This window comes from Cricetulus griseus, chromosome 2, assembly GCF_003668045.3.
Source record: "Cricetulus griseus strain 17A/GY chromosome 2, alternate assembly CriGri-PICRH-1.0, whole genome shotgun sequence".
In the NCBI taxonomy this organism is placed as follows: domain Eukaryota; kingdom Metazoa; phylum Chordata; class Mammalia; order Rodentia; family Cricetidae; genus Cricetulus; species Cricetulus griseus.
Genome location: NC_048595.1, coordinates 264,823,165 through 264,894,632, shown reverse-complemented (window position 1 = coordinate 264,894,632; position 71,468 = coordinate 264,823,165). Strand labels below are relative to the sequence as shown.

Genomic DNA, 71,468 nt, shown 5'->3' with positions numbered 1-71,468 from the left:
GATGGGAAGCCTGGGCAAGAGGGTCCACCACCGCTTCCCACAAGGGCTTCTTTGGCATCACCATCAGTGCTACCGGGAAGAGGAGGGCAGCTGGGGCGACCTTGCTACTGAATCCTTAATATGGGTCCCAGGCGACCAGAGCGCCCGGGGCCCAGAACGGTTGAGATCCTCGTTTGCTGTTTCCAGAGTGAGAGCGAGTGCTGTGCGGCAGAACTCGTGACCGAGGTTCAGGCGCGACTGCCAGTTGTTTGGGGAGTAGTGACAGGCCCCAGGGGGTGAGGACAAGACCTACACTTGGTTCTCTCCAACCCCTCCCTCCCCCAACAATCTCCGCTCTTGCCCTGCGGGAGAGGGAGCGCCGAAGCGGTGGCCGCAACGCCGAATGCCTCCCCCGCCAGCCTTTGTCGCCGTCCGAATTCCCATGCTACTCTTTTTGACGGGTCACTGGTGGCTCTATAGGCAGGTGCTGCGGCGGGGTTGTAATTACCCCGGCTGAGCCGGGTCCTCACCGACCTCCCCCTGCCGGGTCCCCCGCACTCCCCCCCTCCACCTGAGGCTGAGGCCAGGGCCCCGCGTGCAAGCCCGCCCAGGCGCCTCGGGATCCCGGAGTAAGTTCCTACCCTCCGTCGCCTCCCAGCCTCTGCAGACAGCCCTCACCTCCCCAGCGCTGCTGGCCCAGTGCTTCCCACTGCCGCCTCTCCGGCCCCCAATCTGGGTGCTCCTAGAGCGGCTCTCGGGTTCCCTCGAGGCCGGAAACCGCCTGGGCCCGGACTGGAATGCCTTGGACCCGTAGCTATGGGAAAGAAAATCAGGTGGTGTTAATTGTTATTAACTGTTTTTAAAATGATGTTAACACTTTTTACAAATATTCCCTTTGTTTTCGGAAGAATTTCTACGTCAGTAAATTGCTTCAGGCACTTGTTGGACTAGAACCTGAGAGAAAACACCCCCACACACCCCTTCCTATTTTCCTCTACCTAACGCCCCTCCCGGGCCGAGGCCTCACCAGACTTGGAGAATTCAAGCATAGTTCTCCTGTGTGGGATAGCAATTCCAGAAAAAAATTGGAGCCATTCAAAAAAAAAAAAAAAAACCCAAACAACCCCCCCTTCCTCCAGCAGCAGAAAAATGCAGAGAAAGACGCACCCAGAACAAGGCGGTGAGGGGAGAAGACATCAGCGTTTAGGGGAAAAGGACTTGGGAGAGAGGAGACATAGGTGACTGGCCCCTGCTACACCCCATCTCCGAGCCACAAATTGGTTAGCTCTTCCTCCTAGACCCTTGACTACTTCCCTCCCCCTCAACTTTCTCCTAAAAGAAATAATTTCTCTAAAGTAAAGTACTAAGCATTTTTCATAGGTAAAGAGAAAGTTGGGCAATTACCACTACCCTTATTATCATTAATAATCTGAGGATTAGCATCACAATAATAATCCTAATAATAACAACCGCCGGGCTCAGCTCAGAGAAAACGCGATTGCCTTCCAGCTGCCATCCCCAGCTCCAGCCGTGTTTGTTTTTCTTCTTTTTTTCCTTTTACATTTCAAGTTTGTCTCCTTGCGCGCTTGCTAACAACTTTTTTTCCCCCTCTCTGTTAAATGCAAGAGCGGAGGAGGGAGGCGGCCAAACTTTCAGCAGAGCAGAAAGGCAGCGGCGGGCCGAGCTGCTGCCCGGGCCTGCTGTAATCTTTTATTCCAAAATGGGTCTCGGCGATTAGAGGAGACCCAAATACATGTAGCGGTGCATGAATAACGCTCATTGTAGGAAGCTGACACTTGCTCAAGGAAAAAAAAGTTTGGCTATAAAATCTCTTCATTATTTGCTTTTACCGCAGCTCCGATGCTAATCCCCTCAGAGGTCAGATTGCTTAGCATCTCTCTCCCCCTCTCCCCTTTCCTCCCTCTCCTCCCCGCGCTCCCTCAGGCCGCATTTTAGATATCCCCTGCAAAGTGTGTGGTGACCGCAGCTCCGGGAAGCACTACGGGGTCTACGCCTGCGATGGCTGCTCTGGGTTCTTCAAGAGGAGCATCCGAAGGAATAGGACCTATGTCTGCAAGTCTGGAAACCAGGTACTCCCCAGGGTTGAGCTGCCCGGCTCCCCTCGGTGCCCCACCCCACCCCATTTCTGCCTTGGCTTCCTCCGAATTTTCTGGCTTGGGCCCTTTTCCCTTCTCCCTGCCTCAACTTTGAGTGACCCTTTGGCCCTGGAAATGCCACATAAGGTTAAGGAAGGCAGATGAGTTTACGGGAGAGTCAGAAAGACCACACTTTCCTACACTTTTTTTTTTTTTTAAATTCCTTGGTCATATTTTGACAGTGAGTAAGGCCCTCAAGGAACTTTAGAATCTAACGCAAGCAGAAGAAAGTGCCTCATTGGGCGGCCCACCCTCCACCGTCCCGTTCTTAGCAGCAGTCAAGCTCAGTCTACAACCATGGATGGTGCCTCTGAGCCAGGGCCACCACCACCTTTAGCTGCCAAGACTCCAAAGTAAGCTGGCTACTTCATGCTTGCCCGAGGCTGTGTCCTTTCGGCTCTGCAGATGGGGGCGGCTCTGGAAGTAGGCGGGTGTGAGGACACAGCACTGTGTGACTCAGAAAAGTGCAGGGTTAGCAAGGAGAGGAGGCTCGGAAGTTAGGGCCCCATCAAGTTCTCGCTACTCTTCCCTTTTCTGCTCACAAGATGAGCGTGGGGAGTTGTGGTTCAGTCTGCCATAGACTGAACTATCTCTCAGAGAAAGGGCAGTTAGGGAGTGAGCCGAGCTCAGCTATAGCTTCCCACAGAGCTAACAGGAACCACCAGTGACTCCTCCATTCCTAGCTCAGCGGCTTAACATCTGCTCATAGAGTTTATGTTAGGTTTTGATTGGCAGCACACACAAGAAGCCATACTCATTTAGATAAGTTATTTTGACCTCTGCAACACTCTTACTTGCTTTCTTGGGTTCACAGTGTCTAGCTCATCTATAACACATTATATACACACATGGGACTGTATCCCAGAAACTCCATAGGTTTGAGGTTCAGTAGAACAACAGATTGGAACAGGCATCTACTTAGATTGCTGTTGTTTGAGGAGGGCCTTCATCTGTAGCCTAGGCTGGCTTGAAACTTTTCATCTTCTTGCCTCAACCTCAGCTATGGTTTACCAACTAGTCCATATTATCTTATACTTGTATGCAACAGACAGAATTGAGGAATCTGAGATGTTACACTTTTTGAAGAACTGGCTATCAATTCAGAGTCAAATTTTATCAGTCCAAAGTGTTTGTAAAGGGGTAAAAACAAATCCATCAGGCCGGCATTGGTGGCACATGCCTTTAATCCCAGCACTCAGGAGGAGAGACAGGTGGATCTCTGTGAGTTCGAGGCCAGCCTGGTTTATGGCTCGAGTTCCAGGACAACCTCCAAAGCAATACAGAGAAACCCTGTCTCCAAAAACAAAAACAAAAACAAACAAACAAAAGCCCAAATCCATCAGGCCCATGTCCCTTTGCTGACAAAGAGAATAAAGAAGTGAAATCTGAGGCTCTCCCTCTGTCTCACCAGCTCCAGATACTTACATACATTTGATATGATTTGAAAACCCACTTGAGACACTTTGTTTTTACGTGTTTATCAAAATACTAAAGAAGATAATATCCCAATTGGGCATTCAACTACATCTAATAATAAATAATTTGAAACTCTCAACAGTGAACTATTTTGCTGATGGCCAAATAGAATCTTTCTTCCAGGAACTAAAAATTCTTTTGTTCTAAGACTAAGTAAAGACCATTCACTTTCTTATTAATGGCAATGCTGACATTTTGAAGTCATTATGAACATCCATCTACCTTTACTTTAAACAAATGAGCAGATCTTGCTTTGGTTTGGTTGGGTGTGGATCCATGCTGGGTATGTGCTGTGAATTACATCCCCAGCCCAAGTCAACCTGTTTTTAATTAGTGAAGAAGACTGTGTGTTCTTGTGTGTCATTTTCCTGAGGAATATTTCAGTGAGGAAATTCCTCATTCCCACTTCAGTGGCTATGAATATTTAAAAATGTGAAGCAAAATAAAAATCTTTTTCTGTGTATAAGGTTAGGAGTGTCACATAAGTGGAAGGATGCTTAACCAGCCCTGGTTCCATCCTCAGTGCTCCAAAACAAAAACTTACACATAATTATGTATCTGTATCCATGCTCCCCCAGTGAAGGTACCAACACAAACAAACCCTGAAAGAAACATTATCTGAACTGGCTGTGGTAGCAGGGCCAAAGGGTCACACATTTAAAACCAGCCTAGGCTACACAGTAAATTCCAGGTCACCCTTTCTGTAGAACATGAAGACTCTGTCTCCAAAGCCCACTGTCTGGGGTGCAGCACAAGGCTGCTTCCAACAGGGTCTCACTATATAGTCATGGCTGACCTGGAACTCACCAACTCTATCTGTCTCCTGAGTGCTTCCATTAAAGGTGTGCACCACCACACCCAGCCAAACACTTTTCTTTTCCAGACAGGGTTTCTCTGTGAAACAGTTCTGGCTGGCTGTCCTGCCCAAGTCCTGGGATTAAAGGCATGCACCACCACTGCCCAGTGCCAAATATTTTTATTCACCCCCTTTCCCCACAGAAAATCACATTAGACCTTTGATTACTTATCCCTATCAGATAAATATTTGTAAAGCAGCAAATATCTTTTTTTTACCCATTATCTTGCTAGTTACTATATATAAACCTCCTGTTAAGCAGTGTCTCCTGTGCCTTCCTGGGTTTTCCTCAGTCCTTCAGCTCTGCCCCAACACTCTCTCTGCAGGCCTTGCCCTTCTAAAACTCCTGGCTGCTGGCTCATATTCCAGGGCTGACTGCTCCCATAGACCTAGGCTGAGGCTAGACCTCAGGGCCTGAGTTGTCAAAAGCTTTGGGTTATGTAAGGATGGTTTAACTACGAAAAAGCAAAGGAAAGGGCAAAGGGCAGTGAAGCCTAAGTGGTCAGGGTTTATCTGTCAGAGCAATGGGTTTGCTCAAAAGATGGCAGCAAGCAATAGACTCAAGGCCAGTAAGGCAAAGGATAGCAAAGGTGGCCACAGGCCAGCTTCTTGCAGAGCTCAGGGCCAGGTTGCTGTCTTCGGTCCTGAAAAGTGTCGTCTGTGCAACTCAGGGCTGCGACTATTTCCCTCTTTAGCTTCTCTTAGCTCCAGAAGATCTTGAAAATCAGGAAGGACCATTTCTTTGGTCAACTCCCTGAGGTCAAGGACTGGTCTTCTTGTCTCAACCCTGGGAATCCCAGCCCCTTACTTACCTGGCTGTGCCAGTGCCCAAGGTTCTCCCATTTCACTAGATCTGGACCTCTGCCCTGGGTCGGTGGCTGGCTAAAGTTCCTACGCTGGGCCTCCCACCCCAGGACCGGGTGCCCACCTAAGGGCACTGGGGCCTCTGACTGCCTGCAATCTGTTCCAGGGAGGATGCCCGGTAGACAAGACGCACAGAAACCAGTGCAGGGCGTGTCGACTGAAGAAGTGTTTGGAAGTCAACATGAACAAAGATGGTAATCAGTACATGCCTTTATTCTTCTAATGTTGATTGAGCAGTAACTAAATTATATGTACAGAAAATAGATGGCACTCCTATGCATGTAAATCATTCTCCAACAGAACCCTTCTCTCCAGATGCTGGGAATTGGCCTCAGGCTGTCAGTTGTAGTCTCTCTGAGATGGCAGCAGTCCCCAGCTGACCTAACTGTGTTCCCAGAACAAGTCCCATGCCCACACGGGAAGCCCCAAACCACACTCACTAAGGCAGTGTGTGAGGGCAGGAATCCAGTGCTCAGGTGCAGATTTCCTACTTAGGGTCCTAACCTCATTTCACACCTCTCCTTGCAGTCTTTAGTAACCTCCCTAAGATCTCACAATCTCTTAAGCCTTTCTGGAACTTTCCAAGCACAGAGACAAGATTTCAAGTCCTCATTGGCAAAATCAATATGGCCTTTGAGTTGGCCCTAAGCTTTTCAAGAACCTTCTCTTGGTGGATGGAAGAGAGATAAAAGGGGATAGAGAGACAGGATGACACACTCTTTAAGGGCACTGCCAACACCCTACTCCCCTGAAGCCCAAATCTGAGCCAGACCTGGGTCTTCCAGAAGTTCCAGGACCTAGAAAGTGGTCCAAGCTACGCTTCCCACTCCTCCCTGGGTCAGGACTTGGCAAGGGCATCGGCTTAGGCAAAGATGGAGGAGAGAGAGCCTGAGGTGCAGAGTGAGCCTTGTAGTAGGGGTCCCTCTGAGGCAGGGAGCCTGCCTGGAGAACCCCCTCCCACCGCTCTGGAAGCAGGAGGGAGAGTCCAACCTGTTGAACTTGTGTGTTGACAAGTTGTCATGCTCTGCAGAGGAAGATTGCCCTGAATTAATTTGTTTGTTTAAACTGTTGGTGGTAATTGTCACATCTCCCTTGCCTTCCTCCGGCACACTCACTACACACTCGGAGATGGCTTTCCCTTGTCCCATCCGCCAGGGTTCCAGGGCTGGGGTCTTTTTCTCCTGGGGCCCTGGAGGCCAAAGCCATTTGTGGGGGAGACTTAGAGGTGGAGGGAGTCGATCACTGCGGACCCGGTTGTGTGTGATGTTCCCTTTTGTGGTGGTGGGAGCGAGGGCAGTTTGTTCTTTCAGAGGTCCACAGGACCTCCTGTTTCCCCGGGATCCCTGGGTGGGGAGGACCGCTGAGCACTTTCCTGACTCTTGTCCATGTCAGATCCCTGCTTCCCACCTGTACCGGGAAAATGTGCCTAAGCACTCTTCCTGGGTGACCTTGTGGGCCCAGACCTGACGGAGCAGCAGCAGCAGTCGGGCAGCATCCAAGTGTCACTGAGCCTATGATCCCAAGTCTGTGTCCATCTGTTTGTGTGTGTAGCCGTGCAGCATGAGCGGGGTCCTCGGACATCCACCATCCGCAAACAGGTGGCCCTCTACTTTCGTGGGCACAAGGAAGACAATGGGGCCGCTGCACACTTCCCCTCGGCAGCGCTGCCAGCTCCTGCTTTCTTCACTGCCGTCACGCAGCTGGAGCCGCACGGTCTGGAGTTGGCCGCTGTATCTGCCACCCCTGAACGGCAGACCCTTGTGAGCCTGGCTCAACCCACGCCCAAGGTTAGTGGCTTTGCTGGGTCCAAAGAAACTGTTCTTTGAGCAAAGCGGGGGCGGGGGAAGGGGGTGTGAGAGAGTAGAGCTGAGGCAAGGTCAGGGAACTGTGGAGGCATTCCCAGGTGCCCCAAGTCTCCCGCTCCTTGTTGCGCCAAAGATACTGATGTTTAATGCAGACTAGACCACACTCTAAGCGGCTACAAACGCACACTCCCGAGTGGAGGCCAGAAGCCTGTAACATTAGGAAACGCTAAATCGCTCATGGTTGGTGTCTAATCACAGAGTGCACCCTTAGACGCTCCCCGAGGCCAGAACTGACCGGAAGAGTAATTGATTCCACCTGGGGGAAGGGGCCTCCCGAGGTGCCCGGATCTATAATCTTGGATGATTTCAGTGAGAGAAAAAATTGTTAGAAATCACTATTAGGAGGGCTCCCCTCCTCATCCTGTGCTGCCTACCCACTTTCAAACCACTCCCAGAATTGGCCCTACCAGCAGGGGCACAGCCTGAAGTATCTGGGAAGGTTGCCACCTAGGGACTGCACTCCAGGTCCTGGAGTTGATTCCTCCCAAGGCCCCCACTGAAGGAAAACCTGGGATTTCCCCCCAGAGGAGACCAGCTGCAGCCTCAAACTGCAGGGAAGCCAAACACCTGGGCACATACACACGCACAATATTTAATATTGCTTTCTTACCCTTGATGTGTATAATAAGCTCTGGAAAGTAGTGTTATGAATATGTTGTCAGTTATGAATGGGAAAGCTCTGTGAATGATTAAGATGTCTAATTGAAATATTTCCATAATATACTAATCCTTTCTAAAAATACTCATATGCATATTTGTGTTTGGGATGCCTATTAATTTATACTTTTTTCACTTCTATTTTTATTTACACAAATGCAAGCAGTTCTTGTCTAAATTGGGAGCCAGGCCTGGGACTTGGTTCAGCCCAAAGAAAATTTACTGCAGGGGACAGAATAGCCAGAAGTCCCCAAAGAACGGAAACATGCCTCCCCCAATAAACATCGATCCCTAGATTCTGTAGAGAGAGATATCTGGAGGCAAATGAAAACCTAAGCAGAGCACGGATTCCCTTCAGCCCCACCCTCTCTTTAACCAGGGCTTTGAAATGTCAGCTGTTTTGGCAAAGCTATGGTTCCCTCACTTACAGGCATTTCTCTTTCTCCTTCCTCCCAGTATCCCCACGAAGTGAACGGGACCCCAATGTATCTCTATGAAGTGGCCACAGAGTCAGTGTGTGAATCGGCTGCCAGGCTTCTCTTTATGAGCATCAAATGGGCAAAGAGTGTGCCAGCCTTTTCCACATTGTCTTTGCAAGACCAGGTATGACCAACAGCGCACAGAGGGGTTGGAAAGGAAGCAAATCTTCAGCCTCTTCAGCCTTATAGGTTGGATGTCACCCGCACATATGGGCAATGCAGGAGTACATTCTGAACCTGGGGAAACCATTTATCTTTGCCAACATCATTCTAGAGGTTCAAAATATCTACCAATGAATCATTTATTAGAAATGTAACCATGTTATTTCAGGGTAGCTGGATATGCTGTATGTAAAACATAGACAGTAGGACATTATCTTTTTTTTTTTTAGAATTTAAGTATCAAACTTCAAAAGTCTTACTGTTCTTTGACACTGGAGATAAGCCAGGCATGGGGAAGGATGCACAGCTGCAATCCTATTATTTAGGAGGCTGAGGCAGGAGACCCGGGAGTTTGAAGTCAGCCTGGGCTACAAGGAAAACTATTGATAAAATGATGTTTTCTTATGCTATGCAAGCTGGGAAGGTGGTGTGAGTATCCACTTGTGGGATTTTATATCTTCAGCTTTATATTCTCCACTGTGATGTATACAGCCTGGGCTGGTGGCTAATCACCATGGAGAAACAAGAGGCAGATGACTTGTTGGCTAGTATCTTGTTGTTCTGCTTGGGGGCATTACTGGCGAATCAGATCCAGGGCCTCACATGTAAGGAGAGTATGCTGTTGCCATATGACACCCCTCCATTCTTTCCTCTTTTAGAACTTTTGGAAACAACAACAACAGAAAGTAATTTTATACAATTCTTTGGTTATAAATGATGTTCAGAGGTAGGAAAATTCTGTGCATCTAAAAACCTGCATTTAGCAAATCTCATAAAATTTCTTGCTAGGAATATTAAAAGTTGTCCTTGACAATATTTTTAATCATAAGAAGAAGAAAGAAACAGAAGCCATGACTACTGGCTGCTAAGGGCACTCACAGAAATTAATGGCTTTTTTCAAAAGGCTAATAAGCAATTTTTTGCTTCTTTTCCTTTTTTGGATAGTAGGGTCATATGCTCAGTGAGGACTCAGCCATCGCATCCCACACACAGTTCTAAAAGCAGAGGGTTTAATTCTTTTCATTCCTAGCTAATCGTAAGAGCATCCTTCCAGATGCACCCTTCAGGGAAACAAACAATGTGCCAAACATACGTTGATATCCTAGCGTGAAATATGGTCACAATTTGTTTACCTCTAATTTTAAAATTATTTTTTGTATTCAATGCAAATAAAAAAATGAAACACTTAAAAAATTAAACATTTTGGTCTAATTGTGGATTTAGTTGCAAACCCTCATGATTCTTAGCTTTCCAAAGTAAAATCTTTCATATAAGCCAGTCAGCATTGTCCGGTTTTGAAAAAAATTGAAGCATAGAGAACTGTTTTCAAGGATATAGGTAAAGTCTTTGACCAGGGTTATTGGGTTGCCCTTTAATCTTTTGCATTCTCTCTCTCTCTCTCTCTCTCTCTCTCTCTCTCTCTCTCTGTGTGTGTGTGTGTGTGTGCGCGCACGAGTGCATGCACACACACGCCGTACACTCATTTGCTCTCTCTCACACATGCATGTATATGTATAAATTGGCTATTTTTTTTCTGAAAACAAGAATTTGTAGACTCTAATTCAAATAAAATTCACTTCCTGTCTGCCACTTAGCCTTTTGCTGGAAACCCTTCAACAATAAGCAAACTACAGTGAAGTGGAATCCAGTATATTAATTTGGAAAAAGGAGCCAGATTTTCATTTTAAATATTCAATAGCACATTTTATTAGAATGAAAATGACAAGCACCTTGATGCTGTCCACTTATGAGTCGCAGAAAAATCAGGCTGGGAGATGAGGTAAACTCAGCAAAACCCGATTAACATAATTACACCCTGATTTTTCCTCATGCCTCTTGGGAATTAGTGATCTCTCCCTCCCCCCTGTCTCCCAGCCCCCTCAACTCTCCAGGAAGATGGGGACCCTGAGCTACAAGCTTAGTCAGAGTCTTCAGTGCTTTACACTAGAGCCAACCACCTGCTCAGCTGCTGGTGGCATTTTATGGGTTGTAGATTCCTAGAGAAGTGTCTAGGTGGCCAGGCATGGGTGTGGCAAGGACTGGAGAGGTAAACCTTTTCCTGAGGGAAGGGCGATTTGAGGAAGTGGAATGACTGACTCTGAAATGCATGAGTCTATAGGCACAGCTTCAAAAAGAGAAAATGTGGGAAATAAGGGGAAAATAGATTATTTGGATTTTTTTTTACTAAGACAGGCATTTAAAACACTTTAAAGGAAATTTACATATGGAAATTGTTTATAAATTTATAAATTACACACTATATTATATTATACATCTATTGTATGACAGCTGATGCTTTTGGAAGATGCTTGGAGAGAACTGTTTGTTCTAGGAATAGCACAATGGGCCATTCCGGTTGATGCTAACACTCTACTGGCTGTATCTGGTAAGAATTGCACAATTTAATGACTTTGTTGTAGAAATTACCATAAAAATACATTACTGAAAAAAGAACAACATGTAAAGAATAACAAATTCCTACTGAACAATAGAGTATACCTGTCATTTATAAATCTATATTTAAATGCAAATAATGTTGTTTTGTTGTATTCATGACTGCTTGCATTGTTATTTAAATGCAAATTACTGTGTTTGTTATCATCCAAGAGAAGATTTTATATTAACTTTCATACAATATAGCCAGTTTACATGGAATCAGATATCTCAGAGTGACAATTGAATAGATATTGATATGCAGAATTTTGTCAAAAATCAATATTAAAACATGAAAATGCCTTCATATTAGAGTATTTATCCCATATTTCAATTCTAGGCATGAATAGTGACAACACAGACTCCCAGAAGCTGAACAAGATCATATCTGAAATACAGGCTTTGCAGGAGGTGGTGGCTCGGTTCAGACAGCTCCGATTAGATGCCACTGAATTTGCCTGTCTAAAATGCATTGTCACTTTCAAAGCTGGTAAGCAGACACAGACAGGCTCCTATCACTCCCTCTTCTCCTTTTGCTACCCCATTAGTTCAGCTACTTCAAAGTCTAGCTCTCGAGTGACCTGTGGGGGGCTGTGAGGGGCAGTGGTGTTTTCATGGGGCTGATACTCTGAGCTTGGTCTGGTCTTCCATAGCTGTGGAGGCTTGCATAGTTTCCAGGTCGTCATCCACTTCCGGTACCCCATGAGCCCCCAGTCCTCCCTATTCCGCCTCTCACAGTTTCTCGGTCTTCATTTCTAGTTCCCACACACAGCGGTTCTGAACTGAGAAGTTTCCGGAATGCTGCCGCCATTGCAGCGCTTCAAGATGAAGCCCAGCTAACTCTCAACAGCTACATTCATACCAGGTGACCGCTATTTGCTGTGAACATGTACTTAAGAAAATTGCCTCCATTGTGAATGTTCTGGCAGGCAGTGAGGAGCGGGTTCAAACGTCGTGGCTAATTATCCTGTTGCCAGCCAGTTAATTTAGTTAGAATCCATGTCCTCACCTGTCTCTGGGGGGGAGGTTGAGAAGGGCATATTGAATTAGGTGCTGAGAGTGAACAAGCTGACCAAGCTGCTCCCATTTGTGAGTCTGGCGTGGACAGGCTACCAAGTCTGAAACAGTAGATGGCTCTGTCAGAAAGTGGTCAGATCACCCCTGGACAGGTGCCCTTCTTCAGAGGCCAACCACAAGTTCAAGGAGCACAGGATTTCACAAAGGCCATCTTTACTCTGGCCAACACTGCTGCTTGGGTTTGGTGACTGGCGATCTGGGGTCCCAGCACCCACCCTGTTACTTCTGTCTAGGCAGGACCCTCTGACTGACATTGGATATTGGTAGAAACTCCAAGTCAGGAGCTCAGTAAAGGTTCCCTGGTGCAACACCAGTGTGGACTTCATGATCTATTTTTGAGAGAGGTTTTAAAAAGAGTAATGAAACCTCTTTAGCTTCTGTGGTAGATCTGAGGTTGGGATACAATCAATAGGGACCCACAGAACCCTGTCTCTATCACCTCAACGTTAGCCATAGACACCATGGTGGAGCTAACTATATGGGCAGAGGCCATTAATGCCTCCCTCACCTGAGGGGTTAGAGAAATCCCAAGCCAGCAGTACCCGTGGGGGCTAGGAGCTTCTTATTTCTGTCATAAATCAGTCTTTGAATGCTGAATGAATAAAACTGTTCTGTGTTTATAAAAGAACCATTGAAATGGCATTGCTTGGTATCTCGTGTAAGTATGCTTTCCCAAAGTAAAGTGCAATGGCGGGGAAATTTAAAACCCACATTAAACTGTAGAATATAAATTGTAGGCACTTAGTTTTGTAATTCAAAGTTACAGAATGGAACCATGTATACTCTGGGCATGTTTGCCCCACTAAAGCTGACTGTGTGCCACAGCTAACCTTTGGCACTCAGAGCCAGGAGAATATTCAGAACACTAAACAGAGAACATGGAATTCAGTTATTGATTCAGTCAGGCCTTCGCTGGGTGGTCAGCATGCCCAGGTGGGTGAGGCAAATTATCAGAAAGAACAAGGGACTGTACTTTCCTTTGTGTCACTTCGCAGGGTTGGGGGGTGAAGAGTGAGAGAAAGAGCGAGGAAGATCCAGGAAGGTTGATGAATGAAAGGGATGACATGAGAGGGGTCTTGCATGGAGTGATGGAGGGATTTCAGTAGGGAAGGGAGGGTGCAGCTCCTGGGCATGGGGGCTGCCTGCGGTGTTGTGTGAAGTTCTGCAGAGATGAGCAGGGGGACTCTAAGACAGTCTGGTACTCAGGAGCTGCAGACAGAGTGGTCTGGGAGAATCCCACCACATATGATCACAGCCTATTTTGGAGACATGGTGAGGACACTGCATCTCTTCCTACTCTTTAGTCTCTGGAAATGGCTGGAAGATGTCTGCTTTGTCATGGAGCTCCTAGCTCATGATATCAGCTGGAATTATTGCTTAAAGTCTAGAGTCAGATATGTGACAAAAATAAATGTTCCTTTTTGTCTTAGCTCTTTCAAATCAGTGAGCACTCTAAGTATGTCCTGGTCTGGAAAAACAAAATCTGAAATTGAACTGAAAAAACTAACATGCAAACTTACGCATCTTTTAGTGTCCTGTAATTGACTTTTCTAGTTATCTAGGATATATGGAGCTGGCTAGGAACTGGCATGTCACAGTGCCATGTTAGAACTGAAGCTCGTGAATCTGTGATAGGCACAAAACATTTAGAATTGAAAAAGAAACTTCTAATTATTTATGCTAATAGATGAAGTCAGGGATACATGTTCTACAAAATAATTAAAATGTATCTTTATTCTTTATAAATTTCATTCCCATCCCCACCCACATCTCCCTTCCAACTTCATGTATCCTTTAAAAAGAAGCCCATGCCATTGAGTCCAGTGGGTGCTGCCTGCATGTGCTAAGGCCATCCACTAGAGCATAGACAACCTACCTGGGCCTGCATGCCTGCAGGAAACTGATGCTCTGTCTTCCAGCAGCCATCAACCGCCAAAACCTCCTCATCTAGGGGTGAGACTTTATGAGCCTCTCCTCATTCATGCTGGAATTTCAGCTGATTTGATATTATGCAGGTCTTGTGCATGTAGCCACAACCACTGTGTGTTCATGTGTTCAACAGGCCTGGGTATCTAGAAAACGTTGTTTCAGAGCAGTCTCCTGCAACCTCCGCTCTTCCTATCACTCCACCCCACTTCTAAACTGAGCTCTGGTGTGTGTGTGTGCGTGTGCGCGTGCGCGTGTGCGTGTGCGTGTGCGTGTGTGTGTGTGTGTGTGTGTGTGTGTGTGTGTGTGTGTGTGTGTGCGTGTGGTGCAGCTGTCCTATTGGTGTCCTGAGTGCCCCACAGTCTCTGATTCGATACAGTTTGATCAGTTGTGTGGGTCTCTGCATTAAGTAAGCATCATATACTGGAAAAAGCAGCTCCCCTGAGGAGGGGTAAGAGCTGCACTTATCTATGGCTATACAGATAAGCATTTAGAGAGCCATTTGATACTGTACCCATTCACAACTAGTAGGTGCTCCCCTAAAGCCTCTGGCCTACTCAGTCACAGGTTCTTAGCCCAGTTAACAGCACCAGGCATGAGTTCATCTTGTGAAGTGGTCCTTAAATCCACTACAAAATAATCTTGAGCAGTCAGACACACTGACACACACATTGTTCTTGTTTCTAGGTGGCTCACTACTCCACGTATAATAAGTCATTCTTGTTGACTGAGTGACCAGTTCTTTCCCAACTAGAGAATAAAAGAGGTGGGAGAGATGAGTGGATAATCCACTTGCAGACAATCAGGAGTTAACTCTTGGGCTTGGTTGCAGCTTAGTGGTGGAGCACTTGATTGCCTCTCCTGCACAAGGCCCTGGGTTCATCCCAGCACCCACGAAAGGCAGTTTCATTGTCTGGTTTCTGGACTCTCCCAAATCTAACCTTTCCAGCACATGTTATTTCCTGCAACAATTTCTCATCATGGGAAAGGTTTAGCGTGCTGGGTGGATGCAACAGGCATAGTAGAGACTGTCTAGGCTACCTCATCTCTACAGAGCTCTCTTTGTCCAATCCTGGGAAGGGAAACAGCCACTGAAGACAGAAGTGACCAAAGCTAGAGGAAGTCTGGCATATCACTCAGCACAGAGAAAAAGAGGTGACATTTAGGTGTTAATGTGATTGGCTGGTGCTTCTGGTTGAGCTTCTTTTGTTTGTTATTGCTGTTTGTTTGAGAGAGTCTCATTCTGTAAGCCAAGCTGGCCTGGATTCACTATCTCTATGTAGCACAAGCTAATTCTGAACCCATGGCAACCCTCCTGTCTCAGCTTTCTGAGTCCTGGGATTATAGGTACAAATCACCACATCCAACATTTTCTTTAAAAAAAAGATTTATTTATTTATTATGTATATAGTATTCTGCCTGCATGTATGCCTGCAAGCCAGAAGAGAAACCAGATCTCATTATGGATGGTTGTGAGCCACCATGTGGTTGTCAGGAATTGAATTCAGGACCTCTGGAAGAACAACCACTGCTCTTAACCACTGAGCCATCTCTCCAGCCCACAAACATTTTCTTATTTTTACTGTAGATAAGCATCATCATTTCCACCCCACCTTATTAAGTGTCATCTGGTATCCTATCCAAGAGTTCCTATGAAATTTGATTATATGAGAGTCAAACAGGGTAGCTCTTCTTCGTCCAAAGCTAAGAGACAAGTGTGGAAGTTGTTTTCCGAGGCTCTCTCTGTAGAGTGGAGCTATCAGGCAGTTAAACACAGTTAAGTTCCTGCAGAGGAATTTGATATCTCTCTGTTTCTGGCACCCATGGCCTAGGTAGAACAATGTGTAGTCACACAGGTGTCCCTGAAGCTGTTTTATGTGGCTTTTTCTCAGTGGAGGGATGCTTTCCTGCAGAGGGTATTGATGCCCAACTCTAAGCCATTGGCTGAAGCAGTCTCGGGGCATGAGAGGTGGAGTACAGCATCCAAAGACAGAGGGGACCGAACACGTACATCTGAGTACAAATGTGTGTTGGGCATCAAGTAAGGAAATTGTTAAGCAATTTCTCCCATCTTTAATTATGTGCCAATTTCATTGACATGAAAGCTGGGTGGCACTGCCGCCCAACAGGACTTAGTCTTAATTTGCAGTGTAATAAGGGCGGAATTATTCCTGAGAGTGACAAAGTATAATGCCTGAATAATAATTGGGAGAATTGCTTAGAAAAAGAAGCCATTTTATTTGAGAGGAATGGTCTGTTCAAGAGTGTTGAGAATTTAAAACTATGAATTCCAGTGCCAGCTTCATAATCAATCCTATGGTCACTCCCTACAGTGATAATGTTACATTTGTTCTTTGGTTTAACATTAGCATCAGGTGTCTTAAAGCTGATTTATCTAGAAATAAAAATGTACTCCCCTTGCTGATATTGAGAGAGAAAGAGAGTTGAGCACGTGTGTGATTTGGACAGTGCCATTCCTGTTTTCAGGGATTCCAGTAGTCTACCTGTGAAGCAGGGATGGAGGCACCTGTCCTGGAGGCTGCTGCAGCACGCTACTGCAGCAGTCTACAGCACGTAACTGCAGAGGTCCAGGTCAGGAAGATGCCTTGGGGCTGATGTGGGTTCAAGTGTCAAACGTGAGTCCCTGCTTGTGTGGGGCTCTGACATTGCTTTCATGGCTTCTCCTATTGCAGATACCCCACTCAACCCTGCCGCTTTGGGAAACTCCTGTTGCTTTTACCAGCTTTACGTTCAATTAGCCCATCCACCATAGAAGAAGTGTTTTTCAAAAAAACCATCGGCAACGTGCCAATTACAAGACTGCTTTCAGATATGTACAAATCCAGTGACATCTAAGATCTCCAGTACTCACTTTCCAAAATGGGGCAGTAGCAGACGGACTTCTACCACGCCCGACAAAGCCTCAACTAACAGACCCTCCTGGAAGGAGAAACCTGGAAATGAGTTGCCTTCAGGAAAAAATGCCAGTGGACATAAAACAATAACTGTGACCCACTGCTCCACAGAAGCAGGACATCTGGTAAAGCAGGTGGTATAGCGGTCACTGTTGCCATGCCCTGGAATGGGTGACCTGGGGCCACCATAGGCCAAGCCAGCCGTTCTGCCTCTACCCGGAAGATCCAGCTGAACTATTCAAAGTTGAAAGACAAGTCCCACTTTCTGTTCCTTTTTAGCACATCACGTCAGTTGATCAACAATAGCTTTGTGTATCATCATACTGCGGCCTTCGGAACTCGGTCGGGTTGGAGCATTTACTTTAAAAATAATGCTTAGGTTTTAAATCAAAAGTATTATCAAAAGTTTCCCTTCTATCATAATACTTCATTAAGTGGCCTTCAGAACCAAGTGAGTAAGTGAAATGTAGCTTATGCTGTGTAATTCCCCCCCCCCTTTCTGTTCTTTCTTCTTTTCTTAGTAACACAGGCCAGGCAGCCTCGTCAAAGGAACTGATGACAAAAAGGAATTTCTCGCCAAGACTTCAGGTTGGATAGCATCTCAAACTACAAGAGCTCTCTAGTGAAAGAACCTCGGTTCAGGGAAGATGAATCCAAACAGCAAAACCAAATAAAGTGGGGCCAGGTGACTGGGCGAAGCTGATCGCTGTCCCATCATCACAGTGCTGAAGCCAAAGGCCGCAGGGTCAGCGAGTCACACCAGATGGTACACGGACATGCAAGCCAGAAGGAACTTCAAGGAGATGCATCTAACTAGGTCCCTGATCATTCCATTGCTAACAGCCTGGGGCTCTTGAATGCCTTTCAGAGAACTCTGGTCTCTAATAAAGCCTCGAATGCACACACACACACACACCATCCTACACTCTAAGCTGCTCCTTGGGTAAGAGTCTATACTTATGGAAATGTAGAAACAAACATTTTTAAATAGCTGCTGTACTTTTCACGTTTTGATTTATTAGGTACTAGCACCAAGGGGGACAGAATTCAGCACTTGGACTAGCATAGGATGAGTCAAACTTCTCTTGTACAAAGTGAATTAACTGATTTGTGAAGTTAAAAGGTTGTACTCATTGTATTTACAAAGAATAAAAATATATTGAATTTAAGTAAATTCTGCCTGGTTTCCTTCCCGTCTCCCTGGCTTGTTCCTCCCTGTCAGCAACAAGGTGGCGGCGGCCCCAGCTGGTGTAAAAACCAAAGCTCGGAGCCCTCCGGCATGGAGCAGAAAGAACCAAGCTACAAAGGCAATTTCCTTTTTACAGTGAAGCCCATTTGTAAAATGATGAATAAAGAAATAAAACATAAGATCTCATTCTCTACGACACTCAGATGTAATTGCATCTGTTAGGAAAATTGCTGTGTGAGGAAGAACAGGCCGATGAACGGTCTTCATTCCCTACTCAGTTTCCAGCTCTCACCAATCCTGACCAAGAGCTGCCATCTCTGTACTGGTGAGCAAAGGGGGGAGGGAGCAATAGGAAGGCCACGCACAAGTCCCCGGAGAGCTGAGGGAAATAGCCCCTGTGCTGGAGACCCAGGGTGAGCAGCATGGACTTGTGGGTGGCAGGCCAAGCAAGAGTTGGCATGCCTCTGTTCATGGCTGGTGCGACCTTGTGGATAGAATGCATGAAGTTCAACCATCCATGCCTTGTCTTCTGATTCTTCAGAGACTGGGAAGTCTGTCTTGCGGGGGTAGCACCGTGGCAGAAGACTTGCTGTTGTGCACACAGCTCTGGGTTCTAGACTCGGGACCATACAAGAACAAAAGGTCCTCAAATAAGCATTTAAGAACATTCCTTCAACTCTCTTTATATTTCACAACTCAAGTGTCCATCAACAGAGAATAGACACGCTGTGGCAGAGAGGAAATGACTAGGACCCATGTTTCATTATCTGAATTATGGAGGAGAAAGAAATGAATTACATGGGACACGTTGTGACTTGGAGTTTATATAACTTTGCAACCTTTAGACTGGATATCTTTGTAATGGTTTAAATGTTAGAGTAAACATTTAATGCAAGCATGGGCAGATTAAATACTAATTGTAGACAGAGGTCAGATTTGGGAAGTGATAAGATCGGTAAGGGGTAACAAGAGGACTTTCAAACATCTGTGTAATGGCTCAATTATTAAGAAATAAAATCAGGGGCTGGAGAGATGGCTCAGTGGTTAAGAACACTGACTGCTCTTCTAGAGGACTCGGGTTCAATTCCCAGAATCCACATGGCAGCTCACAACTGTCTGAAACTCCCGTCCAGGAGATTGGACACCCTCACATAGACATATATGCAGGGAAAACACCAATGCACATAAAATAAACAAAACTTTAAAAAAGAAGTTAAGTACAATATTAAAAAAAAACAAAAACAGAAACACCTGTGAGATCAAAGACAAGACCTGACAACACTGGCTGATGGGACTGGGTTGTGCATCTGTGTATTGGTCAGGGTTTTGCTTCAATGCTGCTAGGTGACAATTCCCAAAGCACAAATGGATCGAAGGCCCAATCCCTGCCATCAAATGGAAGTAACAGGTCTGAAAGCAAAAGTAACCATCCCAGATTTTATAAAAACTGTCTGTCAGAGGACTGCAGCTTTGCTGATTTGACTTGAGCTGGGTTTTTGTTGTTATTGTATTTGTTTGAGGCAAGGTCTTGCTGTGTAGCCCTGGCTAGCCTCAAACTCACAATCCTCCTGCCTCAGCCTCCCCAGGACTGTGCTTTCAGGCACGTGCCACCAGGCACTGAGCAGAGAGGGTTGGGTCTGGATCTCAGTTTATAGAGTTGTTTGCCTAGCGTGTATGGATTCCTGGGTTTGGTCCCCCACACTGCATAAGGCAGAAGTGTTCCAGCACATGAAAAATCCAGCCCTGGGGAGGTGGGGGTGGAGGCAGAGGAAAAGACAGTCATTCTCCACTACATAGCAGGTTGGAGGCCATTCTGGGCTCTGTGAAAAACCTGTTTCGGGGCGGGAGGAGAATGTAAAGAAGCCAGTCTTCCCATCTTGAGGCTGTCCCTGCAGATATTCCAAAGCAAAAAAAGAGATGCTGCTCTCTGTACTGATGTTTTAGCTCAGGACTTTTGCAGAAGTTGAGAGCCTAATTTGATTCTCATTTGTAATAGCATAGATAACCAAAACAAAGACATTCCAGTGAGAACCAGTGTTCTGTGGCTTGTCACACAAATTTTGTTCCTTTTTAAAAAATACTATTTCTCAGGGCTGGAGAGATGGCTCAGGGGTTAAGAGCACTGACTGCTCTTGCAGATGTTCTGAGTTCAATTCCCAGCAACCACATGGAGGCTCACAACCATCCCTAATAGGATCTGATGCCCTCTTCTGGCCTGCAGGCATATGTGCACACAGAACACTGTATACAAAATAAGTAAAGAAATCTTTAAAAAAATTATTAAAAAAATGCTGTTCCTCTTCAATGTTACCGAGACTACTTGGGTAGATTAAAATAGATTATGATTGTACTAGGTATTATTACTGTTCAGTTCGTCACCTCCCACCCACCTAGGAGGAAGCTCATTCTCCCCTGAGCTTAGATTTGATCATAGGTCTAGCTTTGGCTAGTGGAAAGCAAACTGGCTATATATTCTCAAATTATTTCATTGATAGCTCAAAGTTTTAAATCTAATTTAATAAACCATGAATGGAACCCACTGGCCATTGTTGTCTCCTTGAGTTCCTTTTCTTTGTTTTCTTTGTTTCCTATGTAGCCCAGGCTGGCCTCAAACTTCCTATGTAGCCCAGGCTGGCCCCAAAGTTCTGATCCTCCTTTCTCACCTTGAATACTGGGATTACAGGCCTGTCCTGTCCTGCCTGGCCTGTCATAATCTTTATTGAAAAGAAACTTTACTTTTCTCATGTGTCTAGCTGTCCCCTGGCTGCCCCCTGACTATCCACCTAGTTGGAGCTCATTCAATGCAGCTGCTTTGGTATCTTGGATTTCTATGGCTGTGATAAAAACACCATCACCAAAAGCAACCTGGGGAGGAAAGGGCTTATTTCATTTTATGACTCTCAGGTTACATTCCATCACTGAAGGAAGGCAGAGCAGGAACTCAAGGCAGGAACTGAACCAGACACCATGAAGGAACCAGGCTTGCTGGCACCCAGGGGCAGCACCACCCACAGTGAGCTGGGCCCTTCAAAGTCAATCACCAATCAAGAAAATGTCCCACAGGCCATCTGGTGGGGGCATTTTCTCAAATGAGGTTCCCTCTTCCCAAATGACTGTAGCATGTGTCAAGTTGACCTAAAATAGCAAGCACACTGGGTATTCCATATCATAGTTGGTTCTCCGACTACCTCTTTGTTGATTGACCTGGTTTGTTTGCAGATTTTTCACTACACCAAAGTAAACTGCAAAGAACAACATTTCTGTGTATACTCTTTGTGGCCTTGCATGGTATTTCTGCAGGATAAAGTCTCTGAGTGGTGTTTCTGGGTCAAAGATTATATGCATTTTTAATTTTGATGGATCCAGCCAAATGGCTCTCCAAAGGGTTGTATCAATTTGCACTCCTGCCAAGAGGGTCTGAGAGGGCCCATTTCTCTGCTCAGAATTTAAAAGTGCTTAATCAGACAAAGGCTTGATGAACACTTCAGAAGCTGTTAGAAAAATACAGAAAATGCATATGTTCCATCATGAATATGCCTCTGATATGAAGCTGCTTCTCTGGGGAAGTGGGTACTGCCGGGCCCCCATGGTCAGAGCTGCAACGCTAGGCCGCTTTCCATGTCACAATAAAGGTCGGGAGAGAGTGGGTGAGTGAAGATGAAGAAGCAGTTTAGCTCAGGGCTTCTACTGCTGAGGTCTTGCTACACAATCCAAGCTGCTTGGGCTGGAATGTCACTTAGTGGTAAGATACACTCCTTCTGTGTGAAAGGCCCTGGGTTCAATCCTCAGCATTGCAACAAACAACCCCTCAGAGAACACCAAAAGAACAGATTCTCATTTAAAAAGAACATTTAAGGGGCTGGAGAGATGTCTCAGTGGTTAAGAGCACCGGTTGCTCTTGCAGATACTGAGTTCAATTCCCAGTACCCAGATGGCAGCTCACAGTCTGATGCCCTCTTCTGGTCTGCAAGCATACATGCAGACAAAGTACCTGTATGCACAAAAATAAGTCTTAAAACAAATGAAAAAAAGAACATTTAAAAATAATCACTTTTGAAATACTCTTGCTGTGCGTGCATGTGTGCGTGCGTGCATGCGTGCGTGCGTGCGTGCGTGTGTGTGTGCGTGCGTGCATGCGTGCGTGCGTGTGTGTGTGTGCACGTGTGTGTGTGTGTGTGTGTGTGTGTGTGTGTGTGTGTGTGTGTGTGTTTGTGTGTAGCAGGGGAGAGGGACTGTAGAGAGAGGGAGGGGAATGGAATTATTGAGTAGATTGCCACGACAACAGACTGGGCAGTAACTCTCCTTAAACTGAGTTAACTCCAGTACCCTTATCACAAATGACAAATGGCTTATTTCCCACGTGGTCTGCATTTTTAGTAGTGCTAGTAGGTTTCTGGAACATGTGCTGGCTCTTTTTCTCCAAATACTGCTAACCTCCACAGGGCCTGCTGGGGAAGGCTCTCGGTACCCAGCTGCACACAGCCAGCTGGCCCATCAGAAGTGTGGCATCAGGCACACTCTCAGACAAGACACCAGAGTGCTGCCACATGTCCTGGCATCTCTGTGTCATGCTGGAGTGCTACAATGCTCTAATTGGAAACTGCCTGTGGAGTCAATGTCATGAGGACACAAAGTCCTCGCTTTGCTCTTTAGACCAGCAAGGTGGCCTTTTTGTGTCCACGGTACTGCTGTCACTAATATCTTGATTTCTGTGTCCCAGCACACTGAAACAGGGTGAGGAAGATTCAGATCCCTTCTTCAAGAAGGCTGGAAGACAGTCACAGTCCTTGTCCCCACTAATAGCCAGTCTAGATGTCTCCTCAGCCATGAGCCTGGGGAAGGAGCATGGGCCAAGGTCAAGAGGCTGGGCTTCTAGTTATGGCCATGTGATGCTGGGCACATCAATTGCCTTCTCCGACCTCTGGGTTCCATCTGTGAAGGAGTATTTAGCTGAGCGAGGCCTAACTGCCCTCTTTCCACTCTGATATTTATGGTCACTATCTTCAAGTGGCCAAAAAGGCCACCAGGAGAAGTTTTCCTTGGTGGCCCATTTCCAAATGTGCTTAACCTTGGCTACTGGCCTCCCAAATCCTTCCATTTAGACAAGTCGGTCTCTATCTTACCTGCTCATGGGAGTACCTAGGAGCTTTGAAAATCTCAGTACTCTGGCTGCAGCCCAGGCCAAGTGTGTGGTTTGTGGTATGTGTAGTGTGTGTGTGTGTGTGTATGTGTGTGTGTGGTTTGTGTTGTGTAGTGTGTGTGTTCTGTGTGTGTACAGTGTGTGTTGTGCATGGTGTGTGTGTATACAGTGTGTGTGTGTAGTGTGGGGGGTTGTATATGCTGTGTGTGTGATACGTGTGTGTGTGTGTGTGTGTGTGTGTGTGTGTGTGGCGTATACGTGTATGGTGTGTATGGTGTGTGTGTGTGTGTGGTGTTGAACCCAGGGCTTTATGGCAGGTACCTAGCCATTGAACTAGACCCCAGCGTGATACAAGTGTCAAACTACCAAGTGACTCCGCAGAAGCTAAGGCTAGATGCCCCAGCATGGGGAAGGGTGTATCTTCCCTCCAGGATTGTGGTGAGCCTCATCCCTCATGCCTGGTTGCTCTCCCCCATTCTCTGGTGACCTTTTAAAAAGTTAATTCTCCCCGTCTTCTCCTGCTCTGGCCTGTCACTGAGCTCACCCAGCTGATTGCTGAGCTTGTGATTGAGGACCTCTTCTGACCGATTCCCTTTCCCCCAAAATTAACGTGATCATTAAGGCTTATAATTTCACTCACCAGTGCTATCAATCAAGGGGCTGCGGAACGGAGTTAAGAGTCCTTTTGTAATTGGCAGCAGCCTGGGATCCTGAGCAGAGCATTCATGGTCTGTGGGGAGGCTGGAGGAAGGGGGAGCTGGTATGCAGAATAGAGCTGCACCCCTGAACTGACTCCCAAAGCTTGCTTCCCCCCGGGAGCTTGTGAGCTGCAGTCTCTGTCCTCTGTGGGTGCTGAAATGAAGAAACCAGATCTTCCCATCCCCGACATCTCTCTGAAGTGTAGCTGGTCTCTAGCACCCTGAAATAAGGAAGATGAATACATTCTTCATACAAAATGGAGAACTCCAGCCTGGCTTGGGAGGAGCAGAGCGTCCTGATTATTCACAGTTCAAAGTGGGGTTGAGGCTATCAGATCCAAAAGGCTGGTGCATTCTTGCCCCTGCTACCTCAGGACCCCAGACACTACAGCAGAGCCCAAAGCAATGGCAACGTGTGTTGGGCCTCTTCTTCCCTTTGACCCAGGTAACTCCAGCTGCCTCTGCTTGTAGGAAACTGTGGATCAGACCAGCTCCAGGACTAGAGCTGAGTTCTTCCTGGGAGGGCTTGGGTGTCTGGTTCCAATTCTAACCTATGCAATGTCTTGTGGAACACTTGATGCATACATGGTAGGTGTCATGTAGGCCAGAGGTGAGAGGACAGCTATTTCAAATACATTATGCTCTAATAGGGAAGTATTGGCAAGATCAAGAGTTCAAGGCCATCCTCAGCTACACAACAAGTTCAAGGCCAACCTGGGCTACAGAGGACCCTGTCTCAAAAAAAAAATGACAGCAATCAGAAATCAAATAAAATACCATAAGAATGTGAAACATCTTTTTCCTTCTTTTTTAAAGACAACACCATAGGGATCTGGAGGGGCAGGGATCACTTCTAATGCATCTTCTTTAGGCAGGCATTTCCGTGGCTGCTTGATTTCCTAGTTGCTGCACACACACCTACATATGTTACCATAACTGCAATCAGTGAACACACTTTGCATTCTGATGCCCTCACTATCCTAGCACTTACATTTTCCGCTTGCAGTTTACAGACTTTCAGAACTCCTTCTGCTGTTCGCATAATAAGTCTGTTACTTGGTGTGTGCCAGGATGCACTTGCCATTGCTGTTTGGGATAATTAGGCTAAACAAAAATGCTTAATAAAATAAATGCAGAGCATTTGAAATAGCATGCACAAAGCCTACCCCGGATGGTGTGTAAATCGTGGACTCAGGACAGGACAAAGAGATGGCTCAGAGGTTAAGAGCATTGGCTGCTCCTCCAGAGGACTTGGGTTCAATTTTCAGTACCCACCTGGTAGATCACAACTAGTTGTGACTCCAGCTCCAGGGAGGCACCAGGTATACAAGTGGCACATGCACACACATGCAGGCAAAGCACCTATACTCATAAAATAAAAATAAAAATAAAAAAGTAAAAATAAAAATAAAAATAAAAATTTGGGCTGAGGGAGAGATGGCTCAGTGGTTAAGAGCACTGACTCTCTTCCAGAGGACCCAGGTTCGATTCCCAGGGCCACATGGCAGCTCACAACTGTCTGTAACTCCAGTTCCAGTGGACCCATCACCCATGAAAAACACCAATGCACATAAAACATATTAATAAAATCTTAAACAAAACAAAACTGTGGTGTCCTGGTTCCTCCTCCCTGAGATAAGGACTCCAGTGGAAAGCGGGCCCTGGGGATGTGCATTTAACACATCCCATGCTTCCCAGAAACACTGCTTGGTGCTTCATCTGAGTTTCTTACGGGGCCACAAGCAACAAGAGACATTTCTTTCATTTTTGAGCTCTTCCCATTGGTGCCAAGATCAGACAGAGAACAGCTCTTTTCTCAGTTGGGGGCCATGGCTGGTGAGATACTCAGAGGGGAAAGATGCTTGGCCTGAAGCCTGAAGTGTGACCATCTGAGTGTGACCCCAGGAACCTACTCCAAAAGTTGTCTTCTAACCTCACACATTCGATGTAGCACATGTCCACCCATACATCCATACCTCCATGGAAAAGAATACGAACCAAGGTAGGTTCGGGTATGTAGACTGGAATCCCACCACTTGGGAAATGGAAATGAGAGGATAAGGAATTGAAGACCAACCTTGGCTGCATACCTAGTTGGAGGCTAGTCAGGGCTACATGAGACCCTGCCTCAAAAGAACAAGAAGCAAAACAAAGTGTGGGCCATGTTGGAACTTCCCCCAAGACTGGCTGTTTGTAAGTGTCTGTTGTATATTTGTTCTTCTGGGAGGTAATGTCACCTGAGATTGTGTTGACAGTGATTGGGTCTAGAACTTTGGGCCTTTAGTTTGGAAATAAAGTGGGACATTGTGGGCCTGCAAGATGGCTCAGTGGGGGAAAGTGCCTGCTGACTAGAGTTCAATTCCTGGGACTCCACCTGGTAGGAGGGAACCTTCCTCTGTGGATTTTCTCCTCCCTTTGCAAGTGCATCACGGCATGTGCACCCCACCAACAAATAAATCATGTAAAACACAATTATCCCGAACATGGTCACCTTTCTGAGATGCTTTGCTAGTTCATGGGTGCTGGGGGGGGTGCAGAAGAAAAGAGAAAACATCATGACAGACCCCGAGGTTTTGGGTGTAGAGCTGGTCCTTTATGGGCACTTCCTTTCTCAGGAGAAGGCAGACCCCAACACTTGGGAGGCAGAGGCAGACAGATCTTTGTGACCAGCCTGGTCTACATAGTGAGTTCAAGCTAGTCAGAGCTACAGAGTAAGACCCTCTCTCAAAAACAAAAACAAAAACAAAACAGACCCTCCCCCAAACCAAAACAGATATTGCCAAATAAAAATGTATAGGAAAAAATTGGTGGGATCCTGGGTAGGTTATTTTTTGTCTGTTTTTCAAACCATCTACCACGTGGAGGGAGCAGAAGAAGCCATGAGTGAGTGAAGTCCTTAGTGGATGCCGATTGCTGACATGGGCATGGCCATGTAGAGGACTTCAAGGCCTCAGATCCATAGGACATTCAAAGAGCCGTTACCCATGTGGGTAAGGCTGAAGAGGAACGACAGAGCTTTCCCTCAGGAGACCTGAGTGTCTGTGCTAACTGATCAGTGTGTGCAAAGACCACCAAAGAGCACACTCTTTTCTTTCGTTTGCAGCCTGGGTCTCATTAGTGGGACTACAAAGACCCCCTGACCAGACAGTACCATGTCTAATGATGACCTGAGGTTCCCAGTTGTGGGCATCTGTCTTTCCTGTGTTCCCTCAACACTCCTAGTCAGAGTCCAGAACCCAGGTCATCGATTGTGTTTTATTTTTATTAATTTAATAGCTTGATATATTTATTGAATTTATATTTATGATACTTTATATTTTAATACTTTAAAAATCAATTGATTTGAAATTTCCAAGGCTGACTCTCTGGCTGATTTAGTCTTGCATTTTGGCAATTTCCAGGTGCTAGAGTGTCTAAAAAGATTTGCATAGTCCTTGCTTAGTGCAAGAGGAGGCCCCTACCTTCTTGGAAATCCCAGTGCAAGTTCCAGAAAAACCACCTGTGCATAGTTATACCTACAAGAAATATTAGTTTGGCCGCTAAAGAAAGGAGTCTAGAAGTCAGACGGAGGTGGAGCACACCTTTAATTCCAGGACTGGGAGGCAGAGGCAGGAGATCTCTGTGAGTTTGAGGCCAGCCTGGTCTATGGGGTGAGTTTCAGGACAGCCAGGGCTGTTACACAGAGAAACCCTGTCTTGAAAAAGCCAAAACCAAATAAACAAAAAACAAAAACAAAGAAAGGAATCTAGGAGGGTGGAAGTAGGAGGAGAAAGACCCCTATATACAGCCCTGGCCGTCTGTGGCTTGTTAGATGACAGGTGTATTTATTAGCGCTCACCTTTGGAGCAGTCATTTAGCTCCTTTGGGGACAAAGGAGGGTGTTTGTGTACCACACCCCAGCCCACCATCCCCTTCCTTCCATTCACCCTCTCTCTCGCCCCACCAGGAACACCTGACCTGGAGGGCTAGTGGTATCATAGGCATTATTGATTGATTGATTGATTGTTTTTTAGAGACAAGGTTTCTCTATGTAGCCCTGGCCGACCTGGAACTCACTCTGTAGACCAGGCTGAGATCCACTTGCCTCTGCCTCCAGAGTGCTGGGATGAGGGGCCTGTGCCACCACCACCTAGCTTCAAGCACATTTTTATTTGGTGTGAAATTAGACTAATGTTTTCCCGAAGAGAGTTAGTTGGTGTTGCATTTCTGAGTACAGATCACAGCTGGAAAAACACTTGCTTTTGTGAATGGGTTTTTAGTCATCATTCATACCATTTATACTTTCACAGAGAACTGCTTTTTTATTTCCTTTTCTTCTTCTTCTTCTTCGTTTGTTTTTTGTTTTTCCGAGACAGGGTTTCTTTTCATAGCTCTGGCTGTCCTGGAACTCTCTCTGTAGACCAGGCTGGCCTCAAACTCAGAGATCCACCTGTCTCTGCCTCTGCCTCCTGCGTGTTGAATTAAAGGTGTACGCCACCATTGCCCAGTTCCTTTTTTTTTTTTTTTTTTTAAAAAAAGATCTATTTTCAAATTATGTGTCTGTGTGTGTGTGTGTGTGTTTGTGAGGGCAGGTGCCAGCTCCCTTAGAGCTGGAGTTACAGAGGGTTGTGAGCCACTCCAAATGTGTGCTGGGAACTGAACCTTGATCTCTGCAAGAGTCATACCCATTCTTAACCTGTCATCTCTCCTTAATGTTTGATTTTTAGAGCAAGTTGCTGATGTATACAAGATGGATGAATCTTAAAATACTATGGTAGATTAAACAAACTTAGGTTGAATATAAGAAACCAGATGGAAACAATAGTGGACACAGCTTGGGTCTGAACTCAGGCTTGAAGGTGCAGGACTACCATGTGATCTGCCTCTTGGCCTTCTTGGTTTCTAGCCCAAGTTTCTGGGGGCCATTGGGGGTGGGGCTCTGAGAATCCTTTCCATATCTGAAAAAGAGGCTTGATTAGATTAGACTCCTTATGGTTCTAACAAGGTTTTCTTTTTAACCTTTTATTGCTTTTGAATAGTTAATATTCCCAGTACAAAGCTGCAGAGGCTCTCACATGTCACAGACTGCAGAAGGCTAAGAGGACCCCACACTAATGTAATACGGGGACCTGCAATGGAATCTGGAATGAAGAAGAAATGTTAGGAAAACTAGCAAAAGGCAAAGTTTGGAGTTAGTGACACAGCAGTACTGGTTTCTTACTTTTAACAAATGTGCTATGGTCACTCGTTAACACGGATGGAAACTGGGTGAGGAGGTCTTTGGGGATTATCTGTACTATCTTTGCAATGTCTCTGTAAGTCACAATCATCCCAGAAAAAAAACATCCCCTTTCTTTCTTTCTTTCTTTCTTTCTTTCTTTCTTTCTTTCTTTCTTTCTTTCTTCCTTCCTTCCTTCCTTCCTTTCCTTCCTTTCTTCCTTCCTTCCTTCCTTCCTTCTTTTTTTTTGGGGGGGTTTCAAGACAGGGTTTCTCTGTGTAGCTTTGGAGCCTCCTTCCTTCCTTCCTTTCCTTCCTTTCTTCCTTCCTTCCTTCCTTCCTTCCTTCTTTTTTTTGGGGGGGGATTTCAAGACAGGGTTTCTCTGTGTAGCTTTGGAGCCTATCGTGGCACTCACTCTGTAGAACAGGCTGTCCTCTAACTCCCAGAGATCTGCCTGCCTCAGCCTCCCAAGTGCTGGGATTAAAGGCACCAACAACACCCGGCTTGTTTCTTGTTTGTTTGTTTTTTGTTGTTGTTGTTTGTTTTTGTTGTTATTCCAAAGCAATACAAAGAAACGGTGCCTTGAAAACAACAACAACAACAAAGAAACAAAAGAAATGGTGAAATATTTTTTTCTCATCTCAGTCTTTGGGCAACCAGAAGCCTGTGTTGCCGGTTTCTGACGTAATACAGAGATATTCAACTAACACTCAAAGAAAAAGTGTATACACTCTGAATATCACTTTACGGTTATGGCCAACTTGTCCCCCATGGAGGTGATAACAGTTCATCTCCCCCAACACCTGTGAGGAAGCTCACCAGCTCATACCAGTCCTGAAACTGTGTCCCTCACAATCAACCAAGTGAAGTCAGACAAGCAAAACCTTGTTAGAATACTGTCCCAAGTGGCAGGTCTGTCCCTAAGGAGGGAGTAGATGCAAACCAGAAGCTGGTTGAGGTGTCAAAGAGCCGCAAGGTCCTGAAGAAGCAGCAATGTGATCAACATTCCTGACACCAATGCCACTGTTCTCCAGAGAAGCCGGGCCATTGTCTTGGCTCCACAGCACACAAAGGGTCAAACCTCACAGATCTGTGTCGAGGGGAAAAACACCACAGGTCAAAGTGTTCAGATTACGCCCAAGAAAAGCTCTTTGCAGAAAGACAGCAAATCCCCAGTCAGTTGAAAGGACAAACTTTCTTCACCTCAGAGACACTGCAATGAAATAACCGGTTAAACATGGTTTGGATTTACGGAACACGAAAACAACTGGATTAAAGTATAATCTGGCTTGAAAGGAAATGTACCAAGAAAGCTAAGTAATGATGAGGGCACAGCGTTTCCCTCTGCCAAGCAGGAATGGCCATTCCAGTATACAACATCTCAGACCAATCCTGAGACCACTCCCCTTGCTTCAGATTGTCAACGAGAAAACACTCTCAAATGGAGGCTCTGTCCTTAAGGCTGGAGCTCATGTGTACGCATCCTGGCCAAACTGTCCAGTGCACCTGTTTTAAGAGGCAGCGCCTGCCTGCTGCATGGCACAGGTGCAGGCTTGAGGGTCACTGAGATTAGGGTTTCACTTTCTGCTGGCTTCGTGAACTTTGTCAAAGTAAAATTTGTCCCAGCTTTTCTCTTGGCAAAATGAGGAGTCTAAAAGTTCTGCTCTCTACACTACCCATTGGCACTTTGATGTTGCCTACCTTCTCACAAGAGCACTTATTAACTAGGGACTTCTAATTGATAATCCTAAACACCTGTGACATACCTCTCTGGTTTTGACTGGTTTATCTCTTCAGACTTTTTTTGCTAAACATGCACTGGGTAATACAAACATAAGAAAGGCCATAAGAGGGAAAATGTATGGCAATCTGGCCAGAGCTGGATTGTTTGTGCTATTTTGTTTGTTTTACCTGTTGGAGGCTTCACCTTTCTGTGGTGTCTTTGTTCCTGCCTCTGTATTTTAGCTTTACCTATTTATTTCCCCTCAGAGAAGGGCTGTCGGTTATAACCACTGTGCTTATACCAGAGCCTCACTGGTAAGTGAACGGTGCGGGGAAGTGGACACCATATGTCCAGATGAGATCTCGGTATTTACTGTGTTTCTGCCATACACAAATGTATCTCCAAGGTTATGTGGATTTAGGTCTGTGGCCCTTACTCCCTTCCCTGGCTGCAGCATTTCCTATTTATTTCTAACCCTTGTTGATAGGAAGGAGGCTGATGATGGTGGTGCTGGGGGGGGGGGCGAGCTGTGGTACTGGAGGGAAAAAGCACTTATCCCTACTTGGTAAAAGGTCCTGAAAATCTTACATTGAACGCCAGGGAAAGAAAGGATATCTGGCTATTATTTCTTGATTATTCAGTTTTATTTTGCTCTGTATCTTTGCTGTATCTGGTGGGTTCCTAAAGGTCCATCTTCAGACCTCCTGTCACTTCTGTAGAAGTACAATCTCCAGGGATTTCTTAGTCTGTCAGTTCATACTTAGCCCCTAGCAAGCCATCTGCATTCTCTTCTGAAAAAGCATACACAAACAAAAAAACCCACACAATTTATTTGCGTGTGGCAGTATACGTGTGGGGATCAGAGGACAATCTGGGGGAACTCAGTTCTCCGTTTCTACCACAGGAGTCCGTGGGGTTGAACTCAAGTAACCATGCTGAGCCATCTGAGTCTGTTCTTAACCAGGTTGTAGCTCCCTGACATAGCAGCTGCCTCTCTTAGATGACGATCCTGGAAGACACTGGGGGAATAGTTTGCTCTGTAACCGAAATTCTGAGTGGTCCAAGGAAGGGCTGATTTGGTCCAGCTTCTTGTTTTGGGGTGTGTGTGTTGGAGATCAAGCCAAGGGTCTTCCTCAGAGCCGCCCCCTCTCAGGTTCTTCTGTTTGGAGGAGTGCCAACCTCAGACTCCTCAGAAGCAGCACACCTGACTCTGAATGGCCACTCTGTCCCTCCGCTTGAAACCCGTGTCCCTTTCCTGTCCTCACATTTGCTGTGAGTCTGACCTCTCTTGCCCACATCGTCATTGAGTTCATGGGACCATTTCCACCCTCAGCACTGACTCTGACAGTGAAGGCAGTTCTAAATGCCCTTTTGGGATTGTGAAATCGGCTCCTAGCCTCCAGACCAAGGGCATATTTCTGTGAGTTCAGAATAGAAACTGCTTACTATACATTAATAAAAATAATTTCTCAAGGTCTGATAATACTTTTTCTTAATTTCCTGATTTTAAAGATGAAGTTGGCCAAATATGGTTCAGATATGGCCATCATCATAGGCCCTGTCAGGGGAGTGCCCAACCTATCTGAGGACTTCCTGGGAAGTTAAAAGAGGCCCCTGGCTCAGTTTTACAGAGTAACAGATATTTAATTACTTGAAGCCAAACTTAAATCCAAACCCCATACACTCATGTCTTCACTCATGTTTAGCTACCACTGTGCCTTCCGCACCGTGGCAGACAGATGACCTCTGGAAACCCAGACTTTCATGCTGCCAACAACTGCATGGAAAGCCAGGGTTCTTGTCCACAGAACAAAGTAACTACTGAGTTACTTTCACCAGCCAGGAGTTCACTTCCTGACGTCTCCCCTGACCTCCCACCTAACCCCAAAACCCTCAATAACCACACCAACAGTTGGTGACACATACTCAAAACATAAGCCCCACCAGGGACATTTGAAACCAGTCCCCAAGCCCCCTGTGAGTCATTAAAGGCCCTGCTGGTATGGACTACAGCAGGCAGAAGTGGACGGACACAAGGCCTTACGTTCCTTAGTCACCTGTCCCAGGCTCTACACACTATGTGTACCACCATGCCTGGCTACAGTTTGAATTTTTAATCTCAAATTCAGCCTGTATGTTTAGGTGTAAACATGGTCAGAGGGCAACAGACGGTAGTGGGCTCTCTTCTTCTCCATGTCGGTCCCAAGCATCAAACTCATACCCTCAGGCTTGGCAGCAAGCACCTTTACTTGATGAGCCATTATGAGAGCCCCCTTCTAGTTTGATTAGCAAAAATGGACAGCCTTGATGGTATCACTCTGGCTCACTGGAATCAAATTTGTTGCTTTTTGTGTTAGCATCTGTGTATGGGTGCACTGAGCATGTGCACACTAATATGGAGACCCAAAGTCAAAGCTGGGGCCTTCTTTGACTACTCTCATTCATATATATGGCATGCATGCTGGGATTACAGGCGGTGACTCGCCACCTGGAATTTATATGGGTTCTCGGAATATGAACTCCAGTCCTTATGCTTGGGTAACAAGCACTTTACCCCCTTCCCAGTTGCCTTTTCTTCCCCCCAAGACAGGGTTTCTCTGTATTGCTTTGGAGCCTGTCCTGGAACTCACTCTGTAGACCAAGTTGGCCTCGAACTCACAGAAATCCGCCTGCGTCTGCCTCACCAGTGCTGGGATAAAGGTGTGCACCACTACTGCCTGGCTCTTTTCTACCTTTTTAAAAGATAATTTGCTTTTATTTTAAATCCTGTGTCTCTGAGGCTCTGAGAGGTTATTCACTTGAGTGCAGCAATCCTTGAAGGTCAGAAGAGGGTCCTGGATCGCCTGGAGCTGGGGTTCCAGGCCATCAGTGAGCTGCTGGATATGCATGCTGGGAACTGGATCAGGGTTCTTTGCAAGAGCAGAAATGTTAACCACAGAACCATCTCTGTACCTACACAGTACACACCTTTCTTCTATTACTGAAACAGTTTTGCTATGTAGTCCAAATTAACTCCAGCACTCAATATAATCCTCTTGCCTCTGCTTCCTGAATGCTGGGTTTACAGGTGCTGACCACGCCTGGCTGCTTCATACCATCTTGTAGTGGTTCAAACAACTGGTTTTATGAAATTTTAAAAGTGTTCTGACCAACAAGAGGCCATTTACTGAAGCTGTGACTTCATCACATCTGTAGTTTGCTTGTGGATATCCTAGTTCGACAAAGACTGAAGCTAGTTTCTTCTCATATTGTCTCAAGTTTGAGTGTGTTGGTACATGCCTGTGATTCCAGCATTTGGGAGGCTGAGGCAGGAGGATTATAGTTTGAGGTCAGTCTCCAGAAAAGATGCCTTGGGTTGGAGGATAGCCTTTCCTCTTCCAGGAACTTAACACCCAATCACAATGGGGCCCCAGACCACCTGATGTGCAAATGTGTAGACTAAAACTACATTCCAGTCACTAAGTCTGGTCAAAACACATACATTTTCTGGTCTTGTCGTTTATGTAAGTCAGACCGCCAAGGCCGTGCTCCTCTCTCCTCAAAGGAGAAGTGTGCCACTAGCACAAGCCAAATTACAGAGAGCATGCACCTGCCACTTAGCACTCTCGATAAGTTCCCTGGGGAACAACCGCTGACAAACAGGAGGCCATACTATCTTAAAAGGCCTTTAGAGAATGACTTCTCAAACACAGCCCTTCCCAACAGCAGTAAGCCTGAGGAATGCTGCTCAGTGCATCCATCCCCTTGCTGTTGTTTAAGAAAACACCCCATTCAAAGGGTGCTGGCACATTGGATATCACCCCCATTTAAAGAGGAGTGGGGTTACGGGAAGGAGAAGTATATAATTAGCACATAATCCCTCTCAGTGAGGGAGCTGAGTACAAAGCCATGGGGAAAGGACAGGCTCTGCAGGCCATGCAATCAGTGCACACCAGAAATGCATTTCAACTTTTATTTGAAAACAACTTAAATTTTTAGACAAATGATTTTAGTATATAAATTTGATTTTGTTTTTATACAGAATATAAAGATTTCCCTCATTAATCTTCCATGTGAAGGAAATTACAGGCCAGAAGAAAGACACTCTGCACACAAAGTACACCACATATGTGTGGCACTGAAGACAAATGGTGTCGTGCACCTTTAATCCTGCGCAGAAATGAGGACCATGTGGTGACATCACACACTAACGGGAAGGAGAAATACTCTAGTCAGTCAGACTCAAGAAGCAAACATGACACAGAAACTGCAAATAAGACCAAGTCAGCAACTTTAGTTAGAACAGCGCAGGTCTATGGGGCTTGTGAGGCTATAGTGTGTACACAGACACAGCAAGGAAGAGCGAGTGAGAGAGGCTCAACGAGGGAGTTTTCACTAAAGCAAATGAACTTCTTGTCAACTGCCAAAAGAAAAGGAAATGAAAGGGAGGGAGCGTTGAGTGTTAGTATACCCAGGGCATGTTAGGCCAGTGTCTGTGCAGCATGCTACGTTAGTTACAACTTCTTCATTGGTGTGGATCAATTGTTAATGGTCTCGTGTTTGCCTCTTCTTTCCAAACTCAGGCATGTCTTATTTTAGATGGAGTATAGCTTTTATCTATTATTTCATCCTGTAAAAACATGTGAAGACAACGTTCATTCTGGGCCAGAGGATGACCAGCGACCCTGGGAATAAAAAATACAAATTTTAGTCCTGTGTTTATTAAAGATGGTGTAGGAGGGGTCAAAACAAACACATTTTAAGGTTAGGAAATATGTACGATTTGTAAGTTATTATTCCAAACTACCCCATAAAACTATAACAGTCTTTTCCTTTGGTCCATAAAGTGATTTAAAAAAGAGATTTATTTATTTATTATGTACACAGTGTTCTGCCCGCATGTATGTCTGCAGGCCAGAAGAGGGTACTAGATTTCACTACACATGGTTGTGAGCCACCATGTGGTTGCTGGGAATTGAACTCAGGACCTTTGCAAGAGCAGGCAGTGCTCTTAATCACTGAGCCATCTCTCCAGCCTCATAAAGTGATTTTAAAAGTATTTTAGAGGTGCTTTAGGCCAAGTCTGATGACCTGGGTTCAATCCCCAGAACCCCACATGGTAGAAGGGAAGAAATGACGCCGCAAATTACCTTTTAACCTTCACATATGCACTGAGATGGGAACACACAAACACACAAGTAAACATAACTCTTAAAACTTTGTAGTGTTTCTGAAACATGTATCCAATTAGTTTTTCAATTAGTTGGTACATGCCTAAGAAACTTGTATTTTATCATTACACATGAAATAGTTCACTGGAAAGATGCAGGACCCAAACCAGCATGCTACCCCATGCCTGTAATCCCAGTACATGGGAGGCTAAGCAAGGAGGCTCTTAGCTTGGGCAAATATAAGAAGATAAAGTAAAAATATGACAGGATATGTTTTAATTAGAAATACAGGAAACTCAATAGTAAACAAACACTAACAAACAAACAGAAATGTTCAGGTTTTTGCTTTTCTCTTTTTTCTGTCCTTTTCTCACCTCTAAGTTTTCCTCTGTAACTGGCAATCCAACCTGTATTCAGTGCAAGTTTAGCCTTGCCTTTTAAAAGAGAATGCTCACAAAAAGGGAGCTGCAGGAGTGTGGTGGTGAAAGCTTGTCATCTCATCATCTTGTGGAGAGTGCAAGGTCAGCCTGGGTTACATGGTGAGACCTGAGCTATACAGTGAGACCAGTGTGCTACAGTAGGTTAACTTCTGTTCACCACTCAGTTACCAAACCATCAGTTAAAATGGATGTGTGTGCTCACAGAGCAGCATCTGCTAAGACCTGGCTAATTATGACAGAACCACTGATACATAATCACAGTGGACAGTGGCATGCCTGCAGTCTCAGCTACTCAAAGAAGGCCTGGAGGACTGCCACAGCCCAGGTCAGGGACAACAATGAGCAGTGCCTGAGCATTGGTCTGTCCATCTGTTTGTCTGCCTCACTCCTTTCCCTCCTTCATCCTTCTCCCTGAAGCCCCAGCTGGGCTTGACCCTACAATACTTCTGCTCAGCTTCCCAAGTGCTGGGCCACATCTTTTAAAAGCAAGAGCCAGGCAGGTAGTGGTGGTGCAGGCCTTTAATCCCATCACTTAAAAGCAGACACAGGTGGATCTCTGAGTTTGAGGCCAGCCTGGTCTACAGAGCAAATTCCAGGATAGCCAGGGACACAGAGAGAAACCTTGTCTCAAATAAAACAAAAACAAAGAAACAAATAGAAAAGAATATTGGGTCAAGTTGGTGGTGCACTCATTTAATCCCAGCACTCGGGAGGCAGAGGCAGGCAGATCTCTCTGATTTCGAGGCCAGCCTGGTCTCCAGAGCGAGTGCCAGGATAGGCTCCAAAGCTACACAGAGAAACCCTGTCTCGAAAAACCAAAAAAAAAAAAAGAAAAAAATATTGGTTTGAGCTTATCAACAGTTGCTAAAAGACAAACAATCTTAAATTTTCTTACATTTTTCAAAAGAAAACATTTTGCCATGAAAAAAAATTTTGATGTATACTTTTACATAAAACATGCTGATAATATTGCTACTTGCAATCAAAAAAATGATTGCAAATGTATTGTACATTTTATTATTCACATGAGAACATACCTTAAATCAAAATCACGAGTAAAACTATTTTCTGAATGATGCAATTTTAAATGTAATTTGCATAAATTATCCAAGAACAACAAATATAAAACACAGGTCAACACAAAATCCCTCACTTCAACCACTCCAGAGTGTCAGCATTTGCCACATGGTGTTCAACTTGGAGATACTTGTGCTTGGTTTAAATAGTACAAAGTCAACAAAGTCAGGAAATGGCCAGAAGCAAAGTCAGTGAGCACAGATCTAACAACAAGTAGTTGAAGAGACAGCTCAGCAGTCAAGAGCATTGACTGCTCTTGTAGAAGACCTGGGTTCCATTCCCAGTATGCATGGGAAACAGACACACATGCAGGCAAAGCATCCAAACACACAAAACACCAAATAGATAAGTAAGTAAGTAAATAAATAGCAGCTAGTTGTCATGGAATGTCTCAAAATGCTGCTGTCACCGTTCCCTGGGGATGGCAAGTACTTACTTGTTTATAAACTGTTCCAGCCCTTGCTTCCTTTCCTCGATGAAATTGTCGTCAAATATTCCATCGTCTCCTCTAAAAGGAAGCTGCCTCAAAAACGCCTTCCCAGGGAGTGGGGGAACTACAACCTGAAACAATACCAGCACAGTGAATCCTTGCTGATGACAGCCCAGGGCATTCTTAGTGAGAGGAGGGGAGAAAGCCAAACCCACAAGCTGTCTTCTGACCTCCACACATGCAGTGTGGCACTCACGGACTGTCTGTCTGTCTGTCTCTCTCTCTCTCACACACACACACACCCTCTCCCTCTTTCTCTCTCTGAATAAATAAAATAAAAAGGAAATTTTATGAGGCTGGGAGATGGATCAGCAGTTAGGAGCACTGGCTATTCTTCTAGAGGACCCAGGTTCAAGTCTCAGTACCCACATGGCAGCTCAAACTGCCTGTAACACCAGTTCCAGGTGATTTGACATCCATAGCAAAACACCAATGCATAATTTTTTTTAAAGGAAAATTTATAAACGGTGGTGGTGGTGGTGGTGGTGGTGGTGGTGGTGGTGGTGGTGGTGGTGGTGGTGCATGCTTTTAATCCCAGCCCTTGGAGATGCAGGCAGATCTCACTGAGTTCCAGGCCAGCCAGGGCTACATGAGACCCTGCAGCAACAACAACCAAGTATGAAACACAGCGTGGAGACACAACTGAAAAGAAACACACAGAAGGCTGAGAAGGCAGCTCAGTGCTGGAGTTCTTGCCAGTAGGAGCGAGGCCCAGGTTCCTATGGACACCCTGCAGGACAGTTCTTTTCTTCATCATGAGCTCCAGAGACTGAACTGAGGTCACCAGGCAAGTGTCTTTTCCCCAGTCAGCTCATCAACATAGATCCAATGTATGAAAAGATTTTATTAGAATTCCTTTCCTTTTGTCTTTTTAGGGCAGGGACTCATGTAGCCCAGGATGGCCTCAAATTCATTATGTAGCTAAGGACCTTTCTGCTTCTGAGCCTCCTAGGCTGGGATTACCATGTGTGCCGCCATGTTGGGTCTGTGTAGCACTGGGAACTGGACTAACTCGGGTCTTTGTACAGCCTAGGCAAACACTCTACTGACAGTGACACGTCTGCAGATAATTACAATTCTTATCAATTTACAGCCAGGAGTAGCAGGGCACATCCATAATTTTAATATGTAGAGGCAGGAGGAAAAGATAGGGTTATCTTTCAGTTATACATAGTGAGCTTGAGGCTACATGAGTCCCTGACTGGAACAAACAAACACTTCTTACGTTCAAATCTGTGAATCCAAGAACATGCTTGTGCATGTGGGGAAAAAGGAGTATAATGTTGAAAGTTAAGTATGTTAAGACAAAAGCTAAAGAATCAAGCCATAATGACAAACACAGGTACTGAATGTCACTTAGTTTCTAGCTTAGGCCTTACATAAAAATACAAATACATAGAATAACCCATGTGTACTGCTCTTAAAATGATGAGAGTAAAATTTTCAGAGTCTAGATTCCCAAGATGCTTAGGTAGTCCCAAAGGTACAAAGGAAAACCACCCACAGAGGCTGCAGTGCAGATACACATGCAAAAGAAACTTAGGGTTGTTCTGTTTTTTACACTTCAGAAAGAACGCTATAAGAAAAAGGCAACCTAGTTAAACAGGCAAAGGATCTCTGTAATCATTTCTCCAAAGAACATACACAACTAGCCAATAAGTAAATGAAAAGGTCAGCAGTAGTATCAGCCAGTGAAAAGCAAAAACACAATGATATCACTCCATATGTGATAAACCAAGAATAAGAATAGCAATGGAGAGCTGCAGAATGCTCACAGTGCTGGCTACAGCTGCACTGGTCCAATGGTGCACATGTACGCCTCACACAGGAGGATGACTGAAGATGATCGCTTGTACTTGGGAGTTCAAAGGCCAACTGGGGCTACAAGGTGAGCTGGAGGCTAGTCTGAGCTCCATAGACTGCTTTCAAAGAGAGTGGGGGTACAGTTATGGGCTGGCAAGATGGATCAGGAGGTAAAGGCACTTGCTGCCAAGGCTGATGATCTGAGTTCAGTGCCCAGTGCCTACACTGGGAAAGGAGAGCTCACTCCTGCAAGCTGTCCTGTGACCTCTGTGGCACTCATGACAGCACATGTGTAAATACACACCCAAATGTAGTAAAAAATGTAGTTATGCAAATCACCAACATGATCCTAGGTGTTTATTCAAGAACGGTAAGCTTACTATCAAATGATGAACTGATAGGGATAGGGTCTATTTTTGTGGAAGGGCACTCTTTTAACATGTGAGGCCTCTGGGCTCCATTCCTAGGGCAGCAAATGAAAAATAATCAATGGGGACTGGAAAGATGGTTCACTGGCTAAGAGCACTGGCTGATCTTCCAGAGGTCCTGAGTTCAATTCCCAGCAACCACATGGTGGCTAAGAACCATCTATAATGAGATCTGGTGCCCTCTTCTGGTGTGCAGATACACATGGAAGCAGAATGTTGTATACATAATAAATAAAAATCTTTGAAAAAATCTTAAAAAACAAAACAAAAACAAAAACATAGGTCAAGCCAGGCATAGTAGTGCATGCCTTTAATCCCAGCACTTGGGAGGCAGAGAAAGGTGGATCTCTGTGAATTCGAAGACAGCCTGATACACAGAGTTAGTTCCAGGCTGCATAGAGAGACCCAGTCTTGAAAAAAAAACCAAAACCAAAAGCCAAAACAAAACAACCCCATAGGCTAGCTAGCCTTTAAACTGCACAACACTCTGCTAGTCCATACTCACAGATACAGCAATACAATATTTACGGCTTCTCAGGTGTGGGAGAACAAACTAAGACCCTGTGCATGAGTGTGTGTCACTGAGCTATACTCTGGCCCCTAAACTGCTACATCCTTAATATGTTCTTGGTACCCAGGAGAACAAACACATGCTCAATATATCACGAGCCACTGGGAGCTATTGTCAGGCTTTCTAACTCTAAAGCCCATTTGTCTGTCTGCTTTGTGTACGCAGACCTCCAGTTGAGTTACAGTCTATGACTAAGTTAGGAGAGAGTGCACTACTTCTTTAAGGCCAGGTCTCTACCTCCTCTCCACCATCACAAGTTGTCTTCTAGAACGTGAGAGCATTAAAAGGAATCAGTTTATTCAGAGCTGCATCTGTAACTCCCAGAAGAAGCAGGCTCGATCAGTCTGCCGATGTACACTGCACCCCAGGCACATCCCTGCGCTCACCTCTGCTTCCAACCCCCCTCTCCCAGTTAAGGGTTTCTCCTTTACTTCCATTTTTATTTCCCTGAGCTTCAAAAAGTAACACAACCTTTCATTTACTTCAGTAACTTCCTGCTACATTCTAGTAACAAAATAACCTCAAAATTGTCTTCTAAGAGAAGACCATCCTTAGCAAGATAGACAATGGTGTCTGTCAAAGCACAGGCAGCAGTGCACCAGTGGGCCACAGTCACCATTTAAAATCTGGGCTGGGGACGTAGCTCAGTTGTAGTGTATTCCCCTCATATGCACCTGTCCTGCTTGGTCCCCCCAACAGCACATGTAACTAGGTGTGACAGCATGCGGCTGTATTCTAGCATTCAGGAGGTAAGAGACAGGAATCAAGAGGTCAGTGTCATCCTTAGCTACACAGAAGCCATTCTAGGTTACAGGATGCTCTGTTTCAAAAAATAAACAAATACCTGATCTGGGGGCCAGGGTGTAGCATGAGAACTTGAGTTCAGATTCCTAGTATCCATATTAAACTCAGGAGTGCCAGTGCCTACAACCCCAGAACTTGGGGATGGAGGAAGTAGACCTAGGGGCGGGCTTACCAGCCAGCCAGCCTAGCTAAAACGCCAGTGAGGTTCAGTGAGAGACAGTGCCTCAAAGGTCAGGTGCAGGGTGATTCGATAGTGGAAAGCATGGAAAGTCGACCTCTGTGTGCCTTCGTAAGCACACACCTGTACATTAGTCCTGATACCCACTGCCAAGCTTATCTGAATACTGATGTAACATACCTAGGATCAACATTTCATGAAATTTCTACATACATGTGGGATAATAAAAATGCTGACTATGAGTCAAACAAAACTGGAAAATATACTAACATTGAAGAAGAGGAAGAAGGAACAGCAAATTGCGCTGTTGAGCACAGAAGGGAAAGAGCTCTGAGACAAAGTGGACGACTATTCCTCTACTCTCCTTTACAAGTTGAGATAGGCCCATTTACACTAAGTCCTATACTGGCTTTCACCCACTTTAAGATACATTCTGGAGATCTTCAGTTAGAACTGGCATGTTTTGCTTTAAAGTTACATTGTAAGTCAAAGAACTGCTACATTATAAACAATTCTTACCTTGCTCTCTCTTTCTAGTTCACTTCGAAGCCATTCAAAATCACTGTATCTTCTTCTAACAGTAGATTCCTTCAGCTTGAAGATAGGAAGATTTGTCTGAAAAGAGAACAGTCACTCCTAAGTTTAAGCACATTAAGGCATTTCATTTCTGAAAGGGTGGAAGATGTCCGCCACATTGGTAACATGACAAACAATAAATTCACAGATTTGTAAGGTAAGAAGCACACTACCACCAAGCTGTCTCCAGCCCTCCCTTCCAAGCTAATTTTGAGACCAGATACACTAAGTTCCCAGGCTAAGCCCTGACTACCACTCACTGTAGTCAAGTAGGCCTTGAACTTGCTATCATCCTGCCCTGGCCAGGCATTAACTCTTCTTTTCTCTACAGTGCTGGGAATGAACCCACAGCTTTGCACACTAGGCAGAGCCACATCTCCAGTCTAAAAATACAGCCTTCTTTTTTATTCTCCTTTGAAATTCATGTATCTTACGTGTATAAGAATGTTTGGTGAGTGAGGTAACCCAGTCACAAAAAGACAAACACATGGTATGTACTCACTCATATATGAATTTTAGACATAGAGCAAAGGATTACCGGCCTATAATCCTCTTCACCAAAGATACTAGGAAACATGAAGGACTCCAAGGGATAAATGGTCCCCAGGAATGGAAGTGGCATGAACTCCTGAACTAATTGGGAGCATGAGGGTAGGGGGGAGGGAGCTGCTAAAATTAGAGCAAGAGAAGAGGAGTAGAGGAGAGGAAATGGAGGGGCAGAATATTGAGTTGGGGAAAGAATAGAGGAGAGAGAGCAGGATGAGAGGTACTATATCAGAGGGAGCCACTATAGGTCCGAAAAGAGATCTGGAACCAGGGAGATCTCCAGAGACCTACAAGAATGACACCATCTGACAATCCAGGCAATGGTGGAGAGGATAACCTAAAAACCCTTCCCCAAAAATGAGATTGATGACTTCTCTTTATGCCATCCTAGAGCCCTCATCCAGTGGCTGATGAAAGCAGAGACAGACATCCACAGATATACAATGAGCTGAAATCTGGAATTTAGTTGAAGAGAGGGAGGAATGAAGAGTGAAGGGGTCTGTACCAGATTGGAGAAACCCACAGGAACAATTGGCCTGAACAAGGGAGAGCACATCGACCCCAGATGCTGTCGGGGAGGCCAGTACAAGACTGATCCAGACCCCTGAACATGGATGTCAATAAGGAGGCCTCTGCACTCCAGGGAGCCTCTGGTGGTGGATTAGTATTTTTCCCTGGTGCAAGAAGGGACTTTGAGAGCCCATCCCACGTGAAGGGTTACACTCTGGCCCTGGACACATGGGGAAGGGCCCAGGACCAGCACAGGAAGATTTGGTGGACTTTGCAGAGCCCCCGTTGAGGGCCCTACCCTGCCTGGGGAGTGGTGGGTGGATGGGGTGGGGGGGGGCTGGGGGTGGGGGAGGAGGGATGGGGGAGGGAAGAGAGAGGGAGAAGGGACTCACATGTGAAACAAGCTTGTTCCCTAACTAGAACTAATAAATAAATTAAAAAAAAAAAGAGTGTTTGGTTGTGCATGTGGAAGAACAACACTTTGAGCTAGTTCTTTCCTTCTACCTCATTTGATGTAGAGTCTATTGTTTTAGCGACTAAGCTGGCTGTCTATTCCTGACTATCTGTCTGCAAGTTCTGACTAATTCTTATGGCTCCACCAGGCCTGCCACAATGTCATCCAGCTTTTAGCATGGGTTCTAGAGGATTGAATTCATGTCCTCAGGCTTGCATGGCAAGCACTTTTATTTGCTGATCCATCTCCCTGAACCTTAAATATTATCTTTAATTGGTTTCTTTAAAAATGCCAAAAAACGTCCAGGAAAAGTGTTACGATTTCTTTACTTATCAGTACTAGAGAATTAAGAGCCAAACAACAAAGCCAAGTAACCCACCTAACATAAAAAGACAACTAAGGGGGCTGGAGAGATGGTTCAGCAGTTAAGAGCAAGTACTACTCTAGTAGAGGACTCAAGTTTAGTTCCCTGCACCCATTTTTCTGGGTGGATCACAACCACCAGTACCTGGGCTCCAAGAGATCCAGTATCTTTCCTCTGGCCTCTGTGGGCACATACCCATATTCACACACATCTTGAAAAAAGGCAATTAAGAAGGGCTGTAGCTCAACAGTAGAGTATGTTCACCTATGTGAAGTTAAAATTAAGTTATAGAGGGTAAACTAGGCTTACAGAGCCAGATTTTTACAGGAAGAGAGCATATTTAAGAACTGAGAGCATAACTGGGCATGCTGTCAAGTGCCTTTAATCCCAGTACTTTGGAGGTAAGTTCAAAGCCGGCCTGATCACAGTAAATTCCAGGATAGCTAGGGCTACATGGAGAAATCCTGTCTCAAAGCAAAACAAAAACAAAAAGAACATGATGCCTAGCAAGCTGAGGTAGTTCTAATGCAACACAATTTCTAGACTGCAAAGACTATTTGTTGCTATTTCTAACCCACTTGGGGGGGGGATTGGATGTGTGTGTGGGGTAAGACAAGGCCCCTCTCTATAACTGACTATCACAGAACTATGAGAAAACTGGTATTGACCACACAGATAACTGCCTGTCTCCGCCTTCCAAAACATTGGGATTAAAGGTGTTTGCCACCATGCCCGATCTAGCTTTTCTTTCTTGGGTGACAAGAGGGTCTTAGGCAGGTAAAGGTGCACTTTCTACCAAGCCCAAATTCAATTCCTGGAACTCACACAGCAGAGGTGAGAACTAACTACTGAAAGCTGTCCTCTGACTTCCACATGGGTATTGGGCTCATCATGTATGCACACAGAAATACATAGATGTTAAAAACAAACAGGAACTGGCTGGGGTGCATTTCAGTAGTAGGGCCCTTAACTGAAAAGCTAAGGCTCTGGGTTCAGTTCAAGCACTAGTAGAGGGAAAAAAAAAAAGCTACAAAATCCATTAAAATGATTTATGATTAAAAAAAAAAAAACATTAACAGCACCTTTAATCGGGAGGCAGAGGCAGGCGGATCTCTGTGAGTTCAAGGCCAGCCTGGTCTCCAGAACGAGTGCCAGGATAGGCTCCAAAGCTACACAGAGAAACCCCTGTCTCGAACAACAACAACAACAAAAACAAAAACATTAACAGAACAAAAATATTTTTAATATGCATGTAAGAATTAAAATCCTTGTACTCAGGAGGCAAAGCAGGATGTCAAGTGCAAGGCCAGCCTAGGATCCACAGAGATGCCTGTCACAAAGTCTGTAGAGTTCAGAAATGATTTAATATACTAAATGGCAAGCTCTATCAAAATTCCACTTAATATTACCCACTCTCTTGGGTGAATTTTGTTCTTAATTCAGTATTTGCACTTGGGGAACTGTAAACTTGAAAAAAAAAATTAAGAGGCACCTGGAGGAAAGCCTCCCCTCTTTGGATATCAAGGCATCATGTTGTAGCATCCACTGCTAAGAAAACGCTCCTTGTCTGCTAACCTTAATGCCACCAGTAAATAAGCTGTCACTCAGCAGAAGAAAGGCTTTCTATTCAGGACCTTAAGTTCATTCTGTAGTGGTGTCAATTTTTCCAGTGTATTAACTTCTACGTTGTATAACTTAAGAGCGTGGAGCCTTCTACAGATGCTATTGGGCATAACAGTGTATAGGTTTCAAGCATGAAACCTAATCTCACAAGAGGTTTAAAAGCACTTGAGTTTTCTTTCCCAGGTAACCACAACATTTGTTCATTGTATTTCTGACTAGGAGCAAAACTGCGCCTAACAAGACTCTTCCTATACTAAAGTCAAACTAGTGTTTAGAGTAGAGGCTAGCTACACAGAGGGGCATTCTCATTCCTCAGAAGGAAAAACGCAGGTCCCCTGGAGAGCAGGACGATAATTCCCAAAAGAAAGCACTGGATTATTTCTCTCTAATTTCACCCATTGGCTTTTTAACCAGGTTCACCCTTCCGCATTAAAATATTAAGTCTTTGTAAGTGTCTAAAGACAGAAAGGTCTTTACTGAGCTAAGCGCTTTCTGCAGGTGAGATTTTACATTCTGAACACCCTCCTCTCAAATTACTTTACAAAAGGGATTAACTGCTCTCTTTATTCAGTATGTTAAGATCAAGCCTGTGAAAAGAGGTCCCCAAGAATTTTCATACTTCTGGGTACGGAAGTCTGTAAAGTTAATCTCTGAAACAACATATCAAGCTTACAGGTACAATGTTGAGGGAAGAGTGCCAACTCAGCTCATTTTCCCTTCCATTTTCCCTTTTGAACTTTTGACACAATCATGATTATATCTGAGTCTCTCTAATTGAGTGAGGAAGGAGGGGAAAGGCTCCTCCCTTCTATATTAGCTAGTAGTTTATATATTTAGAAATGATCTTTTAGGTTTACTCAGCTGGCTATAATTCTCTTGTACAAGTGCTACTCTGGAGTTCTGACAAACTTGGCAGGAACTCTGGGCTAGGATGCAGTCGGTGATAGGAGAGTACTTGACCAGTATGTATAAGACCCCTCTAGCACTCTTAAAATCCAACAACTGAATTCTTATTTTCCCCCTACATTTAGAATACTGAGCTTGAGTAAGATGCCTGTCAAAGTTTCTCCTAATCAACTGTGGTGACATCTAGTAATTCCAGAATTAGAGGGGCCAGGGATCAGATATTCAAAGTCAGCCTCAGCAACACAAGAAGTTTTAGGTCAGCCTGTGCTACGTGTCTCAAAAATAAAGTTTTCCTGGGGCTAGTCAGATGGCTCAACATTTGGCAGCACTGGCTACTCTTCCAAAGAACCTAGAGTTGGTCCCCAGAACCCACAGCATTCTGTAACTCCAGAGGACCAAGAGTCCTCTTCTGAACTCTGTGGACAAAAGGCCTACACGTGGTACATATACGCACATGTATGCACCCCCCCACACACACACACACAGAGGCAAAACAATCATACACATAAATCTAGAAAACAAGTTGCCTTGATCATTGTAAGATCCACTTTAACTCCATCATGACTAGTTCCCTAGTCCTGACTAGTTCGGTGGGGATGCTAATGCTTTCTGAGGCCCCACCCTACTTCAGTGCTCAAAGGGCACTTGGTTCACATTAAAGTAGTCTCTTTCATGCCAGGTTTCTCCAATGCAACTAACTTTGTCTCCTTCCCGGTTCTTCTCTCTCCCCCCAACCTCCACCTTTCTTTCTGAGCATGGGCTTCAGTCCAGGGCTATACGTAGGTGAGAATTAAACCACCCACTGCTCACACAGTCCTTTCTTTTCCTCTTTCAAGATAGCATCTTTTCCCCATCCTCTAAAACCTGTTCTTTTCAGACGAGGAGAGCAAGGAAAGAGATACCTTGATAGAGGAAGCCAAGCCATTATGGGCTTAACAGGAAACCTTTCACTAGGGAAATTCCCAGGAATCCACAAAGATGACCCCAACTAAGAATCTAAGCAATAGTGGAGAGGCTACATTAAATGCCCTTCCTCTATAATGAGAATGATGACTACCTTAATTGACATCCTAGAGCCTTCACCCAATAGCTGATAGAAGCAGAAGCAGAGATATACAGATAAACACCGAGCTAAACTCCTGGAATACAGTTACAGAGAGAGAGGAGTGATGAGCAAAGGGGAAACCCACAGAAACAGCTGACGGGAGCAAGTGGGAGCTCATGGACTCCAGACTGACAGCTGGGGAACCTGAATAAGACCAAACTAGGCCTTCTGAATGTGGGTGTCCGTTGGGGGGCTTAGGCAGTCTTTAGGGCCTCTGGTAGTGGAACCAGTATTTATCCTTAGTGCACAAATGGGCTTTGGGAGCCCATTCCCTGTAGAGGGACACTCTCTCTGCCTAGATACACAGGGGAGGGCCTAGGTCCTTCCCCAAATGGTGTGACAGACTTCAACAATCCCCCATGGGAGGCCTCACCCTCTCTGAGGAGTGGGGAGGTGGGATGGGGAGATGGTAGGGGGAATGGGAGGATGGGAGGGAGAGGGAACTGAGATTGGTATGTAAAATAAGATTGTTTTTATTTTATAAATTTAAAAATTAAAAATTAAAACCTGTTCTTTATATCGTTCAAGACTTAACAAAACTATCAGAGGACAAAATGACTTCTGCTTATTGGTACTTAGAACTGAACACAGGCCCTTGGCATGCTAAACATACATTTCACTAATTAGTTATACCACCATATCCATGTGCCTGATTCTAACCACTAAGACAGAGACTAGTTTCTACTGCAGAAAGGGGCATTCCCTGCCAGACACTATGTGAATAAACATTGTGTTTTATGTTCACAATCTGTTGATTCAGCATATGGCACATGAAGAGGTCTTAGAGTCGAGTTGGCAGAAAGAAGGAATGTGTCTGTCTCTGGCCTAGAAGAAATTTGCAAGTTGAAAACTGAATTCTTCTTAGTTCATGAAAAAGATGGACTAGATTACAAAACCATGGAACACAGAGAAAAACCAGGAAAGAAAGTAGGGCATGATGGTGCATGCCCACAGTCCCAGTGTGTGGGAAGGAGAGGCAGCAGAATCAACAGTTCAAGGTGATCCTTGGATACACAGCAAGTTTGAGACCAGTCTGGGCTACATACGACCGGTCTCAAGAAAACTAGAAAAGAACAACAAAAGCCAGAAGTGAATTGTGCAGCACTGTCTTTTGCTGTTAATGTACTTTAAACAGCACCAGAAACAAAACAGTGACAATGGTAGGAAAGATCTATGAGCTCTTTACTTTTAATCTGCAGAGAGAGAGAGAGAGAGAGAGAGAGAGAGAGAGAGAGAGAGAGAGAGAGAGCCTTTTTTCCACAAAAACTGTATTATTAATCACATGGATAAGATCATCGGGACTCTGAATGGGCAGTGGCAGGACAAATTTTTGAAACCACAGTACAGAGAGAGATCTAAAACAAGCACTCCCTTCAAGTCCAAGCACAGTAAGCTGCCCATTACTGCCCTAACACACTTACACAGGCTGACCTACTGAAGTCAGCAGCTCACACACACCCTATATGTAATCTGATTATCACTGATACCAAGCAGAAAACCCAGCTTTAAAATGCTATCAGCTGAATATAGCTTAACAATAGATAGCAGGAAAATGTTTACCAGGTGTTTCTAGTATTTCTTCAGACAGTGTCACGTGTACATTTGAAAAAGACTGGAACAACATCAAACGTACACTCGAGAGCCCACATGCTATTCAGCCACCCCTAAGAGATGTAAGTGGATGCCCCACTCCAGGCTCTCATTCAGCAGTTGCATCTAGAGATAAAGGCTAAGCTCAAGTGCTGAGCTATCACCTCTCCCTCCGGTACTCTTGGTGCTTGTTTTACCGAATCTGGAACACCATGAATAACCAGAGATATGGTTTATAACCTAGATGAACTCATAAATATGGCTTAAGAGAAGTCACTTAAGTGAAGAATAAGCTTTTAGTCTGAAGAACCTTTGAAATGGAGATTGTGACTAGGCCAAGTTATTTAGTTTCTTTCTTCTTTTTAAAAACTAAGGACATGGCCTTCAATGATACAATTTCTCATTATTTTAAAGAAGTATCCCTTATGGTATAATTTCCAAAAAGGACAACAAAGAGTTATTTAAACTAATTTAATGCATGAACCAAGTAATTCCATAAACTCTTCCCACTTAGTTGGCTGTTCATTTGTGAATTTCCAAGAATACTCATTTGTGAGAAGACAGAAGGTTTTCTTTTTTTTTTTTTAAGGTTGTATTTATCTATTATGTATACAACATTCTGCTTCCACCAGAAGAGGGAACCAGATCTCATAACGGATGGTTGTGAGCCACCATGTGGTTGCTGGGAATTGAACTCAGAACCTCAGGAAGAACATTCAGTGCTCTTAACCTGTGAGCTATCTCTCCAGCCCCCAAGAAGGTTTTCAATTAACAACTTTCAACAAGAGAGTATAATTCCACTGTAAAAGAAAATCATATACATGTTTACAAACCAACACATAATTCTACACTTATGGTGGAAGAACAGGCTACTAATTAACATGCTAGTTACTATTTTAACACTTTCTACATATTTTATATGTGCAAAAATTTAAAATTTGTATTTAATATTTATCTTTCCAACTTGCCTAACCCTAAGAATCATACCTCAACGTGACTACCACCTAGAATCATATTCAAATCGTCTAAAGTAGTGTAGTGGTTACTTTTCTGTTGCTATGACAAAACACAATGACTAAAAGCAACTTATGGAATAAATAGTTTATTTGGGCTTAGGGTTTAAGAGAGCCAAGAGTGCATCATGGCAGCAAGGCTTGGCATCAAATAGCAGGCCTGGTCACCACCAGGAGCAGGAATCTGAGTGTGCACATCTCTCTCCCTCCCCTCTTTCTGTCTGTGTTTCCTCTGTCTCTATCTTCTTGAAACAGGGTCTTTATTATGGTGAATAACTAATACATAGCCCGTAAGGTCAAGATATCTTTTAGTAGGTAAATGGCAACCAACAGGAAGACAGAGTGTGTCAAATTGGCAAGGAAAAAGAGCTACCATGTGCCTTGTCTGTCCCTTTAAACCTCTCACACACATCACCCTGACCACACCCTAATGGGTGTGGTTGGGCACACCTGTAGCCATCCCTTAGGAGGCATGGTTATGTCTCCCTACAGGTCTCCCTATGTAGACAAGGCTCACAGAGATCTGTCTGCCTCTGGCACTTGAGTGCTGAATTAAAGACATGTGCCACTACACCTAGCCAGAGAAAGAGCTCAAGATGTGAGCACAGAGCACAGAGAACAAACTGGAAGGAGCTTAAAGCTTTAATCTCAAAGTCCACTCCAAATGACATACATACCGCCTCCATCAAGCCTGCACCACCTAATCCCTGTCCCCAAAGGGGCACCAACTGGTGGAGTGTTCAAATGCCCGTGGGGATGGGTCAGTCTCTCATTCAAACTGCCACAGGCACACTGGCCCATCAGCATTTTAAAGGGACTCTAGGGTATGGTCAGAGTGGACAACTGCTATATGAAACACGGCAGGGACTTATGAATCAACTGATTCTGAGAGCTGAGAGATGAAGATGAATATGAATATGAACAATGAATATGAACCTTGCTGAGGACAAAGGTCCAGGATACAATGAGAACTGTGAACTGGGAAGAGTATGCAAAAATCACTGTAAGTCTATCTACCATGTAAGAAATGGGGGAGAGTATTAGTTAAGTGGCTCTACTCAATAATCTCAAATTCTTAGGGACTCACTAAAGACCTTGAATAGCAATTCAGGAAAAGGAAAACATTGGAGGCAACAACACTTTCTGATTTATGGAATCACAATTGTATGGGATGACCAGATAACGCAATGGGTAAAGGCACTTGCTGCCAAAACCTGACCATGGGAGTCTAACCCTCAGAACCTACATGGTGGGAGAACTGTTTCAGTAAGTTGTCCTCTGACCTCCACATCTGCGCCATAGCTCAGGTGAACATACATTCATACATAATATCTTTAAAAAGTGAAAAAAGGGGGGAGACAAAAAGGGAGTGAAAGGTTCAGACATTAATGCTGACCTGTCCGTACTTCTTTAAGAGACAGACCCTGCCCCCTGGCAACCGGTGGCCGGAACAGTGATGGTGCCACTTCCACAGACCTGCACCCTGCACGAGGACTGCGCATGCGCAAGCTCATCCTTATTTCCCCCCTCGTCTTTCCGGTTGGTCGACCACCCCTCTCCCCTCTCTCTCCTCCGTTGTTGTCTCTTCTTGTGTCCTCTCCTCCCGCCTGTAATAAACTTTATGTTTAATGTACCCTCCATGGTTCAGGTTCCATTGCGCCGGCGCCGGCCCTACCTTGCAGCTTTATTTTTCTAATTTTTAAACTTTTACAAAATCACTACTGGGAGCCTAGTAAATAGAGCCCAGAAATAAATTTAAAAACATGGTCAACTATTTTTACAAAGGGCAAAAAGAAACAAAGGGGAAATACATCTCTTCAATAAATTGTGCCTGGAAAACTGGATTTTAAAAGAATGAAACTTGCCTGGCAAGATGGCTCAGTTGGTAAAAGCATGTTCACGGGAACTCTCATGTAAAGGTTCTAGGAGGAGTAAACAGATTCCATCGATTTCCTTTAACTCCACATGTGAACGTGGCATGTGTATGCCTTCTACATAGAGAGTAAATAGTCCTTTTGTGGCTCCCATGCACACGCTTAGACACATATATCTCCACACAGGTGCACAGATACCATACTAACCACCCACCAAAAACAGTATAAGAGCTCTTATCTTCAAGATACGAAGCATAAAAGAAATGTATCAAATAAAAAGGCTGGGGTAGATCTTAGTGACAGAGCAGTTGCCTAGCACAGGCCTTGGATTTGATCTTTAAATCATAAGAAGTAGGCAAGGGTTAGTTATAAAAGGGTCAGTTGTAAAACTGCTACATTGCAGAAGTGAGCTCAATAAAGCCTCTTCCCAAAAAACTAATAATAAAACTAGACAAATGAGTCAAAGACAACTACATCTGGCCTTTGGAAATTTAGTGATGGTATAAAACAAACTCAAAAGCATTTACTCAGAAAAACTACTGGCTGGGCATTGTAAATGCCTATAATCAATGCCCTTGGGAGGCTGAGGTAGGACGACTTTGAGTTTGAGGTCAGTATAGACTACATGAGAACTTGTTCCAATAACATCATACTACTGAACTACAGGTCAGAAGAAAGTATGGTATTTGAGACTAGGACTGCCATTATCATTACCATGCCCCATTTCAATTGAGCAATGACAGGGAAAACAAAGTAGCATTTGTGGGTAAACTTAAAAAAAAACAAAATAGTGTTCTTGAGAACAGAAAATTGGGGCAGGCCAATGCTGCAGGAAACCAAGACTGTAATTCTAAGGTAAGCAACAAACCAACAGACCTGCTGAACAAGCATGGAAACTGGAGAGTTAACACAGGCACAGCCAGCCTTGGTTAAGTTTCTAACTTGGGTGGCTTGAAAGGCTGTGAGCTTGTATAAAACTACAAACATGAGAAAGCCTGGAAGTTAGGATTGTTAGTTATCTACAGAACTACAACTGAATGCCATTCCTTCATTGACAAAGTATTGAAAAGGACACGAGAATCTTCCCATGTAAAGTCTAAGGCAAGCTCATGAATTTCCTAAACTTCGGATACGCTCCCCAACTACACACTTCCAAAGGCAGTTTTCCTAGCTCAAGATATTTACATATAATCTTTGACCAGTGGCTAATCGCTAGTGTTAACATGATCGGGGGTGACTGCCAGGAGGCCAGGCTTAAAACCTATTGAAGAAAAACCAAATATCCTGTTCACAGAAACAGCAGTTTCACACTACAGACTTACAGACAAATCCCTAAAATAAATAATGAATAGCAACACTGGGCATTGATGTGTCTCTGTCAAATTGTCTTTAATATATATATGGTTTTCGTTTTGCCCATAGATTGGCAATGCTCTGAACTTTGATCAGAGGTTTTTTCTGCAGTGGGAAGTACATACTGCAGACTCATAATTGGTCAAAGTATTAAGAATAAATGACTGCTGTGATGGTGTTAGCACAAATCTTTAATCTTGGAGCCTGAAAGGGAGAGGTAGATGGATCTCTGAGTTCCAGGACAGCCAGCTACACAGAAAAACCCTGCCTCAACAAAACAACAAAGAATAAGTGACTGTTGAATGCTCATTGGTGGGGAATGAAGGAAGCTCAATGGTAGAGTGCTTGACCAACATACATGAATACTCAGCCCTGTATCACTCTAAGCAAGGCTCAGGAACATCATGGAAGAGGGGGTGGGGGGAGAATAAAGAGTAAAAAGAAGGGGTAGAGTGCTTTGGAATGCTACCTTGATGGCACTGATGGCCACTGTATTGTCAGCAGGTGTTGAGTGTCAATCTGTACAAGATTGGGTTCACCAACATTCCATCATGGAAGGGGAAGAGCTCATGAGGCCCTGTATTCTCTTAAGATTTACAGGTAGTTAACAATTGCTGGAGTATGGAGAAGGTTCATGAAGCCCATCACACCCTGAGTATCTCTAGGTAGTTAATTAATGGTTGCTGAGGAAGGCAGACATTTCAGCGTGCAGCCAATGGTATGTTGTCCAATTTCCTATAAGAATCCTTTACCCATGTTCTTGTAAATAACTAATTAAACCACAAATCAAGAGCAGGAAAGTAATTGGAGCCTCATTGGGAATAGAAAAAAAAAAGGGGGGGTGAGAGAAGGTAAAGGAAAGTGAGTATGATCAAAATACATATATGTATAAAAATATCATGAAACCCATTATTAAGTTAAATTAATAGACGCCAATAAAAATTTTAAAAATAACTGGGTATGGTGGCACATGACTTTAATCCTAGCACTTTGAAGGCAGAGGCAGGTGAATCTCTGAGTTTCAGGTCAGTCTGGGCTACATAGTGAGATGCTGTCTAAAAAATAACCTACTGGTGAGGGTCAGAGATACAGTTCAGTGATATACATCTTGTCTAGCCTGAGCAAGGCCTTGGGTTTGACACTAGCAACAAAACCCCACCCCCAAAAATCTATTGGTGAGCCATCTAAGGTAATTAAGTTTGATACCTTATCACCCAGCTTCTTGTTACTATGAGACAGCAGAGGCAATCAATAAAGAGAAGAGGCTTGGTATAGCACACAGCTGACTAAAGATATGCCACCATTCCCAGCTAAAAAGAATCTTTAAAAGAAAATCCTTATCAAGCCAGGGGTGATGGTTCATGTTTGTAGTCTCAGAACTATGGAGGTTGAGACAGGAGGAGGAGCTAGCCCGGGCTAGTCTGAGTTACATAGTGAGACCGTGTCTCCACCCACTACCAATTCTCTAAAAGAATCAAGTATAGGAATTAATCCAACTCAAGGCTACCTCTTTGCCTTGATCAGTTAAGAAAATGGGGTGGGAAGTCAATCCACACCTGGAGTTTGGCACAACAGTGACCAGACAGAGTGATAAGTAACTAGAAACAGACTGGAGGTCAATGAAAGTCAGGGAGCAAAGTTCTAGTATGCCCTGGTTCCTACATTAAGAGCCACTTGTATATCTCAGAGGCCACCATCGCCTTCCATCAAATAAACACAAACTGAACAAACCAAATTTAATTTCTAAGAGACTAAGGGATCTCTGGTAGCATGAGTCTAGCATTCCAATTTAAATGAGTGCTAGGTGCTAGAGACAGCTCAGCAGTTAGGAGCACTGGCTGATCTTCAATTCCCAGCACCCACTTGGCATCTCACAACCATGTGTAAACTCTAGTCTCAGGGGATCTGACTCCCTCTTCTGGGCCCCTGCAGACATACCTGATGGCCTATGTCCACATCTAAAGCCTTCCTTTTCTTTCTTTCTTTCTCTTTCTTTTCTTTTTTCTTTTTCCTTCCTTCCTTCTCTTTCTTCTCTCTCTCTTTCTTTCTTTCTTTCTCTCCCTCTCCCTCTCTCCCCCTCCCTCCCCCCCTCCCTCTCTCTCCCTCTCTCTCTCTCTCTTTCCCCAGGATTGTCTCTCATCATAGCCTGGCAGTCCTGGAACTCTGTATGCAGACCAGGCTGTAAGCCAAATATGGACACCTACTACATACAGGCTTGTACCACTGACCTGTTACAGACATTAAAAAAAATTCTTAAGCTGGGCATGGTGGTACATGCCTTTAATCTCAGCACTTGGAAGCAGAGGATCTATGAGTTTGAGGACAGTCAGGTCTACAGAGTGAGTTCCAGGACAGCTAGTGCTACACAAAGAAACCTTGTCTTGAAAAACCAAACATAAATGAAAATGTGTGGTGTGTACAGGTGCCTCTGGAGGTCAGGAGGGCACAATCTCTTGGAGCTGGCATTACAAAGCAGTAAGCCACTACACTACATGGTTGCTAGAAATGCAACTGTGGTCCTCTGGAAGAATAGAGCAAGTGCTCTTAACTGCTGAGTCATCTCTCAACTTTTCTTTTTTATGAGGAAAAAAAAAGTTTGTTTTTATATCCTAATCCAAGGGGGAAAAATAAATACCAAGACCTGGTCTTACAGATCCTAGATTGGTCTCAAAGTTACCACACAGCTGAAGATGACTTGAACATTTTTAGGTGGAACCAGGAGTTGCCAACTGAGCTACCTCTCCTCCCTGAAAACAAGCTTATCATCCTGTTCTGCTGGATCACAGATTTGGCCTCATTTATGTGATGGTACGGATCAAACTCAGAATTCTGTACATGCCAGGCAAGCACTATACCTACTAAAACCCACCCCAAATTCCTAAAGAAAATTTTTAGAATCCTTGGCCAATATCTTGGCTTAACATTAGAAAAGGGACAAAAGCCAATGGTGCTAGACAGATGGGGAAGAAACAATGTTTGACCTTATAATCACAGTTCAGAGTTAGGTTCGGGTCCAGCCAGGTCCCATGATTCTCTGCAAGGTTGTTGGGAACTATCTCTGGGACAGAGGCACACCGTTATTGTTAGCTTCCTGCTGCTCCTGGAACAACTACTCTCTTTAAAGAAGTTAGTTCTAGCCAGGCATTGGTGGTGCACACCTTTAATCCCAGCATTCGGGAGGCAGAGGCAGGTGGATCTCCGTGAGTTCAAGGCCAGCCTGGTCTACAGAGTGAGTGGCAGGACAGCCTCCAAAGCAATACAGAGATACCCTGTCTTGAACCCCCCCCCCAAAAAAAAAATAAAGCTAGTTCTAGAGGCTGGAGAGATGGCTCAGTGGTTAAGAGCACTGGCTGCTCTTCCAGAGGACCTGGGTTCAATTCTCAGCACTCACATGGCAGCTCACAACTGTCTGACACACTAATACAGGCAAAACACCAATGCACATAAAAAATTTTTAGAAAAACATTTTTAAAGCAAAAATAAGTAAAACTTTAAAAATAGTTTTAAAATCAGTCTCACTGAATCTCTTTTGGACAACCCAGAGGAAAATCTTTTACCTTTTTAGCCTTTTAGAAACTGGAAATTTCTAACTAACATGCATTGTGAGAGACACACATTCTGTCACATTTTTTTTTTTCTTTTCTTTTCTTTTTGTGGTGTGGGACATTGAATCCAAGGCCTTGTGCTAGGCAGGTACTCTACCTACCTCCATCTAGAGTAGTCTCATAATTTACTTTTGACCAATAAAATGTCGTAGAAGTGAGGAGTAGATAGGCATATTGCAACATCTGCCTTCACTTTCTTGTAGTTCTTGTGAGGACTGTCACAAGCAGAAGCCTACTAGATAGTGAGCAGCCACGTGTAGGACAGGAAGACACACCAGTGGGTAGACAGCATCAAATGACAAACATGTCAGCTATTCAGCAAACAGTCACACAGTGACAGAGACCATCACCAAGGTAACTCAGAGAGTGGCAGGAACTAATTCAATGCTGTCATACATTGCTACATAGGAGGTAACATTTAGAGGGAACAGAAGCCTATGTTGTGTACATACAGTAAGTGGATTCCTTTTTTTTCTAAAAAACAATACAAGATAAGGACTAGAGTAGACTACATTATAGCAAACTACAGAGTTAATCAAATTCCCCATCAAAATCTCAAAACATCCCTCACAGAACTAAAAAGGCAATCTCAACCTTCACAAAAAGCACGGACAATCACCAATAGCCAAAGCAATCCTTAGCAGAAGCAATAATAGTGCAGCCACCAGTCCCAATACCAGACCTTTAATTACACCAGAGTGACAGGAACAAAAGCAACACCATACTAGCACAAACAAGACGCATGGAATAAACAGGAGTAAGCAACAACAGCCCCACAGCCACAGTCACCTCATCTCTGACAAAGGAGTCAAAACCATACATTGGAAAAAAAGACATCTACAACAAATGATGCTGGGAAAATGCATCAGGTATGTACATGTAAAAACTACTTCTCAGGCTGCGGAGATGGCACGATGGATACATGACAGTGTGCAGAACCAGCCAGGGTGGACATTAACAGACGCACAGATAAAGAACACAGAATCGGAAATGGAATTATGTTATGAGACAGAAGCTGGGTTCAGAAAGACAAATACCACATTCTCTCACATGGACAAGGGGAATCTAAGCGTATGTATGTGGGGAGACATGAAAGTGGAAAAGGGACTATGAGCAGAGGCAAAAGGTCTTAAGGGGAAAGGAGTGAACAGAGTACATGTGAAGAGGCAAAGGGGAAGATTCTTCAAAGGGAAGAGAAATGGAAGGGGGCAGAGGGTAGAGAACTGTCCAGTCAGACAGTCACATGGGTCAGAATCTACCACGATTAGATGACCCAGGCAGGTCCATAAACCAAGGTGCTGGCAGGGAAGGCCAGAAAACAGAGGTGCTCCCTCTACTGGCCCATCTTCTGAACTCACACTCCTGGCCAACTTGGGTTCTCTCTACACATTATGCACATTTTCACCACGCCCACACCAAACTGGAACTGAATTTGGCCACCACTCACCATTTCCAGTGTATACACTGAGTGTGTGTGCACTCAGGTGCACGTGGAGGTCAGAGGTCAATCTTTTTGTTTTGTTTTCTGTTTAATTCCAGACAGGGTTTCTCTGTGTACTGGCTTCGAACTCAGAAATCTACCTGCTTCCTGAGTGTTGGGATTAAAGGTGTGCACCACCACCACCACAAGAGAGGCCACTCTTGTGTATGGTTCCTCAGGATCCGTCCACGATGGAGACGGTAGTCTCTCACCAGGACCTAGGCCTCAGATGAAGCAGGGCTGCCCAGCGTGCAAGCTCTAGGGCTCTTCCATCTCCACCTCCCCAGCGCCATCATGACTAGCTTCTTACACGTGTACCACAGCTCAGTTAGCTACACTGGGAATAAAGGTGTATGCCAATATGCCCAGCCTCCAGCCCAAGTTTTTTGGGGCTACTCATCTTTGAGTCAAGCATCTAGTTAACACAGTACTTGTCAGAGAACTTATACATGTCTATCTATTGGGTAGTTTTGGAGAAACAAAACTGATCAGAGCAACCCAGCCCTGTTTTAGGATGGTGTAAACTTTTGTTTTTTGAGAATCTCACTGAACAGCCCAGACTTGCCTAGAATTGACTGTGTAGCCCAGGCTGGCCTCAAACTTTTACCAATCCTCCTGCCAACCTCTCAACTGCTAAGATTACAGGTAAGAGCTACAATGTCCAAAATGGGTGTGAATTTAACGCAACAGGAATGTCTTATTAAACTCAGTATTCTAGGCAAGCAATCAAACAACAGGCTCACAGAAACTACTCAAATCTAACATTTTTTTTTTCTTCTTAAACATGGATCTGTCTTTTCTTGACTTCTGGCTTACTTTCCTGACACAGAATAGACATGCCTAGAGGCAAAACCACCTGAGTTAGGTGAACAGTCTATGTCTCTCTCCTCAAATACCCAAGTTATAGAGGCTGACACTTTTTAACCTAGTGATTAAATTGCCTCTCTTTCAAAACAAGTTTTCTATCTTTGAAAATCCTCCATGGTTATTTTCACTGTTATTAGGATCTGCCATTTTTTCTTTAATGTTTTTAATACAACTATTCCAGAACCTGTTTAACTCCATCAAGGCCATAACAATTGTAGCTGTGCTTTAAAGCTGAGTGTCATGGGGTGGGATAAGTCCTGACAGCCAGATGACACTGCCAGAAGAAAACTTCCTACAAAGAGGACGTACAGAAAGGTCTGACTACAATAGGACTTCATTTACTAGATGCAGGTACCCCGAAGCTGAAGCATTAAGAAAGACATTAAGAAAGGAGGGGGCTGGAGAGATGGCTCAGAGGTTAGGAGCACTGACTGCTCTTCCAGAGGTCCTGAGTTCAATTCCCAGCAACCACATGGTGGCTTATAACCATCTGTTATAAGATCTGGTGCCCTCTTCTGGTGTGCAGATACACATGGAAGCAGAATGTTGTAGACATAATAAATAAATAAAAATCTTAAAAAAAAGAAAAAAGAAAAAAGAAAAGAAAGACTAAGGAAAGCTGCTAGGTGGGGCACACCATTTACTCCAGTACTAGGAAGGCAAAGGTGGGTGGATCTCTTTGAACTGGTGGCCAGCTTACTCTACAACAAAGACAGGCATAGTGAACAACTGTTACCCAGTACCCAAGAGGCTGGAGAAGAAGCACAATTCAAGTTCAGGTTGGGCTTTACAGTGAGACACTGACTCAAAAACTGCATGCATGGACCCAAAGTGGACTCCTAGAACACAGGAAAAACCGAAGTCACTTCTGTAACCCTGGTGCTGGGGAGGCAGAGACAGGCAGATCCTGTGCACCAAGCCCCAGGGATCAAGCTCTGGGACGAGTGAGATACCCTGTCTCCAAAACAAAATGGGGGGGGGGCAGAGAAGAGAAGGAAGCTGAATAACATAGATCTGGGTTTCTAATTACCCAATATTAAGACAACAGGACTCCCTTTCAACTGTCACCACCTTTATCATATTCTCTTAAGGCCTATGTTAAGTTCAAACAGAACCTTCTACCACCACTATGAGTGACTCCCAGAAAAGTGGGAGATCCCACTTTTGATGGAGATCCCAGAAAAGTCAATTGCAGGGCTGGAGAGATGGTCCAGTGGTTAAGAGCACTTGCTGCTCTTGTAGAACCCACAAGAGTCCTACAGTTCACAACCATCTGTGACTCCAGTTCTAGGGGATCCAGCGATCTCTTCTGATCTCTGTGGGCACCATCAGGCATGCACATGGTGTACACACACAGGCAGAACATTCATACACAAAAGTCAATTGCAATTGACCTCAAATGTGTCAGAAAACATTTTAGTTGGGTGTGGTGGTGCAAGCCTTTAATCCCCAGCCTCTGTAGGCAGAGGGAGGAGGACCTCTGTGAATTCTCAAGACCACCCTGGGGTTCTACAAAGGACAGCCAGGTCTACACAGAGAAAACCTGTCTCGAAACAAACAAAAATGAAAAGAAACAAAACAACAACAAAAACCTTGATTTTCTTTTTCTTTTTTTGGTTTTTCTAGACAGGGTTTCTCTGTGTAGCTTTGGAGCCTATCCTGGCACTAGCTCTGGTGGTGCACGCCTTTAATCCCAGTACTGGAGAAACAGAGGCAGGCAGATCTCTGAGTTTGAGGCCAACCTGGTCTACAGAGTAAGTTCCAGGAAAGCAAACACACCTCCTCATCCCTTCCCCCCAGCCCCACCAAGGGAAGAAAGAATCTTTAGAATGGTGAATGCTATCAAGCTGCTACTTGAAACAGGATCACACTATGTTGCCCTGATTGACCTGGAAAACCTTATGTAGGCCCCTATCTCTTAAGTGCTGGAAAAAGGCATGCTGGAAATCTAGCCACAATGCTACCAAGCATCTCCCATGTTAAAACTTCTATCAACCAATGTTGATATTAAGCTTTAAGCTTGAATACAATATTCTAAACATATTTGGATAAGTACTAAACAGCATGGCTCCTTTTTACATCACACTTGCCTCTATAAAGGTATACTTCCATGCCATGTAGTCTTTTTGATAAGGAAATCCATTTTAGTAAATCAATTTACAGCAAGTTATCACAAAAAATGTAGTTGCCTTTGACTTTTCCTTTAGAAGATATTTATATTTAAAAAGGGCCAGACTTTGGGTGAATACTGGATGACAGCCATAATATCCAATCCTGCGAGGTAGATGTGACTGCCAAGGATCCATTTCATGGAAAGGAAGTATAACTAACTTTTTTGTATGTAAATTGTCCTGCCAGGAAATGGTACTTACTTTTTTGAACCCAAGGCTAGCTCAAACCTTAAGGAAGAACCTCATACCTATTCCTGAGTGATAGAATTGCCTCCAGGTACTATAGTAGATCTTAAATAACCAAAAAACCCAAAGTACTACCATGAACTTCTTAAGCAGTGGCTGAATTTCCTTTTCAGCCCTCTCTTTAATATGCCAAAAAATCCAGACCTCAGGCTTTCCCAGACCTTTAATCATTTATGGTGTTCTCTGCCATACCTACCCATTAGAACAATTTTAAAAAACATTAACACTGTGCCAATTATTTTCAGAAGCTGAGAGATACTAATCAAGTGATCCTAATAGTCTTAAACACTATTCTCAAATGAGAAAAGATAAATGGAGATTGGGAAACTTGTATTCTAAAGTGCCACCATCTAGATAAAATTACCCTGTGAATTGGAGCAATTTCAATCAGACCCTGTAAAATTGAACACTTTTCTCAAGACTAGAATTAGAGAGTAACTATAAGATAGTTTAAGGGCCTGAACTCTGAAAAATAAAAGGGCTTTCTACATGGCAAATTCAATTGCAAAGGCAGGCAGCAGAAACTACTGAGAACATCAACAGTTTAGAATAGTAATAAATAAAATTACAAAATGTTAAATGTATTCATCTCATGGCCATTCTAACTTTTTTTAATCTTGAAATTTACTATGTAGATCAGGCTGGCCTCAAACTCAAGAGACCTACCTGCCTCTGCCACCCAAGTGCTGGGGTTAAAGGCCCGTGCCATCGGCTCATCTACCTTAATATAATATCGTAATTACTCTGGAAAATCACATGCTACTTAAAGCTTTAAATGTCTTCCTACTTGGTGTCCTGAAGTTTTCAGTAAATACATTACATACTAAGAGAAACTCCAACAGCATTTTCTAAGCATTAAAACTCAAGTATGTTTTATTATTTACTGGGTGACAGTATTTCCACTAGTCATTAACACATAACCAAGTGGCTTATAATAAAAATAAACCAGAGTAGGTATAATTTATTTAATTATCTAACTCACTAATCACTGTTAAAATGACTTGTTTTCTATGTACATGGCCAGGCCATTAACAATTATATCCAAATAAATGTCACAGCCACTATTTAGTAATAATGTCTCATGTATTTTTGGAAAGAGAATTATCACACTAGGATCCATTTAACAATGTACTCAGCAAGATAAGCACTAAGTTATTAAGTGGAGGAAGTGTAGGCGGATCCACTCAACTGTGTGACAGGAAACACTAGCTATGGAAGTTTAGAAACAGGAATACCAAGTTTCATGCTAGCACAAGGAAAAAACATGCTGGTGAATAAAGGCAAAAGAGGAAGTTCTTTTTAGTGACAGACCATACACTAAAGACAAAAAGCATTCCCTAAGTTTAAAAAAGAAGCATAACCTTTAAAAAAATTGTCAGTAAAAAAATTTTCTAGGCTGGGTGTTGGTGGCGCACACCTTTAATCCCAGCACTCAGGAGGCAGAAGCAGGCGGATCTCTGTGAGTTCGAGGCCAGCCTGGTCTCCACAGCGAGTGCCAGGATAGGCTCCAAAGCTACACAGAGAAACCCAGTCTGGAAAAACCAAAAAAAAAAAAAGAAAAAAATTATTTTTCTGTGTGTCTGTGTGTGCCATGTGTATGAAGGTCGTCAAGGAGACCAGAAGAGGGCATGGAGTTGCAGGTGGTATGCCCCATCTTTGTGGATGCTGAGGACCAAACTCAAGTCTTCTGCAAGAGCAGAAGTGTTCTTAACCACTGAGCCATCTCTGTAGCCCCTACAATTATTCACTTTTAAAACAGACTTGTACAAGAGTGAATTCCCCAGCAGGGTGTGGTGACCCAGTTCTTTAACCCCAGCACTTGGAAGCAGGCAGATCTCTGTGAGTTCCAGGATAGCTAGAGCTATTACACAGAGAAATCCTGTTTCAGACGGGCAGTGGTGGCACACGCCTTTAATCCCAGCACTCTGGGAGGCAGAGGCAGGTGGATCTCTGGGAGAGACAGCCCAGGACAGCCTCCAAAGCCAGAGAAACCCTGTCTCAAAAAGTCAAAAGAAAAAAAAAATTGTCAGGTGTACTAAAGGCTGAATTCTGCAGTTTGTAAAGAACAAGATACTAATTTGGCTCATATTTTACACATCTACAGTGTTTAAAGAGTAGCTTGAAAGACCAAGCTATTAAACTTAATCTTATAAATTTGTTGAGATTTGCCAGAGATAGTGACAATGGACTTTACTTTCAGCAGTTGGGGCCAGCCTGGTCAACATGAGCCTGCCTCAAAAGTTTGATGGTTAACTTTTTTCCTGGTCATTAATTACACAGGAATCTTTTTTTTTTTTTTTTTTTTTTTTTTTTTTTGTTTTTCCAGATAGGTTTCTCTGTGTAGCTTTGGAGTCTATCCCGGCACTTGCTCTGGAGACCAGGCTGGCCTCGAACTCACAGAGATCCTCCTGCCTCAGCCTCACGAGTGCTGGGTATTAAAGGTTTTGTGCCACCAATGCCCGACTCACAAGAATCATTCTTTAGCTGGGCAGTAATGGTGCATGCCTTTAATCCCAGCACTCAGGAACCAGAGGCAGGTGGATCTCTGTGAATTCAAAGCCAGCCTGGTCTACAAATCTACACAGAGGAAACCCTGTCTCAAAAAACAAAATTCATTCTTTAAAAGTGTGTAAATTTCACAACCTAAGTATATGTAACACTACTGATCCACACAACTTAGAATTGACTAGGATGGCAAATTTTGTTTACCACACTAAAGTGCCAAAATTAATGAGGAATTTCTTCACTTAAATGCTATCGGTTATTTGTTATGATTCCTCTAAAGCCAAAACTTTTTTTTTTTTTTCCCTCGAGACAGGGTTTCTCTGTGTAGCTTTGGAGCATATCCTGGCACTCGCTCTGGAGACCAGGCAGGCCTCAAACAGAGATCCTCCTGCCTCTGCCTCCCAAGTGCTGGGATTAAAGGCGTGCGCCACCAACGCCTGGCTAAAACCAAATCTTATGGGTTTTTTGTTTGTTTGTTTTTGTTTTTTTTTTGTCTTTCGAGACAGGGTTTCTCTGTAGCCTTGGAGGCTGTCCTAGAACTAGCTCTTGTAGATCAGGCTGGTCTTGAACTCCCAGAGATCCGCCTGCCTCTGCCTGGTGTGCACCACCACCAACGGCTTTTTTTTTTTTTAATAATTTGGTGTTTAGTGGTGAATTACTACAATAAAAAAAATTTCCAAATGTGGACAAAACCTTTAATCCTGAACTGCAGAAAAAATACTGCAAAGCAGTATTTTCATTTAGCATCTTTCAAATCATCTAAATTACTTATTGCCAAAAACCACTAGCTATGAAACTCTTAAGTGTATGTTTCTATTTCAGCTGATTCCTTCATTCAGTTGAAGTGAAAATCTAGAAATTAAGAAAGCAAGGTATTTAAATGAGGAGGTCCCCCTCACAGGCAGTTGTTACTCAGGTTGCTGAGGGTAGGTGACATTCCCCACACCTAGGCCTTCAACAGGCCGGCAGCCAAGAACGCTAAGGTCAACCATTTCCCCATCACTGCTAGCGCTTGGTTCAGCCCTACAAAAAATCTGTCACGCTTTCGTGAACTCCCGTCAAGTTCTGCTCAGAGAAGCGTACGACCCAGGTTAGTCTTGTAGCCTGAGAAAGGCCTGGAAAGTGCAGCTAAGCTTGGCTTGGCCACGTCTTGGTAAGCGTTCAGGGAAAAAAAAAAAAAAAAAGGAGAGTGAGGGCTGCAACTTTGCACAACCCCCCTTTCCTCAGTCACACCTAGCTTCCTTTTCGGAGAAGTGTTCTGGAAAGATCTACCTCTTCAACTCAAACGCCATGCCCACATCAGCTGCCTGAGAGGCAAGCAGAGCTCAACCCACGCCCTCATCTTCCAGCACCTTCCACAGAGCCGGCGGGCTGTCCCCCCGCACAGGGAGACCCTGGCTCCCGCTCCGCCGGCAGACGAGCTGCCCAAGGCGGCCGCTGACACCCGGGAGCCCGCGCCCGGCCGGGTAGGGACGAGCGTCCGCGAACCGCGGGTCTGGGGAGAGGGGCCGGCGCCTCACCTTGACCCTGATCTCGTAGGTGGTGAAGCGGCCCCGGCCGACCCCCACCGTCTGCGGGTTGCTCACGTCGATCTCGAGGAAGTTGCTGGGCGGCCCGTAGGCGTCATTCAGGTTCTGCGGCTTGGTGATCAGCCGCCGGGTGTCCGCTACGGTCTCCGCCATTTCGCTGTAGCCGCGGCAGCCGCGGGCTCTCTCCACCGCCTCCGCCTTCTGCTAACGCCGCCGCCGCCGCCCGCCGCGGGGACTCCGGGCTCGCGCGCAGCACACCGAGGCGAACGAGCACGTAGGGCGGGCGGGAGGGCGAGCGGGAGGGAGTTCGCTCCTTACGAAGCTCCGCCCAGGGCTGCTGAGGCTTCCGCCCTTTGCCCGGGGAGAAATAGCTGACTGGCCTGAACGCCGCGCCCCGGTACGCAGACCCCGCGGCGGCCCCGCAGGGACACTGCGGGGTGGGGCTGAGACGCAGCGGTGTCACGGGACTGTGTGCGCCAGAGATCCGGCCGGACTACAATGACCATAATGCACTGGGCGAGCGCGCCGCCGCCGAATGACGCTCAGGAGCAGTAGGGAGGGGCGTTGGGTCGAGTTCCGGTTTTTCTGAATCAGCCTCCGCCGGGAGGGACCCCGGAAACGGTTTTAGCTGTCTTGGCGCATTGAAGGGAGTAGTTGGAAATGCAGGAAGGAGACAAAACTGCCTACACAGCCAGTCCAGTGCCTCACTGGGACCCCTGGAAATTCACTTCTAGAAAGCTTTTATAAATATCTCAAACGAATCTGCGCATCTGTAATCCTAATATTTAGGAGTTGGAGACCGGAGAATCAGGAGTTCGAGGTCAGCCTGAGCTATATGATCCCGTCTCAAAAAACCAGGGAGCTGGTGATGTAGTTCATTTGGTAGATTGATTTCCTAGGATTCATAACGTCCTGAGTTCAGTCCCCAGGAAGGACATGAATCTGGTATAATGCAATGCCAGCGCTCAAGATAGTGGAGGCCTGCGGATCAGAAGTTCTACACTGATAGATTCAAGTCAGTAAATAAGGGGAGTGGAGTTTTTAAAACCTGGTAAGCTCAAACTAAGGTCAAACTGTGTCTAAAAACAAGTCTGCCTCCTAAAACAAAATAATAGCAGACAAGCTGAAAGCCGCCTCAGGAATCCTGTCTGGATAAGCTACCACTCTTGTTTCTCACGAATCCTGGCAAGGTGGTTTTGTTTTTAAATGGTAAGTGTGCCTGTATTACACTTGGGATACAACTTAGATAAGCCCTTAAAATGGAAAGAAAGAAAAAAAAAAGGACTACAAAAGAACTCTGGGAGTAGTGAGGAGGGAGACAGAAAACTAGGGGAGTGCTGAAAACTCAGACAGACGCCACTGCGCCACTGCATTGTGTTGTCACCCATGACGCCAGAACAAAGCCACCGTGTCTCATAGACAACTTATCATACATTCCTTAGAGATCCTTCAGGCCTGCCAACAAAACTACGTTGTAGCAACATCTTATAGCTAGCAAGTTCCAGAGTTAGCAGTTTATTTTCAGAATACAGGAGATCTGAAAAGGATAGAGTTGGAGACATGGTTCAATGATTAAAAGTGCTTTCTTTACAAAATGAGGACCTGAGTTTGCAACAAACTAGGCTTGCCAGTACCACCACTAACTACAACACTGTGTTGTGTGTGTGTGTCTGTGTCTGTGTGGTGGGGAGATAGAAGAATCATTGGGGTTTGTTGGCTCTCAGCCTGAGTGGTGAGGTAGATAACAATGAGCTCCAGTTCATGAGAGATCATACCTCAAAGAAATAACCAGGAATGATAGAAGACATTGATGTTGGCTACTGCACAACATGTCAGTATACATCACACACATGTACACCATACTCACAGAGAATAAACTAGAATTAGAAAATACAATGGCTGGATGAATATTTTTTTTGTCTAGACAATGCCTAGTTATAATGGAGATAGAAATAATTTTAAAGGACACAAAAAAGAAAATAATAAATCCCCATAACAGTGATCAGCATTATCAAATCCCAGGACTCAGAAGTATCTGAGGTATATATCAAATTTCTGGGTTTACATTAGACCTTTGCCCCAAAAACATGAGTTGGTAGAATACTTGCCTAGCTTACAGTGGAGCCCTGGGTTTGGTCCTAGCACCACATTTAATGGCTATGATGGTAAATGGCTGTAATCCTAGCACTCAGTAGAGGCCAGCTTGAGCACCTGAGACCTTGTCTAGAAATAATGGGTGCTGGGTGTGGTGGCACATGCCTGTATTCCCAGCAATCAGAAGACAGGCTGGAGACCTGCACTGAAGACCAGCTTGATATTCATGTGGAGATCTTGTCTTAGAAAAAATTGAAAAGTTGTATAACCCTGAGAGAAGAGTATATATATCTTGGCTCATGGTTTAAGAGATCACAGTCCATCACAGTGGGAAGACAGAGTTCACAGTGGCAGGAGCATACAGCTGCAGCCCCTCATATCTGGAAAGACCTAGAAGCAGAGAGCAGTTTATGCTGGTATTCCTTTCTCAGTTTTTATTAGCCCTAGCTCCTGACCTATGGGATGGTGCTGCTGATGTAAGGAGTGGGTCTTCATCCTTCAGTTTAACCACTTGGGAAACACCATCACAAACTTGTGAAGTGGTGTATGCCCTTACTGATTCCAAATCCAGTGAAGATGTCATGAAAATACACAACTTTCTGAAATAAAAAGTATACAGCAGAAGTGTTCTAATGAAAAGTGTGTGGGGGGGGGCTAGGGACTATGGCTGTCACTAAAGGTTAAACAGGAGATAGTGTAAAGGGGATGTGAGTATGTAAAGTTGGATAACAAAGGCTTAAATTCCTAATAGTACAAAAGGTCTTCCTAAATTGGCACACAAGAAGTATCCAGTAGAAAAGCTGGTAAAAGGACCTATAAGATGGCTCAGCAGATAAAAGTATCGGTGGCAAGCCTGACCACCTGAGCCCAGCCCTCCAGAACTACATTGTACAGAGAGCTGAATCTTGTGACTTGTCCTCTGACTTTGTCTCAAGAATATAAACAAACAACAAAACAAAGCTAAGCAGGAAGATATGAATAATCTATGAAGTTTTTCAGCTATGTATGAATGTTTTGCCTGCATGTAGAATGTGAGCCACACACATGCCTGATGCCCACAGAGGCCAGAAGTCATCAGACCCCCTAAAACTGGAGCTAAGGAAGGTTGTTAGCCTCCATATGGTTACTGGGAACTGGTTGTTGTTGTTTTTTGTTGTTTGTTGTTGTTGTTGTTGTTGTTTTGTTTGAGACAAGGTTTCTCTGTGGCTTTGGAGGCTAGCTCTTGTAGACCAGGCTGATCTTGAACTCACAGAGATCCGCCTGCCTTGGCCTCCCGAGTGTTGGGATTAAAGGCATCCCTGGCTGGATACTGGGAACTGAACCTCAGTCCTCTGCAGGAGCAGGAAGTGCTCTTGACTGATGAGCCATCTCTCCAGACCCCAGATAAATATTCTATCATTCCACAAATATCAGAAGTAGCCCTTGTGAGCTGGGTGTGTTGTATAGAAGGCTTGCCCAGCACATGTGAGGCTCAAATCCTAGCACTACAAGAATAGGAAAATAACCAGCACCTAGGTCAAGAATGTTTAAAAGACACAGTTAAAAAAAAAAAAAAGAAAAAAAAGGAGCTGGGTGTTTTATGCACCTTTAATTCCAGGACTGCAGAGGCAGAAGCAGGTGGATCTCTAGGAATTCAAGGCCAGCCTGATCTACATAGCAAGTTCCAGGCCAGCCAGAGCTACACAGTGAGACCCAGTCTCAAAAGAGAAATGTCTATGCGTATTAATTATGTCCTGTAGCCCCCCCCCCTTTTTTTTGAGACAGGGTTTCTCTGTGTAGCTTTGGAGCCTATCCTGGCACTTGCTCTGGAGACCAGGCTGGTCTCGAACTCACAGATCCAACTGCCTCTGCCTCCTGAGTGCTGTGATTAAAGGCATGCTCCACCAACGCCCAGCGTCCTGTAGCCTCTTAAGAAGAAGAAAGTAAGGAAATTCAAGTGGACAATAAACCAATAAACATAGAGTGTGCCCAAGTATTTTTAATGAAATAAATGCTGCTGGTAAAGGCCTGCACTAGCACACCAATTCATAACTCTCATCTTCAATGTCAGTTAAGGATCTGTTTTATCAACTGTTTTCTTTTTTGATTAGACTGTCACTTCCCCAACCCCAGAAATCTCCAAGGGAAACAATGAAAGCAAGTAAGTAGAGTCAGGATCTGAATCTTGGCACACCTAAGACTGAACCAGAAGATAAAATAATACAGAGAGATCCTGCAAAATCTCCCTTTCTTTCTAAAGTTGACATTTGATTTATTTTTTAATTAAAAATGTTGAAATTTATTTATCTTATGTAGGTATGTATGTACACCATGTATGTGCCTAGTGTCAGAAGGCGTTAGAAGAGAGCATTGGATCTCTTTGAACTAGGGTTGTGGTTCTGGTAATTGAACCCTTGTCCTCTGAAAGATCAAGTACTCTTAACTGATGAGCCATCTCTCCAGTTCTTGACATTTGATTTAGCAACACATGGAAGTACATGTTTGTCCGTAGCTTCACAAACAGTACTTTATCAGTTTCTAAAATCTTCCCTAGTCTGAATGGTATTTTGATTTGAATTTTCTGATTTTGAATGCCTGCGAACATCTTTTTACAATTTTATGAACCATTCATATGTCCTTTTTTCACTTGTGATCTATTCAATTTGTTTGTATTTCAAGACAGGTGTGTAGCCCTGGCTGTCCTGGAACTCACTCTATAGACCAGGCTGACCTCAAACTCAGAGATCCTCCAGTCTCTGGCTCCCAAGGGCTGGGGTTAAAATTGTGTGTCACCACCCAACCCTATTAAAATTGTTTGCCATTTTTTTTCAAGATTTTAAAAAAAGATTTCTATTATTTCTTTCTTTGTTTTTAATGTTATGTGCCTCTCTGTGTGTATGCCATGTGTGTGTTGGTGTCCTTGGAAGCCAGAAAAGGTTATTGGGTCCCTGGAGCTGGAGTTAGAGGCCATTGTGAGCCATCATGTGAGTGCTTGAAACTGAACCAGGGTCCTCTGCAAGAACAGCAAGTGTTCTTAACCACTGAACATGTCGAGAGTCCCTGATGGTGTCCTTTCCTTAGAGGGCACTTCTTTGGTGATATAAATCACAACTACTGCCTCAATTTAGCCTTTGATCATGCTGATGATGATTTTTGTACCTACCTTGCTTATTTTATGTTATATTATTACAGTATTTATTTATTGAGACAGATATAGCGCCTGTTGACCTGCCTCTGTACCCAGAAGGCTGGGATTAAAGGTGTGGGCCACTGCCCTGAAATATTTCCTTATATAGCTTCTGGATTATAAAAAATGGCTAGAAGGACAGCCAAAAAAAAAAAAAG

General features: G+C 44.5%; 2 protein-coding genes across 2 annotated transcripts; one reads left to right on the top strand and one right to left on the bottom strand.

Moving 5' to 3' along the window:
* The first annotated feature begins 120 nt into the window (after positions 1-120).
* Positions 121-17,960, top strand: Nr2e1 (nuclear receptor subfamily 2 group E member 1). Its single transcript, XM_035438761.1, has 11 exons — positions 121-275; positions 556-789; positions 1,606-1,681; positions 1,872-2,069; positions 5,438-5,525; positions 6,883-7,118; positions 8,310-8,456; positions 10,784-10,880; positions 11,268-11,417; positions 11,687-11,792; positions 16,624-17,960. The coding sequence occupies exons 1-11, from the start codon at positions 121-123 to the stop codon at positions 16,784-16,786; spliced, it is 1,650 nt and encodes a 549-aa protein (XP_035294652.1). The 3' UTR covers positions 16,787-17,960.
* A 16,929-nt stretch (positions 17,961-34,889) lies between these two features.
* On the bottom strand, positions 34,890-66,464 carry Snx3 (sorting nexin 3). The gene is made up of 4 exons (XM_027402234.2): positions 66,042-66,464; positions 42,253-42,348; positions 37,896-38,020; positions 34,890-35,456 (listed from the first exon to the last, which is right to left on the bottom strand). Exons 1-4 carry the CDS (start codon positions 66,201-66,203, stop codon positions 35,351-35,353), a joined length of 489 nt encoding a protein of 162 aa, XP_027258035.1. The 5' UTR covers positions 66,204-66,464; the 3' UTR covers positions 34,890-35,350.
* Positions 66,465-71,468: the final 5,004 nt, after the last annotated feature.

Bases quoted from the DNA above. Each gene is read 5' to 3' on its own strand.
- Nr2e1 (XM_035438761.1), top strand. From the start codon at position 121: ATGGGTCCCAGGCGACCAGAGCGCCCGGGGCCCAGAACGGTTGAGATC. The intron at 1,682-1,871 runs GTAATCTTTTAT...CAGATTGCTTAG, and splicing joins AGCTGCTGCCCGGGCCTGCT to CATCTCTCTCCCCCTCTCCC. The intron at 5,526-6,882 runs GTAATCAGTACA...TTGTGTGTGTAG, and splicing joins AGTCAACATGAACAAAGATG to CCGTGCAGCATGAGCGGGGT.
- Snx3 (XM_027402234.2), bottom strand. From the start codon at position 66,203: ATGGCGGAGACCGTAGCGGACACCCGGCGGCTGATCACCAAGCCGCAG. The intron at 42,349-66,041 runs GTGAGGCGCCGG...TTCTCTTTTCAG, and splicing joins CCTACGAGATCAGGGTCAAG to ACAAATCTTCCTATCTTCAA. The intron at 38,021-42,252 runs GTAAGAATTGTT...GTATTGTTTCAG, and splicing joins AACTAGAAAGAGAGAGCAAG to GTTGTAGTTCCCCCACTCCC.